The sequence below is a fragment of the Pyxicephalus adspersus genome, chromosome 6 (assembly GCF_032062135.1).
Source record: "Pyxicephalus adspersus chromosome 6, UCB_Pads_2.0, whole genome shotgun sequence".
Taxonomy (NCBI): domain Eukaryota; kingdom Metazoa; phylum Chordata; class Amphibia; order Anura; family Pyxicephalidae; genus Pyxicephalus; species Pyxicephalus adspersus.
In genome coordinates, this window is record NC_092863.1 from 68,979,781 (window position 1) to 69,044,106 (window position 64,326).

Genomic DNA, 64,326 nt, shown 5'->3' on the forward strand with positions numbered 1-64,326 from the left:
CACCAGACTTCAGGGTTGGACTAGGAAAATGACACTCCAAACGTTTGCCTTAAACATTTATCAACTTCCCTTTGCTCACAGAGCTGAGCAACCTAGTGTTTGGACTGGGAAGTTAAATTCTGTTATCTAGTTCATACTGCTGACTTCTAGAACATCCTCAATGGTAGGGGACAGAATTATTACTTTTCATAAGAAAAGTTAACTTGAGGAAAAAATAACAAAACCAGAATTGCTACAATATTCATCTTCAGTTCAATTCTTCATCTTTAAGTGAGAGATTTTTATTGTTGGATTGTTTTCATTGACACTAGGTGTTCACAGTCTGATGGTCAGCATTGAACCATTTCCTTTGAGCATAGGTCCATGACCAGCTCTAATCTGTAACTGGACAGTCAAAAGAAAAGTAACACAGTGATCTTCCTTTTTGCTCATTTATATATATATATATATATATATATATATATATATTTATATATATGAACTTATTGACTGTTTGTACTGCTTCTTTCTTTATATTCCATTTCTGATGTACAGGCATGGCAAAAGGGTGATCCAAAACATTTATTCTTTTAAAAAAAAAAAAAAAAAAAAAAAAACATTTAATGATGAATTAATTAAAGAACTGTATTATGTGTATTTTTTTTAATTATTTCTGTCTACATTAAAGATTTATTGCATAATTATGTACAGACATTTTAGACAAAATAATTTTTTGTGTGAGAGAGCTGCAAGAGAAGAAAAACACAGTCGCCCAAGTAGACCCTAATCCAAGCTGTTACAATGTGTGCATGTAAAATCGAGGACACAATTTGCAATCAAGATTAAAGAATTATGCAAATATACATTTTATTGTGAGATAAGAACTTTACAGTTACTTAGGCAGAAGAAAGATAACTATAGTGTATAGCTTCTCTTTCATTACCATCTGCATAAAATGTGCAAGAGAAAAGAAAGTAGTTATGAATAGAATAGATAATAATGAATAGATATTAGAATGTACTGTAGGTGCTGAACAAAATGCCAAATGTTCTACATAACATTTCTCTGTTCTAATGCCTATAGACAAAACATTGCATTTGGTCTGCCCTGGAAAGAACATCTTAATCTTTGTAATGTTAAAGCAATTTAGCAATCTTACTCTTAACTGTATAAATTATTATAAAAAAGGAAAAGAGGGAAGTGGCAAGATTAAATACATGGCAACTACATAAAGCACTGTAAGGCTCCTTCTACAAACATACAATATGAATTTCAAATAGATTTATAATCTAATAAAACTATTCATGTAAACTATACCTAATATAAGGAAAAATAAAATAATGTAACCAGTGGTGTGATATTTGTTTGTACACCACCATTACAACCTATGCAGTATTTAAATGTCACCCCTACTATCAAACAATACTACATATTCTTCCATATTCATCTGTATCTGCTACTGGTAGCTTACCCTAGTCAGTGTATTCACACAATCCAACTACAGTAGTATTTGAAGAACTTGGCCAATATAGAGGAATGAATTGTGTCTGCAATGGTAAGCACCTTTCCCACAATTATATCAGGACAACCACATTTGTTAACTATGAAAGCAAGAAGATTTTTCTTTTAGTTTCAGAAGGATTTTTTTTACAGGAAGAGAAGTTAGAGCAGAACTAAATTCCACTATACTCATCTTTCCCTATTCTGTTGGAAGACACCACCATCTTCTTCCTTAAAAGTACATGGTCTTCCTTCACAGGGTTGGTATCACAGATAAAAAAAAGTCAATGAACAAAATATTCAGCCTCCTGGCTGGCATAAACATACGCTTCCTCTTGGCGGCCACAGACTGACCTACAGCCAGTGGAACCTACAGTACCTGCTGCTTAGCACAGGGTGTACTAAATAGGCTTCTGGGCCATAGGAAAATATAGGAACCAGAACTGGGAATCTGTCCCACTTTGCTCTTGCGGATTCCTAGTAAAACCTGCTACTAGAAACTTACAGATTACCTGCAAACAGCTCATTGCTGGTTTTAGGTCCAACATAGCATCCATTCAGCACTCTAACCAGCAACACAGGTGACCGTTTTGTTACTGTTTTACATTATATGTATTGTTTTGTAACAATATGATGTTTTTTTAACTAAAACTAAAACTTGTATGCAGGCTTTATTCATAAATGCATTATAGAAATATGTTTATGAATAACATTGGACAGCTAAAGGTGAAAAAAAGTAAGAAATACTAGGAAGAGGAATATATTTATGCGGCTATCAGGGGGTATGGTTACTGGAGGAGGCTGCTAGATTATGTATTATGTCACATGTTTCCTATAGCATTGTGGTTTTGCAGTACTCTGAAATATATTATTTTATCAGTCGAAGAAGTAGGTATGGAAAGAAGGCATTATGGTAACCCCAAACAAAGATCATACCTAGAATAATCTTGTACTGGGAATTGGAGTGGAGAGACATCCCCTGATGTTTGAATACATTTGAGTGCATTTGAACAGTTCATTTACTTCGGTCCTTCAAGTGGGTTAGTGTACAGGATATACTCCTCTATATATTATTCAGTGAAGGTGGCAGGAAATTGTTAAAGTTTTCTTAAGACATCATTTAGAGAAAAATATTTTCAAGTTGGAAATTACATAAACTTTTTTCTAGAGAGCTCCATATTTTAATCTGTTTTAGAGTGTAATCCACACTTTATAATTCCTGCTTCAAACACTTCTGTATATTTTCAAGTAGGCACCCTCATTTTTGCAAACCTTATAGGTTTAAAGTCTTGGAATTCTATCTACTGTTTTGAGTTGGGAAATGAGTAATTATTTGAAATATCTTCTTTTTAATACATATAGAACTATATAGAATATAAGAAAAACTGTCACATTTGTTCAAATAATGACATAGTAAATCACCTGCTGTGGTATATAACAGATGGCTTGCACATGAGTCACTACACTGTTACACCAAAGAAAGGACCATATCCAGACACTGTGATATTTTATGTGTAAATGCAGAATACAAATGCAATGCTGTGCTGAAACAATATATACATGGCACCACCTTGTGGCAAATAATTGAGAGCTCCAGTCCATGTGTAAAGGCTTCCTTCTATTCTTCACTGCTTGACTTGAGAAAAACAATGAATAAAGTATACAATACCCCTTTTAATTGAACTTATATACGAAGAACTAAATTAGATAGCAGTTGGACACATTGGAGTCAATCTGACTACTTATTTATATATATAATACATTGTACAAGATACTGTATATAATAAATGCAAGGAAAATGATTGAGCATGATTAATTTTTGTTTTATTGCATTCCTGTCTCGTATTCCTGGAAGCTAATAAAAAATTCCTGGAGTTAAAATCTTACTGGAAATAATAGTCTCACATCTATAATTACCTAATAGGTACCTTAAAGTACACCTGTTCCCAGACTATTCTTACTATACTGTTTCTGCAGCATCGGAGGCTGAAGACAAAGTAGGAAGTAAAAAAAAAAAAAGGCCAACTTCATCCAGTAGAACTACACTAGAATTTCCAATATTCTATATCAGTAGAGTTCTAGTAAGACCAAGTAGAATCTGGTAGAAATGTTGTATTATTTTTTTTATTTTTGATTTAGAATGAGGGCATGCATTGTAGAGATATGTACAACAGCAATGTCCAACTTGATCAGGTGTTATTACAGAGTAAAATGACTAATTTCAAATATATTATTTCTTGTAGGCTGGCATCATTTTGCTGCATATCCAGAAAGCAGTAGGGAATTGGAATAACTTTAAAGCAGACCCATCAGCACATGTTTATTATTTTATAAAAAGGTAGCTAACCCCCTTACATTTTAAAAAATTGTGATTTTTTTATTTTTTTTTTTATTTTTGAGGGGGAGAGCCCTTATCTTTCACCTTTACCGCCATGTCAGTAAAAACAGAAGGGGAATCCAGCAGCCTCCTGGGATACTTGCCATACAAATCCCAGGCTGTAGGCTGCTCCTTCTGCACATGCTTGAGATTGGGCATGTGTCATCAGGGGGTTTCCTATAATGTAAAAAGCAGATGTTGGCTCTAGGTCCTCATTAGATTCCAGTTCAAACAGCTGTTCTTGAATCAAATATGAAGATAATTGTATAGGTTTATTATAACGCACTCCTATGATATTGCAAATGTCTGACATTATGACTTGCTTTTCACTTATTATTGCCTGTTTCATGTGGCATTATTAGGCTCACATCCAAAAAATCTATACCAAAGGCAATAATAGTTTTTAAACAATAGTCACAGAATCCTCCCAGAGTCATTCATTGTATTTAACAGAGAGATCTGAGCTGCATAGGGGACAGCAGCAAACTATGTTAGGGTCATAGTCCATTAGACAGGTCATTTGGTGTTTGAATAACATAACTTCCAAAATATTCAGAGCAGAAAAATTAAATATTGTCCTTTTCTGGCAGGGATTCAGTAAAACAGTGTTTTTTTACAGACTTTCACAGACATTTAGACAAAAATTTGCAAAACTGCCAATTAAAACTATATACTTAACTCAATGGATACTCAACAAATACATCAGGAAATGGTGTAGATGCTGAGACAATCCTGAGATATTGATAACATTGTCTTGTAGTTTATCTGGTCTGATTGTATAAATAATATGTACAGTACCTTTACTGTAGAATGCTAGACATGGTTCTATTCCTGGAAGATACACTTATACTCAGGGCTTCCTATTCATTAAACATACATAATACAAAATAAAACAGGAACTTATATTACATAATATAGTATAATATTAACAAAATTCTCATATACTCAATGGTCACTTTATTAGGTACACCTTGCTTATATTGGTTGGGACTCTCTTATGCTTTCAGAACTCATGTAATTCTTCATGGCTTAGGTTTAACAAGGTGCTGGTTCTTACTGACATGGCAGCATTATGCAGTTGCTGCAAATTTGTTGGCTTCCTATCTATTATGCGACTCTCCCGTTCCATCACATCCCAAAGGAGCGCTATTGGAATAAAATCGGGTGACTGTGATGGCTATTTTAGTACAATGAGCTGTCATGTTCCAGAAACCATTTGAGATGATTCGAAGTATCAGAAGATTGGTACACTGCAGTCATAAAGACATGGACATAGTCAACAACAATACTGTAGTTGGCTGTGGAATTTAAACACTGCTCAGTTGTCACTAAGGGGCCCATAGTGTGCTGAGAAAATATCATTACACCCCAACTATTAGCCTAAACCATTAAAAGGCAGGATTGATTCATGCTTTCATATTGTTGAAGCCAAATTCTTACCCTACCATCTGAGTGTCGCAGCAGAAATGAGACTCTAAGGCAATAAGGCAGCCTTTGTCCAATATTGGTAAGCTTGTGTGGACTGTATACATAAAATAATCACAAAGAAAAAGAAGGGTTTTTGAAGGCAAACAGTGGTAATGTATTATTCATAATCCTTCATAATACATTACGAATACAATGTAGACTGGGTTTCAGTCATGTTAACAATAATTACAGTACATGTAAGTATTTGGGCCAAAAAGGCACTAGACAATCATCATCTAGTAAGCATGGTAAGACTGGTGTAAATACTTGTCACACATATACATAGGCTGTAAACCTGACACGTTTCGCCCATTTTAGGATTCCTTAGGGGTGGCGGTACGTTTAGCGATTGATTGACAGTATCAGTAAATACATCAAATTACTGTAGGAACAAGTTGAAACAAGAAAATGAAATAAATAAATATACATATAGGTACTATATATACATTTTATCTGTTACAATAACCAAAGTGTAAGATTGGTAATATATTGTGATATAATGCCAAGCTAATGTAGGTGATATCTGTGTTAGAGTGAGTTTGCTGCTATGTAGTGCTTCACAGTGACCAAGGTGGTGTCAGGGGGGACCGTCATATTGTGTAATAGCTGAAGCAGTTGAATAATGTCCCTGAGAAATTGCTGGCATTGGATGAAATAGAGTTTATGCCCGCTACAATCGGGAGGCCAGGAGGGTCAAAAAGTCTCTTATGGACGTTGGGGAGGCTATAGAATGTGGGAATGACAGGATATTTATTCCAAAGGAAATCCTTCGTTTTGTGTGAACTGTAGCCTCAGGTGCCTGTTCTTAGCTGACAGGAGTCATCCTGTTTGGTCTGCTGCTGCTGTAGCCCATCTGCTTCATGGTTCAATACGATGTGCATTCAAAGATGCTCTGTCCTAGAATGGTTGTCCAAAATCCCAACAGATCAGCAGATTCTATGACTAAAGCTGCGTACACACTTCCAATTTTTATCGTTGGAAATGAACGACGAACGAACGACGAATGATCGATTGGGCAAAAATCGTTAGTATAAAAAGTAACCAACGACGCCGACGAACGAGGATAGTCGTTGGAAATGAACGACCGGACTGGCGGATCGGATTGGACGACGATCGTTGACCATCTATCGTGTGTACGGTCGTTCATTGATCGTCCATGGTCTGAGCATGCGCGGTGAACGAACGTTCGCTCACTTCCTGTGGTGCACGTCACTTCCTGTATCGTTCAAACGATCGCATCTATCGTGTGTACAATATCTGCGAACGATCGTGTCGTTATCTGTATGTACAGGATCGGTGCTATACGATCGTTCGCAGATATCGTGCAGGATCGTTCGTCGTTCGTTTACCAACGATAATAATTGGAAGTGTGTACGTAGCTTAAGACTTAGCCTAGCCCACCTGGCACCAACAACCATGCCCAATTCAAAGTCACTTAAATCAACTTCCCTATCCTAATGCTCATTTTGAACTTCAGCAGCTCGTCTTGACAATGTCTATATTAAGTTTCTGCCCTGTGATTGATTAACCAGATATTCGTTCTAACAAACAATTGAACAGGTATACCTGATAAAATGGCAGGTGAATGTACATATGTGCATAAAACAAATGTCTTACAGAGAAACTTAACAAAATTTCACATTTTAAATAAGGATCCAGTCTGCCATTGCTTGCTTAGCAGACAAAGAGTTTACTCTTTAAAAGCTGGAATCAGATTTTGTTGCAGTCAACTCTATATACTGTATCTCTCTAATTAATTTGCCTCCAAAGCTAAACATTTCTTCACAGTCCAAATTTGCACTGATATCTCAACTCTAAATTTGATTTAACCACATTTAACAACATCAGTCAGATTGGATCCAATTTTTTTACAGTGTATAAATTTTACTCAATGTAACTCCAATGAGCCAATCAAGCACATAATGGTGTTGCATAAAGCTGCTCACAACTCTACTACAGAGTACCTAACTGCCGGAGGGTGAATGTAAATATTTTCAGATAGAAGAAAAAATTATTATAAAAGTTAAACTAAAAAAATGCATAATTGCCAAAAAAGATGTTAGAGTTTAGGTCCGCTTTACCAGATGAATTCCCTGTAATGTTAAGAGAAAGACAGAAAGGTATTAAGTAAGAAATATGCAAAAAAAAGTAAGAAAATGAAAAAAAGGAAGGAAGATATTACCAAATAGCCCAACTATTAAACTAAAACCACCATTTACACTGTGACTTGTCACACATCCCCCTTCTGTAGGGGACAGGATACTTTCTGAAAATTTCAACATATCAGACATTGTTTAACAGAAATCTTTTACTCAATGCTAACTCCACAATGGGGCGAATGATCAGTGTTTTTTTGTCTTGGGGTACGTTCCAGTTACCAGTACAAATTCTTGTGCCAATAGAAAGTATATTTCTGTAGCCGGAAATTGTGTTCTGTGAATGTTTCCAGCAACAGTAACACAAACAGGTGCTGCACACACAACTTTATTTAATATATGGAGAGGGAAATACTAGCAGGAGGCACTGCATCCCCTACTATAGAAAATGACAGCTGTTGTCCTTGGTTTGTTATTTAGCAATCTGCCAAGTGAATAGTTAAATGGCATTGGGGGACCACCGTACAGAGCTAGATTTTCACTTCTTTACACTCACTTTATAGCCAGACATTCATTATTTAGGGAAACATCTGTCTGGGAAACAAATTTCTGCTAACTTTTTCTGGAAATTGGCAAGGGGTATTAATGTATTTACTTCCCTAGGAAAGAAGTGGATATCTGGAAGCCCCTAATTTAAGAACACAGCATGTACTACACTTCTGTGCAATGTAGAGCATTAGCCTGCCTATCCAAAAATATGGACTTCCAATTACAACCCACAGCCAACGGCACCCATTTTTGAACATGTGCGCCTGCTTTGAAACTTCTTAAGTAAATTCTTCTTTAATAGTGTCCGTGGGCTACCATTGTCTTTTAAAGCAAGAACACTTTGTCAATTCAGTTTACCTGTTTTTACACTGAATATTTTTGTGTGTCTGCTGTTTATTGTTACAATATATAAGACTATTGGACTTGTTTGAACGAGTGTAGTATGCTCTTTCTTAAACTACTGTAGTAGAATCAATATTGTGATGCCAAATTTGAAAGATATTTGGCATCAAATACCTCAGTTTCACCCTGGAAGAGTAATAAAGGGCCTGGATAGGGCTGTAAATAAGTATTGTGCTATATATTTGCAGCTTTTGCATGGGATTATTATTATTATTATTATTATTAATAAACAGGATTTATATAGCTCTAACATATTACGCAATGCTGTACATTAAATAGGGATTTCAAATGACAGACTAATACAGACAGTGATACAGGAGGAGAAGACCCTGCCCTGAAGAGCTTACAATCTAGTAGGTGGGGGAATTTCACACACAATAGGATGGGAGATATGTAGTGGTGGGAAGTAGTAGTGGTGGGATCTAGGCATGGACTGGCCAGGAAAGAATGGTTGGGGGTTTGGCACTCCATTCTGCTTCCAGGCCAAAAGTTGAGGTTAGCTAGGAAGCACATGACAATTGATAAAAACGCACCTGTCTTTGAAACAGGGGGAGAGTTGGAGCCTGAGACCAGGTGTATCTCAGGCAGAAAGGCTGTGTGAAGCCTGTGAGCTGGGAGTAGCTCTCCAACAATTTAGGTCTGGTGGACCAGCTTTATAGAGAGTGTCAGAAAGTCAGGAGGCTAAATTTGGTGTTTTGTTGTCATGCTGTAATTTACATTGATTCCATGTGTGGGAAAACCCTGGATTTGTTTATTTGTGTTGCTTTCTGTGTATGTTCTTGCAAATAAAAATGGGCGGAGTACCCTAAATTTGAACATACAGCCTGAGATGCCTCCCTGCAGCGAGTACATTTTATGTTTATCTCCCACACTATCCATTTTAGATTTGAGCAACAGAAACTCTTACTGATTATGGCAGGAAATAGAAAGCTATTATTCTGATTTTAAAAAAAGTACATATTTAAATATTTGAGGTCCATCACCTTGTCTACACAATAAGTCCAGGAAAAGGAATTTACAATGTTTATAGACTTTTTTTCCATTAAGCCTTATACATTACTGTCACAATAAATTGCATCCAAACTTAGATTCTAGTCAAAGGGTAAATTCCTTTTTTACTTATAGTATGAATCGTGAAAATAAGTATGAAGCTTTCATTAGAACTATACTTGTGTGATGCAGTTTACTGTAATCAAATCAGTTAATAGGTAGTTGTTTTTTTCCTATAGTCTTAAATATCTATAGTCCTAAAAATCTATAGTCTTTGAATTTATTTATAAAAAAAAGCCTGCTAGATGTGGTATGCTATCATGGAACAAAAATATTTCTATGCATTTCATACTGTGGGGCATTCTAGAAAGTGGGTTAGTGGGCTTTGTGTATTATTGTGAGATAACAGGAGACAGTGGTACAGTTTACAAACATTTGAACTTTGTCCACTTTTTCTATACATATATTATCTAACAATGTGAAAAGATCATGGATTCTAATCATAATTCTTATCTGTATTCTGATACAAGAGGTTTTATAAAGATTTACGTGCGTAAGAAAACTGGAGCCATCGGGTGGTGAATTTTACCTTAATGTTCTGAATGTCTTATATTCAAACTCATATCAACACAGATAAGAATGGGATGACAGTGGTGGTAGGAGACATTATAGAACACTATGCTGCCTGGTGCCTGGTGGCCATGTATTGACTGTATGGGATTCATTTTCTCCCTGTGACATCCATATACATCCACATTTATGGTTGTTTTTTTATTAACTAATAATTTATATTATTTCTGATAATGTTTGATTTGGGCCTCAATTAGGGATGAGTGAACGAATTTATAAATTCGGTCTCGCAGCGAATTGGGCCGTTCTCGCTTACCAAACATGTAGGTGAGAACAGCCTTTGTAAATTCGCTCTGCGACTGAACATTTGGGACCTGCAAGACAGGGGAGCCGAGCTGTCAGATCCGCTCCCCTGATTGCTCTTGCAGCCCTTTACTAGTTGTATGTATTTTTGGATAGAGTTTCCCTATCCAAGAACACAGGAGTCCTCCATCCAGGAACAAATACTACATGGCAGCAACAGCAATCAGAGGGGGCGAAGCAGCTCTGCTCCCCTGATTGCTGTTGCAGTCCTGTACTATGTGTTCCTGGATAGAGTTTCTCTATCCAGGAACACAGTGTGAGTCTCATGGCTGGCCATTCATGAATGAATGCAGCGTAGGAAAAATCCCCTGATTTTTCCCACGGCCGCGTTCATTCATAAACACAAGCCGTATGACTCACTCTGAGAGGAGGAGCCTTCCTCAGCCAATCAGAGAGCACTAGAGGTTTTGAATGGAGGGACTTCTCCCCATTTAACCTCTAGTGCCTTAAAAAAACAGTAATATTATGATACATTTGCTACATTTTTCTTTTATCCACTGCAATGGGATCCACTGTGAGAAAAATGTAACAAATGTATCATCAATATTACTGTGCTAGAAAGTGTGTTACAAAGTAAGAGATACTTATAATACAATGTCAGCAGGTTCTCCTGTGCTCAATGAGCAGAAAACTGTTCATTGGTAGTTTGAAAACAGTACACAACAGTTCTAGCAATTTTTTTTTTTAAGGCACTAGAGGGTAAATGGGGAGAAGTCCCTCTATTCAAAAGCCTTCCTCAGCCAAACAGAGAGCACTAGAGGTTTTGAATAAGGAGATCCCTATGGAGGTTATGAATAGGTTAATTAACCTCTAGTACCCCGGGGATCACAAACAGGAGGATTCCTAGGGCTGAAAGCAGCTCTAGGAATCCTCCTGTTTTAATTTCCTCGATCTTCCGATGGTTTCGCAAAATCAGTTCAACATAATTTTTCAGAACCATTGGAAGTTCGAGGAACTTTTGGCTAGACTGCCAGAGGCATTCTCGCTTATCCCTAGCCACAATGAATGCTAGATGGCTACTCTTTACTGACATACAGTAATAACATATTTTACAAAATAAATTAAATAACAGTAAATGTAACTGAAATTGTCATGCATGTATCATCTATTTGTATAACTGCATGGAATTAAAATATTGTATCAAACCTTGTATCCTCCCATGAGTCTGGTGTAACCACAATCTAACTTGCTATAGTCAAAGGACCTGTTTAATTTCTACATCTTACGTATTTTATTCCATACCTTGGTCAAATTATTTGGAATACTGAATTAAATGTTTTAAACTAAAACAAGTTAGAAACATGAAAATATAATCTGCAGTGCATTCTTTATGTTCACACATGTCAGGAAGATACATACTTAGATTTGCCTTGTTTAACTCCTAGTGGATGAATCCTGGGATCAAAGTCCGCAGCGCATAGCTCAAGGCTTCCTCCAGTGATAAATAGTTGCATAATCACTTCAAAATAGAAGATAATATGGAGGAGATTATCTGTATGATAATAAATGCTGTTGTAGTTGTACATTTACAGTTATCTACCAAACCGTCCAAAATGAAAATAACGTTAGTTATAAGGCACAAAGATATGCAAAACAAAATGAGTTATGTAAAAATACCACTGGATTCTCACAAGTATTGAAGTGATTTTTAAATGTTTCTATTTTACCCTTGTTTGCAAAGCACTGATTACTAGTCCAGTCTCACCTCTCGTAAGCATCATCCTGAATAAAAAAACATTGCAAAATTTAATTTAATTGAACATTTACACTAAATCATTAAAAAATACATTGCACACAAACATTATTTGTAAAATATTTCATTTTCAACACCACAAATCGCAAATGAATACAAGCACACATGTTTTACATACAACAGAAAATAATAAAGGATTCTCATTTTTCCAGACCTAAACCAAACCTTGTTTATTTGTGACATCTTCTTTCAGTGACTCAGTGACTGAAGTTGGCCCAGACTTGAAGTTACACCCTGCTCTTTACTCAGTATTGGTATAAAAAAAGACACATAAGTATATTAGGAGACAGGATAAATCACATACCTTTCCCACCTGCCTGTCAAATGTAATGCTCAAATCATTTATAGTTCTCCTATTTTTGCTGTAGGATTTAAACCCCTATAAGAGTGTGTCTGTTTACAAATAAAGTGGTTAATGCTCCTGGACCTTAGTTCCTCATTGGGCTGCATAGCCACCTGTTTGCTAGGTTCCAGATCCAGGATTGGGTCTCTCTCTTTTTGTGTTCTTTGAAGTCAAGCACCAGAGGGGTCTCCTCTGTGATATATGTGATATTCCCCCTGAAGAAGCAGGCTCGTACTGTGAAACACATTGGAATTTATCAGAATCTATTGCATCTGCCATTCTGTTCCCTTCATCTTTTGTCTGCTTTATTTCCCCCATTGTTAGTCACCTCATTCACTTTGTTCACAATCTTTTTCTCATCTTCTCTCTGTTCCATTATCTGCCCAATCTGTCTACACCATCTCTGTATATTTTGTGCAATTCCTCTTCTGCTCTCTCTATCCTCTCCTTTCCATTTTCGCCCCACTCTTTCTAGCTATTGCACTAATCTGTCCATAACATTTACTTAAATGGGAAAGATTGGGATCACCGTTGGGACCATGGCCCTGATTTATGAAAGCTCTTCAAGGCTGGAGAGAATACACTTTCATCAGTGAAGCTGGTTGATCCAGCAAACGTGGAATGGATCTGTTCCAGGATTCAAAGTGTTTACTTGCAAATAGTAAATAATTTTTAAAAATCCATTCCATGATTTCTGGATCACCCAGCTTCACTTCTGAAAGTGTTTTCGCCAGCCTTGGAGAGCTTTCATAAATCAGGCCCAATGACAGAACACTATGACTTGCCATGGGTCTAAAATGGGTTTTTAGGCCAGCTTTTCACTTATGTGGTGCATTACTGCACAAAAAATAACCAGTGTTACAATAAAGCTGATTACTGGGACATTTTTCCTCATGTGGCTCCCCAGCCACTAATCTTCTCTGTTCCACTTTTAGGGAAAGCAGAGTCCTTTCTAAGATGTGCACATCAATGCCTGCATAAATGAGTACTTCCAATTGGCTGTCCAATGACAAGGTCCATTTAGGAATAAGTGGAGAAGGGACATTGTTAAAAGGAATCCATGGAGGAGTGGCTGCCGTGAGCACTCTGTGGTCCTAGATCAATGGTCCCCAGCACCATGAAACTGTACAGGCAAGCAGCCTAGATGGTAGATTTAGTTTAGTATTAATATTATTAATATTATTATTATTATTAATAATAATAATAATAATAATAATAAAAAACAGTATTTATATAGCGCTGTACATTAAATAGGAAATCAAGTATTCTTGCATATGTGCTGTAGGTAACGAAAAAAAAAAAAAAATGCAAGATGGGTTAGAGGAGGGTTGAAGGGATTAATGGGATCGTTTTCATATTTTCCCCCAAAGAGTGGCTTTTAGACAGCCAATTTATTTTAAATTGGCTGCCAATGTACACCAGCTCGCCTAAAACCAACCTGACCTTTCTTAAGAAACACAGTGCACCACAATTCAGGGTAGTGCATTTCTGTGCATCGCAGTGGAGTGCAGTGCAAACATTTTCAGTAAAAATTTAAAATATGGTTATTCACCCTTAAAGTGTCACTAAATTTAACCATTTCACCTAATCCTAAATTTATAAACTAGGGACCCTACTTCGTTTCCAGAAATTAGTAACCTAGCCTCCTCCTACACATTTACATGTAAAACTATGAACTAACATAACACACCTGGAGGTAAACAATATTACTGCCTAAAATTTCCCCTAATAAATGGACTGTCATCCAAGTACTAAATCACTGGCCTTATTACCGGTATGTGTTTTTGGAGCATGCAGAGATATGCAGAGCATGCAGAGATATGCAGAGAAAAATGTAGCATAAAAAGAGATGTGCATGTGAATGTGAACAGAATTGCACTATGCAAAGCTGAAGTGAAGCAGTGCAAATGAGGAGAACTGGCTGACAAAATGAAAAGCTAAAAAAAAGGCTTGATCATTGAAAAATATCAGATATTTGAATATTATGTACAACTGGAATGCTGGTTTTTGAAAGAGGGTTTAGGGACACTTCAAGTTAACCAAGCAGGAAAGAGGAGGCTCTTCTAGTTGTTTGTTCAATACAGGATGCAAAAGAAAATAATTTGTTTGGTGTGTGGGAGGGGCCCTGAAAAAAATATATATATTTATATTTATATATACAGAATATCATGCAAATTTAATGGACATAATAACCTTTTTATGTGCTGTGCTAGCCACTTATGTCCCAAGTTATCTAGCTCTGGGAAGGCTGGGACTTCCATACTGACTCTTAGCCACTACCTGGACACAGGGACTGATACTGTTGTAGGAACTCTGTGGGACATAGAACTCTCTTCTTTACACAAAGTAGAATAGTGATTGTCGCCTGGCTGCTGGGTGGCAGCCCTAAACTTCTATTGTTACAATTACTGACTGGACTTCGTTCTCCACTTGTTATTCTCTCTTCTACTATCCTGCTCCCTCTTTCCCTATTATGTGCCAAAGACCGATCAATAAATACCTCACCAGATCTTTTTGTGCTTAGCCTCAGTATACTGTCTCTGAACTCGGAGTTCATCACAAGCTGGATTAAGGATAACTGTACCAAAAGTTGTCAAGGAGTATTACCACAATATTAAATTACTATAACAAAATCATTACACCAATTCCAATGCCAAATGGTTCCAAAAAATCACAGTGCCAAAAACAATTGCACCAAATTCTACATGGCAAAAAAAAAACTTAAACTGTTGTGCCTGAAAATGAAGTAGATCTCATTTTACTATCACCAAGGCTGATGAGTGACCAAATTATTCATAGATTCTAGATAATTTGTTGTATATCTAAATTTATGTGCAGGTAAGCAAGTATAATGGGGTGGATATGTAGATCAGATTGGGCTAGGTCAGGGTCATGCTGTGACAATGGCAAGTTATACAGGTTTGGCAGACTCAGCAGGTAAATTACAGGTTATGTATGCACTTTGTGAAATTGAATGGAACTACCTAATGCACTGGTACCAATGAATCATTGTATCATAGCATTTAATTACGTCTCTTAACTTTAAGTGGCATATCAGATGCTAGATATCAGTTGCCAAGTTTGCAAGTAAATAATAAATTGTGGGGTCAGAAATAATTAAGCTGTCTTAATAAAGCATTGTACCAGTATTTTACAGCCTATTTTTCTTTAGTCAATCTCCTTAGACTAAAATTCATTTTTTGTCTAATAATATTGAAATCCGATAAATAGGGGGGAGGAATTAAAAGCATTTTTAGAACAATGTCTGGGATTAAGAGACTATTGTAGAAGTGGTTGCAAAAATGTTGCAAAGGGGCGTTTTGCAATAGATTGACAGCACTGCCTCTGTTTCTGAATTCTTCCCATGTAGGTAGCAGTGTTGGCAGTGGTGGGGAAGGAAGGGGGGTCCAGTGTGTACATCAAATTATAACTGCTTTACATTTTTTTTCTTCCTGCCTAAATATCAGGGAATGTAAGAATAATGAACCTATTACAAGGTGGTGCCTTAAATTTTTAATCCTCTAATAAATAGTAAAGAGTTTAATGATGCTATCGATTTACATGGTAATGTTTCAGTGGTTGTGCCCTCAAGCATATTGGCAGTAACACAAGGTTGTTGAAAACATGCTTTAACAAATGAATTATGTTAAAAAAATTCTCAAGATTTCAGAGCATTCTATTAAATGAATTCCATGCGGTTTTGTGTGTCTTTAAAGTTTCAACTAAGCTCCCAGATCTCTACTCTGCTTTGTGATTTATAATACATCCCAACACATACCTGATACCAAATAACCTGTAGGCATTTACCTATATTAGCCAAGTATCTTACTAGGGATGTGTAGACCTTTTGTAGAAGTACCAAGGCGATCAGACTTTCACTGACACTTCTCTGACATCCCATGGAGCTGTTTCTGTTCACTGATAAACCCTTTTGGTTTTTTTAAGCCAAATGTAACCACGAAGCGTGTTCTCACTTATGATAGTAGTGCCATGTTAGAAAAATAGAAGAAAAAATTGTCTTACATATAATATAACACTAAAGGACACATAGGCTGTTAATTATAGATTATGCAAAAAAGGAACTATATTGCATATTGATGACTTCAGCTTCCTTGTATAAAACTGCTTAAATTAGTATTTTGTTTTTCATTTTAAATTTGGGTGTAGTTTGGGTGTGACAAGTTTTGGCCTTAGCTTCAAATACCCATTCACAGGTTACTAAATCCATGGGTGTACAAAATAAATTTAAATAATTTCATCATGTGTGCTTATATTTAGGTTTACAAGTAATTCAGAAGCTTCATATAAACTATAAACAGCTTAAGTTCTCTAATGTTCACAATAAAGCTAAGAAAAAAGAAAAGTGGGTCTTTCCTTTGACTATAGTATACGTTTGTTCCCTTTACTCCAAAACCACACTATTTGGCTGCAGGGGAAGGAGTGTCAGATTTGGTATTTCCAGGTTTGAAGAATGAGAATTACCCCCCTTACTTCCATGTGGATGTGCATGATGAGTGGCCGCTGAGGTTTCCAGTCCTTGGAGAGTCCTCAGCCCTAGGTAGTTAAGTCCCAGGTTCGCAATATTTTATACAACTGATTGGGCAAACAATGGTATGTATAAGCCCTGCAATTGCAGATATTTAATGAAACCTATTATACCTGATTTACCCAAAGCTCTTCAAGACTGGAAATGATAGACTATTATGGGAGAACTTGGGTGATCGAGTAAACCTGGAAAGGATTTCTTATAAATATTTGGTATTGGTTGGCAAATGTCTTTAATCTTAGACCATATCCATTGCAGGTTTTCAGGATAACCCAGGTTCTACCATGATAGTCTATCTTTCCCAGTCTTGGACAGCTTTATTAAATCAGCCCCATTGTCTACATGACATGTTTTTTTTGTAATGTTGACTGTTTTAAATGATATAATAAAAGCAATATTGTGCTTTCCCTAGTCCCACAAGTATATGGTTAGAGGTCTATGAATCTGACAGCCTGTTTTTTTTATAATAGATACATACTTCATGCAGATAGTGTCCCTTGCAGAACCTAAAAACAGGACAGTACTGCAAGGCAAGATGGTTAGCTACAGGACTTAGTACTGCAAGGCAAGATGGTTAGCTAACATGTTGCTCCTTCTTTGGTATTTTTTTTCTTCTGTCCAATCTATTCCATCCTATAGGGGGGCCCTGGGCCCTTTCAGGTCTATTTTGGCAACTAGTTCAACTGCAGACCTATCCGCGAATGTGAATCATTTTGTTCATACGGCTGCAATAGATTTTGTAGTGGAGTTCAGTGCAGTAGTTTTCAACTGCAGGTATGAAAACACCTTAAATGAAGCATCTATCATTCGATTCATTCGATTCCGGTATTTCATTCTAAGGCCAGTATTGCACAGCATTTCATATACATACTGTTGATTAACCCGCCTTTACTAGGGGGGGTTAATAATAAAAGGAACCACTTTTTAGTCAGCTAGCACAAAACAAAAGTTAAAGTAGTCTGAAATCAGCATCTGTTATTTGATTTGTGAACACAACTTTCTCTTAAGCCGCATACACAGGTGCAATAATAGTCGTTGGAAAAGATCTTTCACGGTCCTTTCCAACGACTATTATTGCAGGATGCATGAATGAGTGCTGTACATACAGCACTGTTCAGCTCTATGCAGAGGGGAGGGGAAGAGCGAGGGAGCGGCACCCCACTGTGCGCTCTCCCCTTTGCCTTGCATTAGGATCGTTAGTCGTCCATCATACATGGATCTGCAGGACGGTCCTTCGGACAATGGACGACTGGCGCTGTACACATGCCAGATTTTCGCCCGATATCAGCCCTGAGCCAATTATCGGGTGAGAACCATTGGACGTGTGTATGTAGCTTTAGGTACATTTATTGTGATCAGAATACAGAGTTAATAATTGGATTCTTAACCTTTATAGCTTCTAACGATCTTAGAAATGATATTTTATCAGCAAGAACAATTTTCCCCTTAGCTCTGATTCTTTAATTTTACAACTAGGAATAATCTAAGAAAATATATGTTATCTCTAATGACAATTGTGATTAGAAACAGCACAGGCTTTATATTACATGAAGATAAAAGATAAAATGCTGTCTATATGTCAAAGTGGTAAATTATCGATACAAACAAGAGTAATGTATCCAGACTTTATAATGCATGAGCTGATCACCTTATTACCTAATGCACTTTAACAGACACAACTAGATATATGTATCTAGAAAAACAAAAACACTAAACAAGAGTTCAATGTACTTTTTATGTCTGGGCAACAAAATATCATCTCAATTCTGCAAACTATAGATTCCCCTTCCTCGTTTTCATATAATTTTATATATTGGGACAGAGTGGGACTGGATGGGTGTATGTACCGCTAGACAAAGGTAATACATGCTTTAAGGCTCCAGGAAATGTTTTGTATTAGCTGTCTTTTCAGTTTGGTTTATGATAAGCTGGATTGTTTGGGTCCTGAAGCATGACCAGGGAAGTGTGTGAGGATTTCCCTGGTCCACCAGACTCATGTCTGGGTTTTCACCTGTGGAGGTGAAGCACAGGTGTGCCATTTATTCAGGCAGCATTATGCTGTCAGGAGTTCTGCACAATCCCATAGTTGTGAGGGAATAGAGTTCCACAAACACACCCTGCACAATATGTTAGTTTGTTGCATCTATTGGAAAGTGCTTATATTACTGTCGTGTTCCAGTCAGTCAAGAACTGCTAGTTACCCAGCCAAGCCACTGTTTTGTTGTTTTTTTTTGTGCTGAAGTTGCTGCAATATAGAATACAGGCCAAAGCCTGCACTGAATTTTGACTTAAGCCTGATGTCTTGTGTTTGGACCATACTGCCACCCATTGCTATGGGTTCCCACAATATTTAGAGACATTTGGAAGGTTTAAATCCTTTGTCAAATTTTTTTGGGCTGCCTTTAGTGCTTATGGAACTAAGAAATACCTAGAATACTGAATTTAATATTGTGCAAGTACAGCACTGACAATCGTGAACCTTTCTCTCCTACTATGATCAACTGTACTTACTTTTGTTAGTCCTCCCTATGACAAAAAAATAAAAAAGAAACTGCTCATGACTGCAATCTTATTTTGTTTATAGTGTCTCCAGCAGAAGACAAAAAATATATTTCTTGACATTTTTTTACCATCTCATAGTGAGTAGTTTCCGGGGTACGGCAGGATACACATAGAAAGAGGGAAAGGTGGCAAGAACAAATCTGGCAGAATGCTGGCCGCTGTGTGCCAGGAAGGAGGAAGATGGCACTGGATTTGAAGCCAGTCAATGACTCTTAAGGCTGTGGCTGGATTCTCTGTGTGCAGCTGTTAGACTGGTTTGATGCTTTCATTGTGACACTAAGGTGGTCTATAAGGCTGAGCTGATATAAACGGTCAGTGCAATTTTCTGCTTTTTCGAAATATAAAATGTTTTTTTTTTTTTTGGTTTGGTAAAATAATTCTTGTAGTCAGTCAGTTCTGGACATGATACCCAACTCGACAGCAGTTGACTGTATTTTGCAGACTTGATTTTATGGTTTGCAGGTGTTTTCATTCTTTTCTTATATATTTCCTTTGAACCAAATATCTATACATAAACAGCTAGCCTGACTTTAAAATGTGTATGTATATACATAGGAGCATCGATCTCATACAGACAGCCGTACCGCATGTTCTCCACATCCTGCGCTGACATGCCTACAAATGTGATTGCTTCTGTCTAACCAAATATTTTACATGTACATCTCATGAAGGAGCAAATCTTTTATGAAATGCATAGTGATCACTGAAGGCAAGTGTAAAAAAAGCCTAAGGATTTCTTCCCACTAACCCATGCAGAGATGTGCACCAATGCAAAGTGTGGCAATGCACATGACATTATTCACATGACAGTATTCGTGCACTGGATTGCCATTTATTTTTAATAGCACCCTTACCTTTGTGCTGCATTGCAACAATGCATGGTAACACTGCAGTGCTTTACTGTGCATTCTGCAGCATGTAGTTCATTTCTCTGTGATGTGGTTCTTCGGACATCCTATTCAAATGAATGGGCTAACAACATAGAGTAATGCATGTGCATTTTTAAAAACCATAGTGAGAAGGCCCCTCAAAGTAAAAGCTACAATGTATGCTGAGACGTGTGTACCTATATGCCTGATGGCTAAAGCAATCATGCATATATGTATTCCAATTCTCGTGCTTTATAAATAAGTTCCAATGATAAATACATATACATAATATACTATATTACATAATATATTATATGTGATGTGGTTCATTTGACATCCTATTCAAATGAATGTGCCAACAACATATGGTAACGCATGTGCATTTTGAAAAACCATTGTGAGATGGCCCCTTAAAGTAAAAGCTACAATGTATGCTAAGATGTGTGTACATATATGCCCGATGGGTAAGGCAAGCATACATAAATCTCTTCCAACTCGAGTGCTTTATAAATAAGTTCCAATGATAAATACATATACATATAATACATTTTTGTTCTAACAGCACATAGTAAGGGTTTGTTTGGCTGCTATTTTAATTGGTTCACTCACATTGGTTCATTCACATTTTGGTAAATGTATTTGTCATTTTTTTTTTTGTTTTTTTGGTACCACTTTTTTATATTGAAATAGGATTTGACACAATACTTAATGCAGCCTATTAAAATAAAAATCTCAAAAGCAGAATTATGCACATCATGGACCACATTGTTAGCATGAAACTTCAGAATGCAATTTATTAGAAATAATTTGGGATTCAGTGTGCTATTCATGGGTAAATATTTACCTCTGCTTCTCTTTATTATCTCTAGTTTATTTCTGCTTTTCATTATTTCATTATTAGTACAGTAATAAAGATATTATTGGTGTTAGTACTGTGACTTTTAGCTATAGAACTACAAATCTCAGCAAACAGGACAACATGTAGCTTCATAGCTGCAGATTAACAGAGTAATACAGATTCCATTGAAGTTGTACCCTGGAGTAGAACAAAGTGAATGTGATCTTTGCTTTCTGTGTATAAATTAAAGTCAATAATTAATAGCTACAACTAACCTAAATGTCTAAGTAAGGAAACAGCAATTGATTTCTTGCAACAGAGAAAATCATGCTGTAACTTCTCTTTTTTTTTTCCTACACGCTAATGATTGCAGATAAAAGCAGAATTTCCCAAGTGCCCACAACAGACGTACACTTGTGAGAAGATGTGTACAGAAGCCAGGTACTGTACAGGAGGCGTTGTTACAAGTCACCTGATTACCTCTTCTCCCTAGGGTAGTGCCAGAGAGGCGAGAAAGAGAGGAGGGAGAGGTGTGGTCCCTGACAGGTGGGTCAAAGCCTGCCAAGGCAGTATTCCCACCTTCTTGTGACTCAACAAATGTCTGATATTAATGACAGAGATCATCTAGTTTTGCTTCATTTACCAAGCATCAGGACATCTGAAACATGCACAGATATTCTATCTGAAGGATTATCACCTCTCCAGGGATCATTAAAGGGACTGTTCAGACCTCCTCATCACAGGGTGAAATCTCAGGGTGACACCATGGAAGAAGGGATAGATAACCCAGCATTCACCAATCTAGATGAAGTGGCATTGCAGAATATTGATAAAGACATTAAAAAGGTGATCCCTGGCCCTGAAGTGTCAGACAAGGGAAGCCAGGATCCCATTATCAGTGAAGAGTATGAAGAGGGTCCATGTGGCTGGGGAAAATTTACTCCGAGCTTTCTACAGTGCTGTAACAACCCTACGGGTTACTTAGTGATGTACAGCCTTCTGGCAGTCATGCAAGGTGAGCAGCATTCCTTTCCTCCATTCTTCCTGGCACAATAACTGCGCTGAAATCTAACCCAAAGTGTCCTGTAGGAATTCATGTCCGGAATGGGAAAATCACATTCCTACAATCTCTTATGTATTGAAAACAAACACAAATGTGCTGCCACTTCAGTCTCAAAGGTTTTACACTGACTGCCAAAAGTTTGCTGAAATTATTCATAGTCATACTGCCTTATTATCATATTCATACTGACGTAGATATCATAGTCATACTAAAAACCATGAGAATCACATTTTCATGATTCACATGTTTATATTGCAATCATAAACCAATACAACTGTGGTATAGGTGTGGGAGACAGGCACTGATTGGCTGGCCGGAAAAGTGGGAATTTCCCTTTAAAAAAAAAGTCTCCTATAGTTACTTTACAGTGTATAGATTTTTCACTACACAAGTGAACCCGTCCTTCAAAAGTCAGTGATGTTCTGGGCAGTCATGTAATAGAATTTGTAATACTTCCTGATGTAAAAAATTGTGTAAATCAACCTTTCACAAACTTTCTACTAATGAAGAAACCTTAAAAGATGTACATGTCCCGGTGAAGCCCTGCTAATATGTATTATATCTAGAGGTCAGGGTACATTAGTGTGATCAGAAAGTTGATATAAAATAAAAAAAAGATAAGGAGAATAAGGAAAATGTATGTATCTAATGTTCTTGGGACCCAGAATTGATTATTTTTTAACATCTGTGGCTCTTTATGACTACATTGTTTTAGTAATTATAAAATGAAAAAGAATAATGTCTGAAAAAAGGGAAAGAAAGTAAAAAAATGTCTTAACAATGTGTATTGATAGCCAGGGTATGGCAACCATAGTCTTGTATGGGACAAAAAAAACATTTGAAGCAAACCAAGACCTGTTGACACAAGCATTTACATTGGTAGACAGTGTAGTGTCTATGTTAAGAATGCCCTGGGCCAGTGGGAAGAATATCCTTTATATTGGTGGTTAGTGGAAAAAAATACCCATTTACAGACAGCTAAAAAGATCCTTGATATCAGACGCACATGTCAACTGGATATCAACAGCCGACTGAGAGAGCTTACACTACAGACTGACAAATGCTTCTGCTACTAAAGTAGCTTATTGCTGTCAGCCTGAAACAGAAAGTGCTGTAACAGGCATATTCACATGTTTCAACAAATTCACAAAATTTGCTTAATAAAACTGTATATAGTAAGACATGATGTCAAATGTAATATTGTGACCCTTATATGAAATTTTAGTGATTAGATTTGCAATTGTTTCAAGCTATCTTATTGCTAAATTCTTCCTGTCATTAAATATTAGGGAAAAGGAATCAATGGATGCTCTGATAGTCTGACATTTGTAAATTAAATGATGGATGGTTAGTGCTTGGAGGGGACAGTTCTTGATCTGGACTTGTGCAGTCAGCACTCAGTATAAAGTCTGCCACAAATACCAGGGAAAGGATATCACTTTAAATGCATGCAGTGCACTTTACCAGTAATAATATTGTGTACTACTTTGATTTCAACTTTAGGCCAATACTGATAAATATGGGAGGTAAGCTTTGTATATAGGGAGCCATACAATACTGGAATATAAATGACCTATCTGCCATTTGCAGATAATGTTTTCTTGGTATCTGCATTTAGCTCATCCTTAATACATTAGACTTTGAATAAATCACAACAGAGATGAGAACCTCTAGATCTTCTGTTGTAGTACATTCTTCAGGAATCATGTTGTCTAACATTCTGTCCATGAATGAAGGACGTTGAAGGATATCAAATATATTCAGTTCAATGCCTTGTTGATCATAGCAGTCATAACTGCACACCCAAACTTCCTGCCATTACTTTTAATGATGTGCTCTGCAACTCAGCCAGTATAGTTTGTTTCACAGTCCAAATCTACAAAAGTCTAATGAAGTCAGCCACTTTTCTAAAAAAAGAAAAAAAGAATATCGCCACTAATTAAAATACAGGCCTACACAGAGTTATGAGGTATTGTCACTTTTAGCCTACCCAGACTAAATGCCACTTACTCAGCTCCTATGTCAGGTTACAATAATGTAAAATAATGCCTGATGACTGACATCTTTAGCATGATCAGGGGTGTACTTGTGGGAGATAAGATGCTCAGACCACTATATATAACTTCATAGTTTTTTATTATTTTTTTTTTAACAAATTGGAAAATCTTAGTGCAAAAGTGAGTTAGGCTATGCTCAGAAATGGGCTGCAACCATATATTAGTAAAGACACAAGGAGAAAACCAGAGCAGATCCTGGGATTTTCCAGTGTGACAGATAGAGTAGATGACTCACCAACCTTATGCAAAACAAGCAAAAACCAAAGCTGGGACTTTAAAGGTCAATCGATACAAACTCTACTATCCTAAATTACATTAAAACCTTTATTGATTACAATATTTCATGACAACAATTTTTGAAAAAAAAAAAAACATTTGTGGAAAAAATTAGGAAAACACAAAAATAAATTTAACTTTGTATCCACATAATGTTTTGTGGTGCAGTTTACCATTCACATGAAAGCATTTAAAGCTATTAAATCACTCACATGAAAGCAAATAAAGTCATTACATCATAAAAATAAGTTTGTTTTGTTTGCACTATGGAATTACTATGAAATTGATATTTATTTTACTTTATCTTAAATAAATAGATTACAAATAGAAACTAATGACTTTTTTACACTATAAATTAATATAAGAATAATATTTATTTATTACTTTATTTATTGATTAATAAACCAATCACTAATAGAAATCAACTTCATTTAATATAGGGAATTTTCTAATCAAAAAATTATTTAATTGTTCTTTTAATTTTAATCTAATTCAATCAGTTATGAGTATATAAAAGGATCCTCTGTAGTCTGCTTCTTCCTGCCTCTGCAGCCCTTCATGTCTGGCTATATTCCATGCTATGTGAAAGAGATTTGTGGCTCATCAAAGGCATTCTGAAATCTGTGTAAGTTGATTTTTACAAAAAATTATTTCTTTTACACGTTTGTAAAAAGACACTGTGCATATGTATCAAGATGTTTATCATTCAATTATTTGCTAAAATTGTAGATCTCCATTTCTGTCCTGAGGAAGCGGACTTAGTCTCTGCGAAACGCGTGAACAGCAGGAACATCTTTACAGGTGCCCCTGCAGGAGATCCGTTCCTTGTTTTTATGTTTTTTTTTTATCAAAATTTGTTTTTGTCATGAAATATTGTAATCAAAAAAAGGAGGTTTTAATGTAATTTATGATAGTAGATTTTGTATCAGTTGGCCTTTAAAGTCGCAGCTTTGTTTTTTTCTTGTTTTGCTTATGGTTTTAATAGGCGATGTGGCCTTAAATAAGATTTTTACTCTGAGGTATCATGGTTTTCAAGTAAGTTGACTCACTAATCTTACCTGTTCATGAAACATCTGCCCATGTAAAAAAGTCAATTTTATTCCTTTTGAATATACATCATCAAGCTCTAAAAAGTTCCAAAGGAGAAATAGTTTATTCACTGAGATAACTTTGATATGAAAAGACATGTAATGTATTTCGGTGTATGCTCTAAAGATAAATTAATAATACAATCTCAGATAGCAGTTGTGAACTCTTTGGTATGATTTCTAGTGATTCAATGCAATGTTGATAAAATCAAGTTTTGACTAGGTACAGATGGGCGTCAAAAATGATCGTACTTTGAACATTGTAAGTGCTAAATCCGTGTTTGGTACAGAATTCATGAAAATGCTTGACCACTATTCATTAGGTTTATTGAGCGTTCAACCGAAATTTCAGATGACACTTTTTATCAAAGAAAAACAGTGTTTGAGTAGACGGGCATCAAACATTGCATACCATGTCTGCCTGAAACGTAGCTAACTGATTGTCGGGGTCAAAGTCATTGGAGATCTACTGTATCTCTGCCCGATATCTACCTGCAATATATGGCAAAGCAAACACCATTATAATGTCAGATGTTGATGTCTGTCTGAATCTAGCCTTTGGTTATTGTTGGAAAGGTAAACATGTTACAGACGCTCTGATTTCCAAAGCCTGAACACAAGAACAAGCCAGTAGAAATAGCCAACTGCCTTTTTGGGGGTTTTACATTTATACCAAGGAAGAGTAGGTGAACCACTGATGTAGTGATGAGTTTTTAAGGTGGTCAGGATTAAAGTTTGGATGCTTTGTGATGTGAGGTATTCTTTGGCAATCCACAAACATTTTTAAACAGCTGGTGGGTAATTTGACTTCTTATGTTTATTTACCTCTGCAGACAACAATACAGCATGCAATAATGTACTTCTGACATTATGGTACTCATTGTATTGTTACATATCATAAATTTGCTAACGTGATGTAAATCATTAATCACCAACCTTTTGGTTGTCACATACCACTAAATTTAGGGATTCCAGACCGCACATGCGGGGAGCTGTGTGACACCCAGAGTGATGTCATAATGCCAGAACCCACCCACTCACAGGTTCCAACACAGGTCTAAGTCTGCGATAGGAGAGTGGGCGGGTTGTGTCCAGAGGGACAACCTGCCCACCGCCCTGAGCCTGCGATGCATACGGGGGACATTGTCTGCGGCTCTGGCTCGGGGTCCTTCTCCTAACCCCGGGGAGGGGGGCAGAGCCAGTAGGCGACCGCTTATGTAAATAACTACTTCTAGATTTGTAACACCTCAGTACCACCTCAGGCTTTAACTGGATTTCAGAAATGGGTGTACATTTTTCTTTTGTTTGATATAATTATATAAGCAAACATATCAATTATAGGGTCACTATTGTTGTGGGTAAATTTACATGAATTTCAGTCTTTACCAGTATTGCTTCAATGGAAAGGTAAGTGCTTTATATTAAATTTGAAATGATAGACATATCTTATCGTGGTTATGAATCATCTAATTTACTGAATTATTTTTAGATGAATATGTCAATTATAGGCAGTTAATGTACAGATATGACATCTTAAATTAAATTTTGGACAGAAAAGTTTCCTAGTCAGGTTTAGCTAGCAAACACAGAATTACTTCAGGGTTGTATTACATACTATTTAGTATGCAGAGTATAAAGAAGCCATTGACAAGCTCTTTTGTTGGATACTGGCATTTACGCAAGACACTGCACTGATAGGATCTCTAGAAGTGCCCAAGAGAACAAGTCAGCATGTTCCCTGGTACAGCATATCCTTGGTCCCATTAGGCCCAATGTACAAATGCAAATAAAACGTACAAAAGTACAATGAAAAGTATGTAAACTGCATTTCTAGTTGCCTGGTTGTTACTGACTTAAGAACTTCCTGAGTTATCAGAAGAAACAGCAGCAAAATAATGTCAGAATGTCTAACTATATGAATGTTTATTGTCAGGGACTTCAAATTTGCTGAAAAACCTGAATACACAGGGAAATCAGGGAAACAGCATTTTGTAATAATAGCATACAATCTTCATAATTTTGGTGTTCTATAAATTACCTGTATGTATATTAATCCAAATTAATGCCAGGGAAATGCAGCAAAACACTCTATGGATGAGTTTGAAATGTTTTTGTGATAGACTAGTGTTACAATGGTTTAGAGCAGTGTTTCTCAACCAGAGTTCCTCCAGAGGTTGCAAGAGGTTTCTTGCACAATGAGCAATTTGTGCTTCTCAGATCAGTTTGACACTAATGATCTTTTTGGCTATTTGTAAGGATGGGATTCTTCTCACTGACTGCCACAATAATGTACTGTGAGCTGTGTATATAGTAATTAAAGGAGGGGTTCCCCAAAGATTATTTTAAGGGGTCCCCCATTTAAAAAAGTTTAGAAACACTGGTCTTAGAGTTTTTTCCATATAAAGAACCCAATAAACGAAAGTTCAATATGGAGGCTGCTATTGCTAACCATCCAGATTGGCAAAAATGATCTTCACCTCCTGTTCTAGTAACAAACGTGTTAACAGGACTGAAAGTGACAAACAATCTGCAAGAGGAATGCAGAAAGCAAAATGTTTTCCCTTTTTTACCGTAAGGATCCGAAATGCTGTCAGTTTTATTTTTTTTTGCTTTTTTTCCCCTATCATTAGTACAGGAAATGAAGGAAAATATTCTTAATGAGATTTGTGAAAAGAATCTGAAAAACATTAACAAACTCCTGCAAAATTGATGAAGCGACATGTGATCGTTTCCAGTGACAATAGAACTATCGCGTGCAACTTTTATCTCGAGCGACAATTATCTAGTGTGTGTGCATAGCTTTACTCTTTATTGTTTTATCCAAATATTGATCAGATCAGTTGGTCACACGCAAAATTTACAGTGGATCTGCTCATGTGTACTAAGATTTTTATTACTCCTGTATAGTCACTGATGTCACGTGGATTAGAGAGGTTTAGGTGACTCAATGGGAGTTCGGGACTGGTTTTCCTAGGTATCCCATTTATATTTTCATACGATTGCGTAGTGCAACAAGTAGAGACTTGCCTTTCTTTTGCCTAGGTTTGATTGCAGTGTTTACTTATAGGATACCTTTCCTCTGTCTGAATTTTATAACTAACACTTCCTGTGTGCAGAATAGCTGAGCATACAGAAATATAATATAGTGTCTCCTCTGGATAAATATCCATGGTTCATCTAACCAGGGAATTTAATCTGAGGCACGGGGGAACAAGGTGCAATGATACCCAGTGCCTGCACAGTTTAATTCTCATTGTTATACAGTAAATAGATCTTCCTGTTGTGCCTGCATTTGTGAATATGAACCATAATATTGTTGTGCTAATAAACCACTATCAGTCTTTTATATGGTTGTGACTAAGACTTAGAACACAATTTTAAACTGTGGGAAATTATTAACAGTGTGTGCTTTTGTAATGTCAGGAGAAAACAATTGAGAAGGCAGCAAATTGAGCAGAAACATATTATGTTTTAATGTTTGTTCCACATTGAAATGCAGCATTAGAGTATTCAAAAAGAGACTAAACAGGCTGCATGTAATCTGTCTCTTATAAACTCTTCACTGCTTTCCATATGATTAACTATTTTTCCTGGACTGCCATTGCTTGCATTGTGTTAGGGGCCTTGAGTTTGAATTTATCAGGTACCATATGTGTTTTCTAAAGGGCAATAATTGGTACATTTTATTGTCATAACCACTAATTCTGCACATTTGTTGTGCCTGGGCACCTATTGTTCAATATATGTTGACATGGTAGAGTCAGATGCAGAGGTTATGCAGGGTGTCATACTCCAGTTCACACAAGCATCAGTCAGTAAATGCCAAGCTGCCTAAGTGATAACATACTTTGTAAACGCTGGTGCTTTTACAACTCTTGACTACTAATGATCAGCTTCTGAATTCAGCCTCTCCCCCTGTAATCTGCTAGAAACTAATATTATTGTGTGATCCGATCACTAAAGAAAGAGGAGAATTGGGAAAGGATTCATCTAGCCTGCAGCAGACTGATGACATCATGCCACTATGAACTCTGTAGTTGTCCCTCACCCCCAAACAAAGGGTAGACAGAAGGCAAAGAATTTGTCATCAGTATGGCAGTCATCCCCATGTCATGAACTGCCCCAGAAGTCAATAGGAATGCTGCCCTCTCTGTATCCTAACTGATTTACAACTAATGCAGTCAGCAAGGTAAATATCTTGCTAACCATTTTCCAGAACTTCATCCATCAGTTCTTTTTTGAAGCTAAAATGTGCTTCAATTGATCCAAAAAAATATATGCTGCCACCAGATAACAGTAAATGATCGTTGGAGACTGGGTGATGGTTAATAGTTTTTGGGTAAACTTGGTGGTGTTCACTGGAAACTGGGTGAATAGTAAAGTTAGGTCCATAAATATTTGGACACAGACAACTTTTTTTCTAATTTTGGTTCTGTACATTACCACAATTAATTTTAAATGAAACAACGCAGATGCAGTTGAACTGCAGACTTTCAGCTTTAATTCAGTGGGTTGAACAAAAAAATGTGAGGAACTAAAGCCCTTTTTTAACACAATCACTTCATTTCAGGGACTCAAAAGTAATTGGACAAATTTAAAGGCTGAAAAAAAAATGTTCATTTCTAATACTTGGTTGAAAACTCTTTGCTGGAAATGACAGCCTGTAGCCTTGAACTCATGGACATCACCAGATACTGGGTTTCCTCCTTTTTATTGTTCTGCCAGGCCTTTACTGCAGCGGCTTTCAGTTGCTGTTTGTTTGTGGGTCTTTCTGTCCGAAGTTTAGTCTTCAACAAGTGAAATGCATGCTCAACTGGGTTCAGATCAGGTGACTGACTTTTGTTGGCCATTCAGGAATATTCCACTTCTTTGCTTTAATAAACTCCTGGGTTGCTTTGGCTGTATGTTTTGGGTCATTGTCTATCCGTATTATGAAACGCCTCCCAATCAATTTGACTGCATTTAGCTGGATTTGAGCAGACAGTATGCCTCTGAACACCTCAGAATTCATTAGGCTGCTTCTGTCCTGTGTCACATCATGGATAAACACTAGTGTCCCAGTGCCACTGGCAGCCATGCATGCCCAAGCCATCACACTGCCTCCGCCATGTTTTACAGATTATGTGGTATGCTTTGGATCATGTGCTGTTCCACGCCTTCTCAGTACTTTTTTCCTGCCATCATTCTAGTAAAGGTTGATATTGGTTTCATCTGTCCAAAGAATGTTTTTCCAGAACTGTGCTGGCTTTTTTAGATGTTTTTGAGAAAAGTCCAATCTAGCCTTTCTATTCTTAAAGGCTTATGAGTGGCTTGCACCTTGCAGTGCACCCTCTGTATTTACTTTAATGCAGTCTTCTCTTTATGTTAGACTTTGATATCGATACGCCTACTTCCTGGAGAGTGTTGTTCACTTGGTTGGCTGTTGTGAAGGGGTTTCTCTTCACCATGGAAATGATCCTGCCACCACTGTTGTCTTCCGTGGACACCCAGGTCTTTTGGTGTTGCTGAGTTCACCAGTGCTTTGTTTCTTTCTCATGATGTACCAAACTGTAGATTTTGCCACTCCTAATATTGTAGCAATTTCTCGCATGTTATTTTCTGTTTTTGCAGCTAAAGGATGGCTTGTTTCACCTGCATGGAGAGCTCCTTTGACTGCATGTTGTTTGTTCACAGCAAATTCTTCCACATGCAAGCATCCCCCCTTAAATCAACTCCAGACCTATTATCTGCTTAATTGATAATGACATAACAAAGGAACTGCCCACACAAGACCATGAAATAGCCTTTGAGTCAATTGTCCAATTACTTTTGACCCCTGAAATGAAGTGATTGTGTTAAAAAAAGGCTTTAGTTCCTTACATTTTTATGCATTATTTTTGTTCAGCCCACTGAATTAAAGCTGACATTCTGCAGTTCAACTGCATCTGAGTTGTTTTATTTAAAGGTTTTTGTGGTAATGTACAGAACCAAAATTAGAAAAAAGTTGTCTCTGTCCAAATATTTATGGACCTAACTGAATGTAGTACTTAAGTGCACACAACATAACTTCAAGAGTATGTGGTGATCTGTTCTAAAGATACCATAAATTGCTTGGGTCAGCAATAACTGTATGCTGCTCATCATAACATAAGAACATATTATAAAGCAAACCTCCCCCCCAAACAAAATTACCCAGTATAACCATAATCTCCATTTTTAAAAAAATAAGGATACAATAGTGAAATAAAAGAAAAAAAGGAATTTGTGATCTAATAAATGAATAGGGGACTCACAGCAACAACAGCTGTTGTTCACGCAAAGTAAAGAATAGTCCTAAAAAGGACTATTGGGTCTGTATACTGCTAACAGGGGGTTAAAAGAATATGTAGCCCACCACACTAAAATTCACAAAAATGTAGCACAGTATTGCATTACACATGCCAAGGATAACTAAAAGATGGAAAAGAGTTATTTTCGTCCCCAAGAACATGCACAAAAATGGTGTTTATTGAATGTCTAAAGGTCACTGTGAACCAACAATGAGGTGGACATGAGCCTTATCCATACTGGTAAACTTTATGTACACATGAGTGGGGCATTCTTGTTGCTACTATTATTGCAGCAACAAAAACACACACACATACAGCCCAAAACATAAAGCTAACCAGTAGAAACGGCACTTAAAATTGACCAGTGGGGGTTGTTAACTGCAAAACTAAAATGACCTTAGACAGTGGTCAAACGGGCAAGATCATGATTTATGTTTCTCTTTCAAACTGTTTTTTTTCTATTTTAAACATGTTAAAAGTTTTCTGATTGTATACAGTGTGAAGTTTCTACATTTGATGTTGTATTTATAGTTGCTGGTTACACCGTGGTCCTCTGTGTTTTTTTGCAGGTACTGCTGTGAATGGCCTGGTAAACGTAGTCATCTCCACCATTGAAAAAAGATATGACTTGAACAGCTCCCTCACTGGACTTGTCTCTGCCAGCTACGACATTGCATTTTGTCTTTTGTCACTTTTTGTGTCTTTCTATGGACAAAGAGGACACAAACCTAGATGGCTTGCCTTTTCATCACTTATGATTGGACTGGGAGCTATTGTGTTCTCCATACCTCATTTTACCACAGGTAGATACCAGTATGGAAACCGATACAATGGTAAGTTAATAACTCTGATTACATTAAATATAAATAACATTTTTATAAAATCTCTTGGTGATTTTTTTTCCAACTTGTTATCAGGCTGCTGTATGAAATTATACTTTATTATTATACTAGATTTCACCCTAGTAACCCTGGTAATATTAAGCAACTCCAGTAGCCCTAACCCAGATTTAACTACTCATATAGTAAATTCTGTGGATTGCACAGATCAATGACAAAATACATAGAGAAATGTGTTCATCAAATTACTCATATGTTAATGTCTTTATGTATGTCTCAGGTCAAATTTGGGGGAAGCCAATTACCTAACAGCATGTTTTTGGAATGTGGGAGGAAACCCACGCAAACAAAGGGAGAAGCTGCATGCAGATAGGACATTTTATTCTTACATTTGTTTTCACCTTCCCCATGATCAACTGTGCATATATGTTTCTAACTATTCTATACATGTTTTCTAGTATACATATATTTTATTTTATTTTTTTTTTTAACTATTTTTTCATTTAGTTTGAGCCTAGCTATGTCACAATATATTAATATTATGGCACTGGTGCAGTTAATGGCAAAGGTACATTTACACAAGCCTGTGTGTTAATACAGCAATCCCTGTAGAGGAAATATTGGGAAGATATCACCTTAGTGCCTGCAGTGCTTCAACATCCTCTGGATATTTCCCGCCCTGCAAGAAAACACAGCTGTTAGTATTTATTCTAATATATTGTTCCTCCAACATGACAGTTCCCTTAAGAGAAATAAGCAAGGATTACATGGTATCATATTTCCATTCAAATATATATAATATAGGCACAATACAGAATTTGTCTTATAATACTAATAATATTGAACAGGATTTATAGAGCGCCAACATATAACACAGTGCTGTACATTAAATAGGGGTTGCAAATGACAGAAAAACACAGACAGTGATACAGGAGAAGAGGACCCTGCCCTGAAGGGCTTACAATCTAGGAAGTGGGGGAAGTAACACACAATAGGAGGGGGATATGTAGTGGTGGGAAGTATTGAGGGTTTCAAAAAACAGAAGAAGATGGGTAGGCAAATTTGAAAAAATGGGTTTTGAGTGCTTTTTTAAATGAGCAGAAAGTAGGAACAAGCCGAATAGGATGAGGAAGACCATTTCAGAGAGTTGGGTCAGCTCTAGAAAAGTCTTGTAGCCGTGCGTGTGATGAGGTTATGAGTGAGGAAGTCAGTGGTAGGTTATTGGAGGAGCGGAGAGATCGGCTGGGGGAGTATTTGTCTACCGAGTCAGAAATGTAAATGGGACAATAACTGGAGGGATTTGAATGCAAAGCACAGGAGCTTGAATTTGATTCTAAGGTGAAATGGAAGCCAGTGTAGAGATCTGCAAAGAGATGCAGCAGAAGAGGAGCAGTGGGAAGGATGGATGAGTCTGGCTGCAGCATTCATAATAGATTGTAGAGGAGAGAGTCGGGTTAGTGGAATACCAGAGAGGAGGATTTTACAGTAGTCCAGACGAGAGATGATAAGAGCATGTACAAGGAGTTTGGTGGTCTCTGGGGACAGGTAGGGGCAGATTTTGGAGATGTTGCATAGGTGAAAGTGACAGGACCTGGAAATGTTCTGAATATGGGGGGTAAATGAGAGGGCAGAATGACGCCAAGACAGGACTCCAGGACTGAGGGAGACAGGTCGGGAGTGGACAGATAGATTTGAGTGTCATCAGCATACAGATGGTACTGTAAGCTAAAGAAGGATATGAGACTAACGAAAGAGGAGGTATTAGATTTTGTACAATTTTTCAAAATTATGAGCTGGACTCTCCCATTTGATTATTGATGATTTAGCATCATGTGGAAAACCTTTTGCACTTAGAGTGCCTTAATAGACACGAGGACCATGAGCTTTGCCAATTGTGGAGCTATAGGGCTGACTTATATTTGAAAATGTAATATAAAAAATTGCTCTGTAGTTAAAGAGATTAATTTTTTTTCCAGATTTCTGTGAGGTATCAGGAAATAACACCATTGGGTTGGATTGCACCGGAAAAAAAGGTTCCTCCCTCTCAAATTACCTGTATGTTTTTATTCTGGCTCAGCTGCTAATGGGAGTTGGAGGAACACCATTATATACTCTGGGAACAGCTTTTTTTGATGACAGCCTTCCACCACACAAATCTTCACTGTACATAGGTAATTTGCCTTTTTTTTTCTTGAAAAAACTGAAAAAAAAATTGAAAACATTGAAAATAAAATGACTGTCAATATACATATATAAATCACTGAACATGTACAGTAAAAATCACACATGTATTAACCACCTAGCCGGTATGCCCGACCTTCGTACGGGCAAAAAAAAATGGCTAGGATGGTTAACCCCGTAATTTTGTCACATCCTTACCTCCATGGTCCCGCTGTGCACATCCAGCGGGACCATGGAGGTAAGGATTCCAGCGTCGTTTTCCCATTCCAGCGTCGTCCTCCGTCCATCGTCGTCCGTCGATCTCCAGCGTCGGGTGCCAGCGGGACCGGTAAGATGCCTGCCGGTATCTTGTGTTCCGCTGCCCGGCATCTTGCGTTCCGCCGCACACAAGATCCCGGCCGGCTGAACAAAAGATACCGGCCGGCATCTTACCTGGTCCCGCTGATGGTCCACGTCCGTGTTCGTCCAGCGCCGGATGATCTCTGCAGGGAGAAGCCGTCCGGCGGAGAAAAAAAACCGGAAGGGTTCTCCCTGCGTGCGTGATGACGTCGGCGCGTGTGCGGGAAATTCAAATAGAAACTCATTCATTCATTTTGTATTGGATTCAATACAAACTCCTGTATTCAATCCAATACAAAAAATAAAAAAAATAAAATAAAAGTAAATAACTTGGAAATTCAAATTTATCTTTTGTATTTGATTGGATACAAACTTGCGTATCCAATCCAATACAAAATAATATAAAATTAATACAAAGTGTGTAATTGCTAAATTCAAACTGTCATTTTGTATTGGATTGAATACAAACTCCTGTATCCAATCCAATACAAAAAATAAAAAAAAATAAAATAAAAGTAAATAACTTGGAAATTCAAATTTATCTTTTGTATTTGATTGGATACAAACTTGCGTATCCAATCCAATACAAAAAAAAATAAATAAATAAAAGTAAATACATTTTTTATATTCATAATATCTACTAGAACCCTTGTTCGGACATATTTCTGTAAGTTACAGGTCTACAATTTAAAAAAAAAATTTCATGAAAAACAGTGGATCACTTTTGGTACAGAAATCTAGACCTCAGTGTAACGCTCAGGTGGTTAAATAAATTAGTATTTTTTATGGAACTCATGACTGTATTGAAATTTACCTTCCACTTTTGATTAATAGAACTACCAATTAGTTTGGAGCAGTCATTCTTACAAAATAGTGTCATTGGATCATAACTATGCTAATAATTATTTGTGCTCATATGCCCATATTGGTCACTCCACTCCCCCAAATCACTATAAAATTGCACATACGTGAAATCCAGCACTTTAGGTGTGATAGAATGCTGTAAATTAGTGAATATATTACCCGAATGAAAAACAGTGATTATAATACTGCAAAACTTTATTTACGTGTTCATGTGTAAAAAAGTAAAGTTTACAAACCAATAAACCTTTTAATGTTTTATAAACTCAAAATACCCAACTGTAGTATACTGGAGGGTATATCAACATCAGTTTAGTTTTTTTTATGTATTTTATAGTTATGAATATACTATCACAAGTCCAAGTCACATCATAGAGGTAAATAGTAGAAGCATAATATATCACCATTTACCAATCTAAACCTCTAATGTTTCAAGGACAAATAGCCCTTTTATCAAGAAAATGAAGTAGTAAATTGATGTTGTTAAATAATCTTTATTCTAATATTTGATCTACTTGGTTCTAGGAATTGCATATGGAATGTCTGTGGTGGGCCCTGCAGTTGGATATTTAATAGGTTCGCAGACATTAGATGTTTATATTGACTTTGAAAAAGAGAAAAAGTAAGTGCATTATTTTATGTTGAAAAATATTTTTCAGCATGCTGTGCCTAAAGTTTATGTAAACCCTAATAATGTTTCTTTTATTTGTTCCATTTTAGTCTGAAGGGTATTATTTTATCTGTTCAATAGGAGCAAAAAGGTATCGCTGTGTACTACAAAAAAACCTTCCCTACATTATCACAACTTACATCCTCCAATTCTTTTAGCACTCATGTTAAAGGGTGAGGCTGTTACTCAAAAAAGGAGGTTGTCTATAGAATAATTATATGACAAGGATTTTAGTCACATAAAGGAATGAATACTTTATAGCATCATTGCAGCTGTGTGCTTAGACTAGCCATCCATTTGTTTTTGCATCCATTTGCATTTTAACCTTAGCTACATCATCAGTGTTTTCTGTCTATTTCCCATTTGAAATGTTACATCCCTCCAGTAGTCTGTACACATTAAAAAAGTCCACTTTTTTACTGTTGTTGGAACAAAATGTGAATAAAAATCTCACCAGTAAGGACAAAGAGGCTCCATCCTTCTTTACTTTATCTAAAAATGTTGTCTGTAGTTCCAGTTTAATTTTTTAATTTGCCCTTAATAATAATATGCTAGAGAATCAAGCTTAAACCAGAATAATTTTGTTTTAAAGTCATGATGTATTATTGACATAACATTTCTATGATTTTCCTCGAAGTGCTCCTCTTTCTCCAAATGACCCCCGTTGGCTTGGTGCTTGGTGGATTGCATTTGTAATCGTAGGCCTAACAACATGGCTACTTATTGTGCCTTTCTCTTGTTTTCCAAAACACTTGCCAGGTGAGAAATGTATGCAGTCACATTACTTACATGTAAATCATAAAAGAATATCAGTAGGCTTGTTGTTTGGGTTGGGTTGATCTCAAATTCGACCTGAACATTGGTAACATATAGGCCAAAGTAGACTTCAATGGGATTTGAGTTTTTCTGTAAATCAACCTTAACACTGGGACAGTAACCCAACATTAAAGGCTCTATTTGTAAAGCAGGAAATTTGCTTCAAGAACGCCCTGGTGGAGAAACAATTATTGCTATTGAAACACATGGGCCTGGAAGATTCTCCATCAGGGAATGTTTAAAGGGAAAAAATGTTAGATTTTCTAGCAATAGAGATGAATTATACTACCTGTTTCTTTGCCATTAGTTTTACGAAGAATTATATTGGTATAACCTTAATTGTTATGTAAAGTGAAACTCTTGAGAAGATTATGTGTATTGTTGTTCTTTACATACTGAATTTTGTCTGTGATTTCAACTATGTGGTTTAAAATGAACTTGGTCTAGTATGCAAAGTATTCACAAGTTTTAATGACTCAGAGTGCTCACATTACATGCCAGGAACCCTTGTTTTGTACCTCTCATATGTAAAAAAATGCCTTTAATACGCAAACAGAGGCTGTGTTAGCTAATAGTTCATAGGTTCAATCTCCAATGCTTTAACAATAGTTTAAGTAAGTATACACAAGGATAAGGATTTTTATTTTAGCAATTGTCATTTTGAAATCTTATTGCTTTGAAAACAAAATAATTGTCACTTTTCCTAGTAGCTTACTGCTCCCTGCTGATCAATATTGATGAGCAGTGATTTTGAGAGTGTATACAACTCACAGATTTGCTTAGGTCAGGGGTCAGCAAATTCCCGCCTTTAGGTCAGATACGGCCTAGGCAGTAGTCCGTTCCAGCCTATTCCCAGCCGACAGGGGTCGCAACCCGCGGCTCCAGAGCCGCATGCGGGGGTAAGGGGACATTTCCTTTCCTCCGTATGCATTGTGGAGGAGAGGGATTTCCTTTCTGGGGCGTTCCCTCTTCTCTGTATGCATTGCAGAGTAGAGGTATTTCCCTTCAGGGGTGTTCATGGTGGGGGGGGGGGGCATCAGCGCAGGACTCAAGAAAGAGTCCGGCCTAGTGTGCCTTACTGACCTCCTAAAATGGCCTAGTAGCCAAATAAGTTTGCTGACCCCTGGCTTAGGTGAATTTGATTGTACATTTTTTTTTATTTCACTTTTTTCTGCTATTTTATTTTGTGTTTTTTCTGTAAACATAATACCTAGCTTTTACCCATACTTTGTGGAATTTTAATACAATTCACAGGGACCCTCGCTCCCTCAACGTGACAGAATTGTTTTGGTTTTTTTTTTTTGCTTTTTTTTTTACAAGCACGTTACTTTCTTTTTTTTGTTATATACTTTTTATACCTTCGCTTTTTTATTTCAACCAAAACAATGATACATTGACAAGAAAGGTAAACAACAGGAATTAGACAACTAAAAAGAAAATTCAATAAATTTCAAAGTAATAGGAATTACTGAATTAGGAAAAGATGGTAAAAGGTGAGGTTCGAAAATAATATTTTTATTATAGACCTAAATATAAGTACTTGAAAAAAAAAAAAAAAAAAGAGTGTATTGGAGATTCATAACAGATGAAGATGGGCAGTATTTATAAGGTAAATTAAGTTGTGTTTTCTACTAACTTCTTGCTTTTCTTGGATTGCCTATACCTGCCTTTGGGATTTGGAAGTACCTCCTGCTTGCATAGTGAAAGCAGGATTACGAATGACATGCAAAGTTTATTTTGTGGAGAAACAAATTACATCTAACAAAGTCAAAGAGACCTAAAGATAACTCTACAATAGCAAACATGTTATACAGTCTGATGTGGTTGTCTAACAAAGGGGTTGTGACAACAGACAGAGATAATTGTCAGGACAGTGACCCTGATTTATGAAAGCTCTCCAAGGCTGGAGAGAATACACTTTCAGAAGTGAACTGGGTGATCCAGCAAACCTGGAATGGATCTGGTCCAGGATTCAAAACATTTGCTAGCAAATAGAAAATGATTTTTAAAAATCGATTTCAAGTTTTCTAGATCACCCAGTTCACTTCTGAAAGTGTATTCTCTCCAGCCTTGGAGAGCTTTCATAAATCAGGGCCAATGACTGAACAGAATTCAGAAACCTATCAAGACAGACATTTGGTAGCTGCTTTGCAAAATGCAACATATGCTACCACTATCTTCAGACTGGCAGTTTAGACTTTGTTAGCTTTATAATTGTTCTGGACCGGTAGCATACTAGGTATTAAAAAAAGGACTAGTATGACAGACCATGAGCCAGCACTTTCATAAATAGAGTTAAATAAATAAAGTTCTGGAAGTTATTCCAATAGGGTCTCTTTAGTGTGGCTAGCCTAGAGGAAGTTTGGGAGGGTGAGGACTCTAGGATAGTAATTTTAGCATCTACAGCCTGTACCCTCTGATGTATTTGCTCCAGTTCTGTGTGTACTGAGTTTTCTATGCGGTGGGCTAGTGATTCCATCTCTGCTTTAGTGGGGATGAATTTCAGCAAGGCCTGCAGCTCCCTAGGCAGCTGCTGTGGTGATGGCACTGCATCTATGTGTCCCGCTGGGGAGCTGGGGGACAATGAGGAGTACAGGAGAAGAGGCTGCAGGGCTTCATGTCAGATAAGAAGTCCCTTCTTCACTCACCCTACTTTCAGTCTCCACGTGGCCGGCTTCACTCGTGTGTGTCGGCGCCATCTTGGGAGCGCTCCCCTCAGCTGTGTCTGCCGATTCTGCTGGGAAATATTTATGCAGATTCTCCCTCCTGGGGGTTTTTTCTGTATCCTTAGCCTTCCGCTGCACTGTCATGCCAAAGGGGGTCAGAAAAGTGCCAGGTAGCCGGTGAATCAGCTGAAAAAGCTGCGGTGTGCACGGAGCACGTGTAAAAACCTACTCACGGCGCCATCGCCAAGCCATGCCCCCAATAGGGTATCTCTAAAGACTCCAGTACTGATGGTTTATGTTGTGAGTGGTGGATTAAATTAGTCCTTCTTATATCTTTTAGGGCCTCCAGTGGTTAGATTTTCCTACTATAGTTTATGTCTTGTATTCTACCCTTGGACCCTTGTTGCATTTTTGGATTTTAACTTCCTCTTATTGTTGCTTACATTTTATCTTTATCGTTCCTGCATTAAAATTTCCCGGAGTTAATCTTTAAATTTAGAATGCCATATGAGAAAGCAATTAAAGTAATCATTTTGGTGCTAAAGTATTTTCCTTGTGAAGCTGATGATGTGTTATTGTGTTTAGCTCTGTTTGTTACAAAACTAAGATTCTTTGATTTGTTCACATTTGTTGTTTTAATTCCGCTTTCATGTAGTTTGAATTTTTTTGTTTGTTACACATTTACAAAACCAATGTGTGTTATGATTGTACAGGTACAGCAGCCATCCAGTCCCAAAGAACATCAGAAGCACATAACAATGGAAGTGAAGGCATTGTTGAATCTAAAAACCTTGGCAAAAATTTCAAAGATTTTCCTTTGGCTCTTTGGGTGAGGAAGTGTGTCTAGTAACATGAAACCATACTTATATTAGTTTAAAGCTGAAATCCAATAGAGTAACTTCACTTGGGGAGTGAAGTGCCGGTGCTACTATTGCAGATCATGGAATGGTAATGGTAAAATTGGCTATGGAATGGTAAAACTTTGCCATCTGTGTTGCACCAGGACTTTAGATATGTGCAACACTTCCTGTAGACACATATAAGGAAAATTCCTTTTTTAGACACATGCCGGGATAAACACCACATGTGTACCAGTTTGAAGTTTTTTCTTTGGTTCTTGATTTTTGGGATGTCTTTGAAGGTCCTCATTTATCCAGATCATTGTATAGCCAATAGTAGTTTAACCAGACTAGTAGAAGACATTTTGCAGCTTTTCTATACTGGTAGAACTGATATAGTGGTTTGTAAAGCTGTGAATATATTAAACATTACAAGAATGAGGCCAGTTAAAAGTGAATAACTATTACTAATTGTTCTGAGGTGGCTTTAAATTTTGAGTGACCTATCAAGTTCTTCCTGTAAAGCAGTAAACACCTGATTTTATTCTAAATGACGAAAAAAAGTTTTGGATTTAGATGCACTTCATGATGCACATTAAGTTGTGCTGCATCCTGGAGTTTAGCTTTAACAATAAAATATTAAAAAATATTAAAATAAAAACACTGTATGATTTTATTTCTATGCCTGTACATGTTATTTTTTAGTGCCATTGTGGATTGAATTTCTCTTTCGTATTTCCTGTCCTGACACATCTAGTGTGCAGCTTTGTTGCATGCTCCAGTGATAACACTTCCTCCCCAATTGTTAACATATTTTATGTTAGTGAACTGAATTAATACTTTTTAAGGAATTTAGAACTTACTACCTTAATGTGTGTGTTTCATTAACAGTTCAGCTAAAATTTGCACTTTATTTAGTGTAGTATTTTGGGATAACTCACCCCCATTGCCAAATGTCTTTGATATTACAAGCGGAGATCTCCCTGTTATATTACCTGTTTCTGTTCTTGTCTATCTGAAAGTGTTTCTGCCTTCCTTACCACTTTTACTTGTTCCTTTTCTAAATATTGCATTCTCTATAATATGGAGATCTACTAGGTCAGGTTGTACCCCTTATAATGACCACAGCGAGTGGTTTGCAGACCCAAGAAAATATCTCCTGATGAACACATTGTCAGGTTTCATCACTAACATCTACCAAAACATTGGGATGAACTTACTTTTCAAAATCAGTTGAATGGAAAACAATAATAATTTTTAAATGATTTTTAGTACATTTTTACATTTTCTGCAAAATATATATTATCATGCATTGAGCTTTAGCTTTTTTTCCAGAACAACCAACACTTGTTTCACTGGCCTAGCATTATGTTATTACAATACATTATAATATTTTACTTTTCTGACATTGAGGAGACACACAAGGTTTGACCTTATCAGAGTTCATGATTTGGATGGATTTAGGGTGTCTGTTATGTACCCATATTGGCATACCCATATGTACCCATATATATACATACCCATATGTACCCATATATCAGCATCACTGAACATCGAGTAGCAGTTCTCCAGGACTAGCTGCTCTAAACACAAACTCAGGCTTGTTTTTCATTACATCGTATTGTATAATGATTTCTCTACATAAGTTCTGTATTGTGTGCCATGTCTTGAGTAACCCTACAGTTGCTATGTATTATTATAAACTTCAGAGCCAAGTGGATATGCTCCATTTCAAGAGCACTGCCACACTAAAAGCACAAACCTGTTTTTTTATTTGAGAGAATAATCCTTTTTCTCTCTCTTTTATTTTTAATTTAATAGAATAGAGAATAGTAGAGGGTTGCTACCCTTGTGAGATGTCAAGTAAGAGCATATCTAACTCATAGAGCCCTGGATGGCTGTAAAAAATCTTTTGGATTGACATATTTAAAATGATTGGTTAATAAAGGTGTTTTTAAGAAAGCTTTTAGTTTAGAGATACAGATTACTACAAACTTTTGTTGTTGAATGGTTCTTTTTAATATTATTATGAACTTTATTAGATTCAGCCTTTTTATTCTGCTGCTGGTGTTAGCTGTACATTATGTAACAATGTTTCTGTACCTCTTCTAGCTGATGATAAAGAATCCGGTTCTCATGGCTCTGACGTTTGCCAGCTGTGCTGATGCATTTATAACCACCGGCTTTGCAGCTTTCCTTCCCAAATTTATTGAAAACCAGTTTTCATTGACATCAAGCTTTGCAGCCATTCTAGGAGGTGAGTAACTTGAATGTATTCCTTGTGATCCACTAACATTTTAATTACAAAGTGTATGCAACATTTCTGGGAGGGAGTACATTTTTAATTGGTATAGTGAAAAAAAATGAATTATGTTTCATTATTTACTTCTTACTTTCACCAGAAAAAGCAGGAAAACTAAATACACCAAGGGCAGAACATATGTCTCTTTTCCCCTGTGTTACAGGTTCTTTTGTACTTTTGAGTTATTTATGAAGCATCTATTTCTCCTAAATGATCCATTGTGTATTATTGTTGGCAACCAGTAGATGGAGATGTGTCCTCAAGTAAAGTGTGTAACAAACTGCATTGTTATACATTTCACATAAGGAAACAAGGGCCAAGTAGAATATACCTGCTTAATACCCCTATATGTTTTGTTTTAATGATTACAAATGACTTCCTGAATGTGGCTCTGTATAACCAAAGAAAATAAGGAGTCACTAAAAATTGTAAGTGCTATAAAATAAATCCAAATGATCAAGCAAAGTATTAGCAATATAAGGTATCAATAAATATTATTGAATATGAAAATCCTTAGTATTTTCTAATTCAGCAGCCCATCTGAAAACCAAGGGCTAGTGTGTGTGTGTGTGTGTGTGTGTGTGTGTATATCCTTGCAGAATTTAGATCAGTCTGCTGTTATTTAGGAGAGGTTGTGGGTATATTTGTAATTTGTGACTTCTGTTGCAACAATTATAGATTTGAGACAGTTATGCAAATATCCAGGACAAATTTTTTAACAAAAACACAGGCATAATTAAAGCGCCCTGATTTATTTTTTCTCTAAATACAGTAGGGTTTGTAATCTGTTTCCTATTAGGGAGATTCCCCTGCATTCATGTCCTGTAGACACAACTGGACATGAGAGAAAAGTCCCAATGGACACCATTGAAAGGCTTGTTAGTGGCTTGTTACTGTATTGTAATTTAGTAAAGTTTATGTTGCATATTACCATGCAGAGGTACAGATGACCATTTGAAATTAATGCAATTCTTCATGGTACATGAGTTATCATGCATTGTGGTATATCACACTAGCTTGCAACCTTGATGTAGGTGACAACTCACCAATACAGGATCCATAGACACCACTCAGTTACTCACATGGTGTCAGTCTGTTAGCATGTTGTTTATGCAGACATAGGTGCAACAACCAATCTTATCAGTTTTATTGTGAATAAAACTTCTGCCAGCTGGTTGTGTTTGATCTTGACTCAAAGTTTTTATTGTTTCTAATCAAAACAAGAAGTGTTAAGCCATGTGTACAGTATCTTATTGACTAGCAAGGATCATATTTGTAGTAACTTTCTAACAAAATGTCTCCCTTGCCAAACCTTTGAGGTTTTGCACCTACACTGCCCTCACTTACATGTATGATTGTTGTCCAGTGAGGTAATGATGATTGTGAGTTTTGCCCATGGTAGTCTATTGGTAGTCTTTAGTATTGGTAATCTGTTTTGATTTTATATGCCGTGTGTGTTGGAGGATGACATGAGACATCTGATTGGCGTACAGTCATGCCCCTCCTGTCCTAGTTTAGGGATTATATTGGTACAAATACAAGCACAAACTTTACAAGCGGGGCAGGGAAGGAAAACAAGAACCAATAAAGCATTAAAGAACAGAAAAACAATAATAAGTACAGTGGGGGAAGTAAATGTAGTACCATAGGGAACAAAAGACTAACCAAAATTAACTGAGAAAAAAGTATATGTAGCAACACTAAGTTGATGTGAAAAAAAAAAAGAAATGTTCATCGCCTCAGAGTCTGATAACATTATTTCAGAGTGCTGTTTGCAACTTTTTAAACACCAGCCAATTGGACCAGACATCAGAGAATAGTGTGGGAGTATCATGGAGATCATTAAAGCTGCATTAATTTGTGTCTTATATCTGTCTGGAGTGTTGCTTTAACATGTTGCTTTAGTGTTTCATTTAAAAAAAAAAGCATAATAATGTTTATACCTGCTGTTACTTTTTTATCTTCCAAGGTGGTGTACTAATTCCAGCTGCAGCTATTGGACAAATTATCGGTGGTGTCATTGTATCAAAATTCAAATTTGATTGTAAAAACATTATTCGATTCTCAGTAGTCCTGTCCTTTGTGTCCTTGGCTTTGGCAACAGTCTTCATTTTTGCGAGGTGTGGCAATGAGCCATTTGCTGGTGTTACAGTAGGTTATAATGGGTAAGTACGTGATGGATATCGTGCTGTAGACATTGTGGCAAACATAATTGTGGGTGTGAACAGGGGACAGGTAGATATATAATGCCTACCACTTTTCCCACTTGGATTGATGACTTATTGATGAAGTATGTCCACCGAGGGCCACCAGCATAACATATCCTAATATTACTAGACTAGGGGAAAATATCTAAAACCTAGTCTGATGTTCCCCTGACTTTGTAAATGGGAATTGCTAATATTTCTTAATGGCAATTGTACACACATTTAATGCAAAAACAAATGTTAATAGCACACCACAATGCACAGATGTGGTTTTTTGAAGCACCATGGTAAACGAAAACTGCGAGTAAGGTTTTTTATACTTAGTAGGGTATGAAAGACAACACATATGCAAATCCATATGTGAAAGTTAAGATTGAGGCAGATAATGCATATAGGTAATCCTCGTTTAACGACTTACCTGTTTACGGACCGCCCGCATTTATGACTGGCTCCCCTGACGAGTACAAAACTGTACGGTGTACATCCACATAGCTTCTCCACTTTGGTCTTCCAGACTCCAGCTGTCTTCCTCCCCCCATTCCTGCACAAAGTCTGCAGACTGTCAGGGAGCTTGGCACGGACGGGTGCTGCACACTCACAGCACTGCAGACCGGGTCACCTATGCTTCTCACTATACAACCAATTTGCTTAACGACCAGGTTGCAGGAATGGAATCTGGTCGTTAAGTGAGCAGCATCTGTATTTAGATATCTGCATGTAGAAAGGTGATGCTGATTGTCTATAATTGTTTTCTATTACTTGTTTTTCCTGTTTATAGGACTGATAAAGTTGATAAAGTTAATGAATTGCTGGCTCCATGTAATAGGAACTGCTCCTGTGCCCGTTCCTTTTATGACCCAGTTTGTGGTGTTGATGGGGTCCAGTATTTTTCATCTTGTTATGCTGGATGCTCATCCACTGGAGTGTCTAGTGATGGTATAAAGGTAATTTCTTTAATTTCTTTGAAAAACAATGAACAGACCTTCCTCCTAAACCACAATTTTAATTTATTTCAGATACATATATGTAAAAAGAAAGAAGTAGGCAACAGAAGCAACATAACTTTGTTGGTGCACTAATAATCAGAAATATGAGCACATTGACATCCTTACTATTTCAGTATTCACTTGCTGGAAGTGTATTACCGGGCCTTTGACCTTATAGGACCCTTTTTTAAAAATGGACAAAAATATATGGTTCAACACTGTATTTGGTGTAAAATTGATGACATTTGATGACAGTATTGTAGAAAACACTCATGGGTGAACTGGCATTTCAGTACAGGAAGGTGAATCCATAATGAAAAGCCAACCACATTTTTAGACTTCTCTGAGTCCCCAGTGGCATTTTATCTGTAACCTTAACCTGGGACCTAGCACTTCAATGGCCAGAGTGCTAACCTCTGAGCCACTGGGCCGCTTGCTGGGAAAGAATAACTAAATTCAATGCCTCTAACTTAGCAGTTGAACTAACACAAAAATGAATTACAAACCTTTAGTCTTTTTCCTTTTCCCATCACCATTTTCTAAAGTCTATATAAAATTATACAATTATCTGTGGTCTATTATTTAGTCACATACTGTAAACCTGTTCTTTTATTTTGCTTTACGGAGGGTGGGGGCATAGGGGATTACAGGATTTCTATTAGAGCTTCTATTTGATTGTATGTTTTACTTTTCTTGCAGATCTTTACCAATTGTTCCTGTTTGGGGGATCCATTACAAGAGAAAACACTTAAGCTGACATTAGATCTGAATGTAACTGAGGCCTTACCTGGAAAATGTAAATCCACCTGTAAAAACCTAATATTATTTATGGTGTTCTTTTTCCTTGTGGTTGTTACCACTTTTATGACGGCAACCCCAATGACAATGGCCATTCTGAGGTATAAAATATTAATTCTTGTCAACCACTAAAATACACATGTGCATGCTATATTATAATAAATATTGTCAAAATGAGACTTGCTTTTAATAAATAAATGTTTAGAACTTTAGAATTTGAGCCAGCAATAAAACCATTTACTGTTGAAATTATAATGTCTTTGATACACATTTTAGTTAGAAGGTAATTACCTGATAAGAGGGGTGACCAAACAGTATTGCTATGCTGTAACAAAGATAATGGAAGTAACTAATCTGCCAGGGTTTTTTATTTATATGAGGGTATGAACAGTATTACAAATTACAGATAAAGCAATGAATGTATTTTAACTTTTTTCTTGAGTTTAGCTTTACGCCTAATGTTACACAAAATCCCATGCCAGTTAATCATAGATCAGCTACTGCTAAATAAACAACTGAAAATACAACAATGGTTTGTCTTTTGCTTAAAACAGAACTAAAGGGATACCCTTCAATACACAATTAAAATGTTTACTTGTGAACTGTATTACCTGTCAAGGGATTTATAATCCTGTTTAGCCAGTTTTGCTGAACTGTACAGCCTAGTTCTGCATTTCCTTAAACTTCTGTGCATACATAGACTGCAAATGAATAATACAGCCAGGGCAGCTGGATAGATTCATAGAGATTCTTTGTTTACTACTGCACTGCAATACTTGGTACATGTTATACCATATGTTGAGGTGCCACCATTAGCAAGATGTCATATAGTGCCATTAGGAAGGAATGGCACCAATGTCGGTTTCTCTTGTTACTGTTTTCTAGATTTAAAAGGAGGCATAACAGATGTTTGGTTTGTCTTTAAGCCAATCACTGTGTTACTGACAGTTCTTTGGATCACTTAACCCGTACAGTAGCCTTGACTCCAAGTCTGGGCTAAGCTCTGGCCATTCTTAGCATCAAGCCTTGAACCAACTTCTTATCTAGCAAATGCCCTGATTTTGGAATGGGAACTATTACTGTGGATTAGAGGGAATAACTAAACCAAGATAGAGGTCAGTGACTTCTGTACAGCCTGGGCCAACAACCCAAAGAGGGCTTTACAGGAGCCAAAGATCAAATTAAAGACAGAGGTTGCAGGTAACATAATGGGCCTGATTTATTAAAGCTCTCCAAGACAGGAAGATACACCAGTAAACCTGGGTACACCAGCAAACCTGGAATGTAATTCCTGAAAGTAATTTGCTATCTGTTAGCAAATGTTTTCAATTTTGGCCAGATCCATTTCAGGTTTGCTGGATGTTCTAGGTTCACTAATGAAAGTGTATCTTCTCCAGCCGTAATGAGCTTTAATAAATCAGGCCCAATGCTCCTGCAGATCATCAGTATCATCTCTGATTAAGGTCAGTTTTACTTGAAACAGATCACTTATAAAACCTTGGTATATGAGTTTTTAATTTGAACAGCTGTTAGAAGTTCAGGATCTTTTGTGGTTATGGAGTAAGATTTGGTATATTATTATGTTTAGACATCATAAGATAAACTTGTTAAATATAAATTGATTAACTTAAATATAAATTGTTTATGTCTTCTTTCTTCTTTCAGATGTGTTCCAGACAAGCAAAGATCATTTGCTCTTGGGGTACAGTGGTCATTAATTCGATTATTAGGTAAATGTCTCTTAAATTGTTTGACTTTCTAAATTAAGTGTCCTTTTTTTTTTAATCCCATAATTTATATTGTTTATGTACTAATCATAGAGGCATGTACACCTCACCAGGCTCTTAGCTGTGATGTGTTTTCCCTTATTGAAGAGTTTTTTCATAGAGATATTGCCAAATTCAGCCTAAAACTTTGGCATGTGTAGGTTTTCTGGATGCATTGAAGAAAGAGATGGGTGGTACAGTTGCTCTGTGGTAAGCACTCTGTCCTTTGAAACTGGTTCGGGGTAAGAAAACTTGCTAAAAGCGTTTACCCCGAACCAGGTTTGGGGTAGCTTAAAATAGAAACACGCGTTACAGTGCAATTTGATTGTCATACAACATTTGGACATATTCCGGTGAGTTATGCCTAAGAATTATAGCCTACAATTTAAAATAAACTTCCATGCAAAAAATGTAACGCTTTAATTAGAATTAGAACACTCAGCGTTCACGTACGCGTCCCTCGGCAATTCCTAGATGATGTCAGTGCATATGCCTGTCGACGGGCGTCGTAGCGGGAATGTCAAATATTTTGTATTGGATTCAATACAAAGTCCTGTATCCAATCCAATACAAAATAATACAAAATATATTTATGTGGTTTTGTCTATAGGTATGTGACGTTGGTCTCTGTTTTAAAATTTACCACACTAGGGAGGTGTTTTAGAAAAATATAATACTATACAGTTTACCGAATTATTGCATTTTCAGTATTTTTTATTTATTTATGCATTCTTGTTTAACCACCTGAGCGTTACACTGATTTCTAGATTTCTGTTCCAAAATCGTCACAGGTTTTCATGAAATTTTTTTTTTTTAAATTGTAGACCTGTAACTTACAGAAATATGTCCGAATAGGGTTCTAGTAGATATCATGAATATAAAAAATGTTTGAAACACACAATCATGTAAAAAAAAAAAAAAAAACTTTTAATAAAATTAAAGGAAAAACACAAAAATCAGCTTAAACAAGAACACATAAATAAATGAAAAATACTGAAAATGCGATAATTCGGTATAATGTATAGTAATATATTTTTCTAAAACACCTCCCTAATGTCCGTCACATACCTATAGACAAAACCACATAAATATATTTTCTATTATTTTGTATTGGATTGGATACAGGACTTTGTATTCAATCCAATACAAAAAATTTGAATTTTCCGCTACGACCCTCATCGACGGGCACACGCACGCGCATCATCAGGAATCGCCGAGGGACGCGTACGCAAATGCCGGGTATTCTAATTCTTTCCAAACTTCCATGCAAAAAGTGTTACATTTTTTGCATGGAAATTTATTTTGGATTGTAGGCTCTAATTCACCGAATTACCGCATAACTCACCAAAATATGTCCAAAATTTTATAAATTTAATAAATTAATTTTTTTTTTAAAAAACATAAAAAAAACATAAAAAAAAAAAAATCTTTAAAAAAAACTAAAGTTAATAAAAAAAAGTGTAAAATGTAATGTACAGTAGCTTATATAATATATATATAATACAATTATATATATATTATATAAGGATTTCTATGTATTGAACTCAATACAGCTTTTTTGTATTGAGTTCAATACAAAGGAACTCAATGCAAAATTTTGAATTTGCCGCCCCGCCTCCCTCCCGCGCCGACGCACGCAGCGACGTCACCGGGAAACCCCGGTGATCGTCTCTGCACTCACCGGCTGAACACAGAAGACACAAGACGTGTCCGGAGGAGCGGAGGGAGAAGGTGAGTATTTTTTTTTTTTTTTTTGTCCAGCGATCGACGCTGGACAGGGAGAGGCACAGGGATAGGGACAGGGATAGGGAGAGGAGGGAGAGGAAGCCGGCTGGCTTAGAAAAGAAAGCCAGCTGGCTTTCTCCTCTAAGCCGGCCGGCTTTTTCTTTTAAGGAGAGGGACACCCGACGCTGGAGGACGACGCTGGAACATGGACCCGACGCTGGAACACGGAACCGACGCTGGATTAGCACAGCGGGACCAGGTAAGTGGGGATTTTAGTGTAGGCGAAAAAATACGGGCTTAACCAAAAGAGCAAAAATATTTAGTGCGAGAAATTACGGGCTTAGCGGTTAGGGGGTTAAGCTGATTTTTGTGTTTTTTATTTAATTTTATTATTAAAGTTAATTTTTTTTACATGATTGTGTGTTTCAAACTTTATTATATTCAGGATATCTACTAGACCCTTGTTTGGACATATTTCTGTAAGTTACAGGTCTACAATTAAAAAAAAAAAATTAATGAAAAACATGAAATCATGAAATCCAGACATCAGTGAAACACCCAGGAGGTTAAAGAACTGACCTCACCTAGCACTGAATTGTGTAACATAAAGCTAAAATTCTGCATTTTAAAAAACATATGTGAAACATTGCATTTTCTGGGTAGAAATCTTTACATATTTGCCAGGAATAGCTGTTTAGTGGTAAACTGACTTTAATTAAGTTCCTTTGAAAAGGTTAACATTATGATATATTCATTATGCTTATCACTGAACTTCTTTTACATGATCTTTAATATATATGTATAGGATTTTGTTTTTTTTTAAATGTTTTTGTTTTTTTAATGAATATGGTTTTGTTGTTGTTGTCTGTTTTTAGGTTCTATACCTGGACCAATAATATTTGGAGTTGTTATAGACAGTAGCTGCATTTTGTGGAACTTGAATGATTGTAAAGTAAAAGGAGCCTGTTGGACCTACAATAACGTAGGAATATCTTATAAGCTCATTGGCATCAGTAAGTGATTATCTAATTTTTAATTCAAATGTACAAATTCTAGCAAATGCAGTATAAATATTTGTGTGGTAAATCCTGGTTAATTAGCAGCACACTCAATGTTATGATCCTAGCAGGCTACATCAGGGGTGATGCCGGCAATGAGATTTTTAGGTTCAACATTGCACAAACATTAACTTGTCTACTAAAAGACCTTAAACTTTCTTGTCACCTAAAATAACATGTTGAGAGGTTTGTTACCCAATGGTAAAAAGTAGGTAGGGTCATTTTGTTTCCTTCATATTATCTCTTCTCTCTCTTCTCTTTATGGTGTTGCTCTTTAGTCTTTTACTCCTAACCTGTAGCTGTCCATTAGAAATTAGCCATTGATGTTCTGCCATTTTGATAACAGAATGTCACATTTCTAAGTAAGTCATATACTGAATTCTAATTCATTTAAATGTTAATCAACTACACGATCTTTTGCACTAGCAACAGCAAATACCACAAAGAAGGCACTCATAAATTGGCTGGGGGCATGTTCATTAGGCCTTTGGATTATTTATTCTGCTACGGAGTATAAAAAAAATTAAAAGTAAAATTAATAATAATTATAAAAGAAATTAAAAATGAAATGTATAAAAAAAGTGAGGAGCATTCCTGGTTGCATAGTTTGTTAGGTGGGTGGCAAGACAGCAGAGCTTTATGGATAGGGAATGGAGAAAAATCCAATCATGGAATCCCTTTAAAGGATAAATACACTTTTGTATATTTATCATTTACATTATTACCCAGCAGCCCTTAACATTTTATTTTCACCTGTTCAGTGAGATCCATATTGTGTGTCATTGGAATACTCCCTGAATATATTAGTACACTAGTTTTGTCATCTTTTAAGTGCAGACTAGACCATAAAATGATTTTCCCTATGAAAACAAGAATAACAGAAATGTTAAAAATCACCCTTTAGTACTTAATGTTATTTTGACAGCAGGCTTAATTTTCATCTTCTATGCCTTTACAATAGAGACACGCTGACAGATAGATGGCTCTAGAAAAAAATACATTTAGAAATGTACACATCTGAGCCATAATGATGTTAATCTTAGTGCAATATAATGAAAATCTCAGTACAAACATATGGTAAGGAGACATTTCCAACATTCATCAACAATACAGGCTGCAAACAAAGAACATTTTAACCCATTATTTTTATGCCTTACATACCAACCACCAGTAATGTTGTGAACAAGTTTTCCCAGCTGCAAGTTCATTATTAGCCAGGAGCCACATAACAATTATTAGCTGTGTACATAGACATGGCAAATCAGCTGCTTATTTGTGAACAACATTATAACTTTGATTTTTTTTAATTGTAACTGATATTATATGTTTCTTTGCAACATATAATAGGAGTTATCAGTTGTATATTATATTATTACATGAGAAACCTTCCACCTCATAGGTACAATGGTTGCAATTTAAGCCACATTTAGATTATTTTCCATACAATGTAATAATTTAGTTCCAATATTTGGTAATATTCTTAAATCCCTTGCTAGACTTAGTCATCCACCACCTTTTTTGAGAGCCATAAAAGCCCTTTATATCAAAGAGAACATCTGACACTTGGTATCTGAAGTTCCCACTCTATACTCCCCAAGGAAGGTATTATTACTAACACCTTATCTGGAACAACTAATTCTAAATCATGATTAAGGAGTGTATTTTTTTCCAAATGACAGATGTGCATTTTTGTTCTTTCAAATTTTGAGAAAAAAATATAGTGTATGAATTCTATATATCATTTTAATCTGTTTAAAACAAGATTTCATTAAACTTTTCCATAAGGTGTACTTTTTTACATAAATGTATATGAGTTCCCTTTCCCTGTTGGTCATTGTAGTACTCCCTTAAATTTGTGATTCGTGGAGTAATACTTCCTTACTCTGGTGGCCAGTAAGGGTAGGGAGGCTATAAATTGATAGCAAGTTGGAGAAGGACCATCATATATTGGTGTTTGTTTGAAAAAGCACACCTTAGAGTCATTGGTAATGAAAATATTAATGGTGATCGTGGGAAGACTCCCTCATTTACAGACATCTGCCAAAGGAAATTGGTGCTGGAATTAAGCAGGTAGGAATGAAATCCACTACATCTCACCACCTAACCTCTATTATGTCTTGGAGAACCCTGGTTGGGGAAAGCTAGTATAACTGTGTTACTGCCAAATCATATATACATAACTCTATATTGAAGTAATTTAATCATATTACTATTAATTAGAAGAGCATATCTATATTTTAATATAGGAAAATTTTAAATAATGTATTTTCTTCCTTGCAGGTGCAGCAAGCAAAGTTATCACAATTATATTCCTCTTGGTTGCATATTTTATATATAAACCTCCATCAAGTGTACAAGATTCTTCACAAAACAATGGCAAGGTCATGTCTTCAGACTCCTTATAAGGGATTCCCATGAATTGTTCTACAGAAAGATGTGAACATTCCATGCTGGTGTAGATCATTGAGCATGATCAATGTAAACCCACCAGACACAGCTTGTCCACAAAACATAAACTAAAGGGTAGCATGTATGGGGGGACAACATACAATTTCCCCTTAAAATATTGATGTATCTGAATGAAAAAGGGTAATGTGTAAAATGTATTTTATATCTTCTTTAGAAGATTTATTGAAAGGTTATATTAACCTTTGCCTGTTGGTTTTCATGGACAGAGTGTTTATTCAGACTAGGCTGTTGTAGACCTAAACCATAAACAATTCTGCAAGCATAAAATAAAAGTAACAGCCCAGGATGATTGATGGAAGATTGGCAATATATTTATTGAATAGAAGAAATAGTAGATGTGATCTGATGAGGTTCACCTACAATATGTGTCTCTTTGCTTTTATTAAATATAGATGTGTTTGGCCCTGCAGGTTTGTATGTTAGACACAGAACATTTTTTTTAAATTTGGCCATAAATCTACAAATTCACTAAGGAAGCTAATTATATTAAAATGTGCAACCTGTCTTTTCAGATGTTTGTATTTATTGTGGTGGTTTGGGAAGTGCTGATCAACACTGGCCCTTCTCTTGCTACTGGTGCTTATCCTGAGCAGTAACACTAGTCCTATCCTATCCTCTTGTTATCCTGGTTGACCTTGCTATTTGGATACTAAGTAAAAACCCTAACAAGAAATTTCTGCATCAATGTGCTGCTGCCTTTGTATATAAAGTAGCAGTAAATGTTAGGTAGCAAATGATGAAACTAAATTAAATCATGTTTATGCAACAGTCACATGTTAAGAAAAGCCCTGCCTTGGGTATTATTTTGTTTGATAATAATTGATAGTACTATTGGTGCTGCAAATATTAATATTATAAATCTATGCAGTATTTAGGATTTCCAGTAAATCAAGAGGCATTTTTTACTCTTCAGATTGTCTTTGATACAAACATCTTGGAGGGGTTTGCTAATGTCTTTGGTGCACCACAAACTGTAAAAAAAATAAAAAGCTGTCATGCCAAAATCATTCCATTGTATCTAACACTTGGAACACGTAAAACCCTTGAAAAACAGTATTACCAAATATTAACATGTCCACCTTTCATGATTGCTTTTAACAGTCATACACTAACAATTTCAGACGTCTACCCAAATTCTTAAAAAAAGTGTTGAGTGTTTTAACCACATGCTAAGCAAAAAAAATTGTTGCATAACAGCCACTTACATTAAGTAAGGAATTTTTCACATTTTTGCAACTACGTTTACACCACTTCACTATACAGATGTTGCTGATTGGATACAGGCCAGTGAGTTGTGCTTACTCAATTTGGATTACTTTATCTAAAATAGCCTATTCCTTTGCTATATGTATCCTATAGATAAGCAGGTAAATGACACAGCCTAGTTTAATTTCTATTATTTCTGAAGCAGATTAGAACTCTAAGGTTGAATCATAGCTATGCATCAGCACGTTACTGACATTTCTAATTGAATGAAGCAAGTCTGTTGTCATGTATTGATTTTCTGTGATTCTCATCAAAAACAACTATAATGCACATCAACATACTGAACACAAAACGTTTTGTCTAATACATGCCAACACACTATACAGTGAATGTATGGTTCACATACATGTCAATGTTATTTCAAAGCCAAAGGCATAAATGGGCTATAAGGACTGTAGATTTTACTGTTTTCCAATAGGGTTTATTTCTCCCTCTCATTTGAAAAGAATTCTCAATAAACAGATTGTTTGTAAGAATATATGAAAATTCATTTTGACTAATAAAATGAGAACGTCAGTTAAAAAGATCTGCAACAGATTTTATGGTCATGTTTCTTTCTATTGGAATTGGAAAGATCATTCATAGTTCTAACTTTGCTATCCAGGAAGGTAGTGTGTTGTAATCTGGGACGCAACAGGGCAGGACCCTTTGTTATAAATCCCAAGGCTCTAAAGAGTCATTATTTTAACATAGGAACAGTTATTTTTAGGAAGATTTTCAAACTGCAGATTCTGTTCTATTTTTTCTACTAGTGCTAAACCTAAAATATAACTAGAAAACAAAGAAAAGTCATGAGAAAACAAAATTTACAATTTTTACCATTGCATTCTTTTTTCCTTTTAAAATAGAGAACCCTTCACCAGATAATGTATCTAAAGCATTGTTTCTACAGACCAGTGGTAGTCCTTATGTATACTGCTGGGGGTCCCTAACTGTCTTCCTTTATTCTGCTGAAGGTTATCCAGGCAATAGTAACATATGAATGGTGGAGCATTTGCTGCAACAGCTTTTCCTCCATCCTGTTGCACTCATTTTTCAAATGACAGGTGCTGTTTTATTTAAGACTGTAGCTCTTGGTTAATCCTAGGGAGACCTAGTGTAGAAATCGGTTTAATTTTCATTGGACTGTCTTCGAGAGGTATGGCAAAAATCAAGGAGATGGTGGAGGTGTTTTAAAAAGGCTTTGTGGTCAGTGGAAGCAAATCAATGACATTAAAAAAACAAAATCAACTCAAACAAATGAAGGAGAAAAAAAATTGCAAAACATAAGTGTGTATTAGTTTGGAGTAGAATAAATAAACTCTAAAAAAAAAGAGGTGACTAGTGTAGAGAGGTATAGTAGGAAACCAGCAAATGTCAAGTCTGTATGAGGAGTAGGAATCAGGATCACAACAGATCATGCCTTTAGGTGATCATTTTTATAATGTAAGACACAGGTTAAACATGTCCGCCATCTCCAGAATCTAATTATAAAAAGTTTATGTCAAGTCACAAAATTTGAAACCCACTGATCTAAATAAATGAAAAAGGTTCTTCATTGTCTATACCACTATCGATGCTGGAACTCCTAAACCTGGTTAATTGATGTCATTTAATATTTTAAATAAAGATGATGTAAATAAACAGCTATATATGTCTTTTTGTGTTAAGAAAAACGAGAATATAACAAAAATGCATTATGGGAGAAGTAAGTAAGCACATGTAAGAGTTAGCTCTGCCTAGTATCTGCTTCTTCATAGCTCTACAATTAAAAAAGTTGTCTTTTTTCTGTTTTGGAAAACATAGTGTCCCTGGTCAGGTTTTATGCTACCTAGAGCTCCATTAGATTTTCCTCACTCCCTGTTCTTGTAACAACCCTTTAAAAGACAGAATGGAGGGGATGATCTGAAACATGGACACAGACAACATCAAACAGTGACAGGTTCTAGCACTTCCCTATTTATTTATATAATTTATTTATTATTGCTGTTAAAAAGATGTGGAAAGTGTAAGTCAAGGAATCCTTCCAACAGAGCCATCTGCTGAGATAAAATCTTAGAGCAAATTAAATCCTTCCCTACTTTATCCAAAATTCAAAAAATATTAATTTTTTTTGGGAATAGTTACAGTTTATTTCAGGACAGGAGAGTGTATGGATTAAATTGATACTGTTTATATAAAAAGGATCAGTTACTAAATTGGCAACAAAAATAGGGTCTTGTTTAAAGTTTATAATGTGATTTTAGGTCTGATTTTATTTTTAAATCATTAAAACTAACATTTTAACCATTGTACTAGGTCCTTTACTAATAACATTTTCTACATTCTACATTCTACATTTATGTGTCTAAAATAAGCTTACCAGTGATCATTGTCCAGTGAACCTGAGTAATGCAAAAAACCTGGAATGGATATGGTCCAGGATTAAAAACATAACTACGGTAATTGCAAATGACTTTAGGAAATCCATTCAAGGTTTGCTGGATCACCAGGTTCACTGATGAAGGTGTATCCTCTCCTGCCTTGTAGAACTTAAATAAATCAGGTCCAGTAGGAGGGTATACTATGGCAATAGCTTATTCTGAACTTTAAAAAACAAGTGCAAGAAGAAAGAGAAGCAAATTTTACAGGTATATACAGTTTACTTTTACAAAACTTTGTTCCTTTAAAACTGGTAGTACAATTTGTAGGTGGTTCAAACAAATAACCACTAGATGGAAGTGTTGCCTTTGAAAACATTTGGATTTTCATGTGATGCCTCTACAGTGAATAACAAGTGAAAATGGGTTTACTGTGTGCTTTTTAGGTCTTTTGCAGTTTCATAATCTATGGATATCTGTAACTGTCTCAATGCTTTCCCAATAGTGTACCTGATTTCTTAGGTATAGGATACTTTTTAACTATTTAGATTTATTATCAGGTATGTGTTTGATTAGGAAATTTTGGAATCAGAATCCAGAATGTAAAGTAGAAGTACACTCTGCTTAGCAAAAAAATGTCCCAACAGACAGCCTTTTTTATACACATATACACAAGAGACTATTAAGTTTCTTAGACTAGAAATCCTTTTTTCAGGACTTTGTTTTCTTTGCTTATTTACACCAAGCCACATATGTGCACATGCTGTGTTGAGATAAGCGAGCTCCAGCATGCATCTGCAAAAGCTATGGCCAGTAATGAGGACTTCATGCTTTGAAGATAACAATGTAAAGATCAGTTGGACAGAGCAAAAAGGGACATTATACCCATCGCAGTGCTGGTGTGGGGAAAGGGTGGAGGGGCTTTGACAGGTAAGTGCTAGGCTTATTTGCACATTATGGAAAAATTTCAAGCAGCATTAAATGGATTTACATCCCCTAGATTAGATAACCTTTTCCAGGCACCTTCTTCCAGGGACCTCCTCCTTTGCTATGGACCTCCTAGTTGCATGGCCTCTGTTCTGATCCTTTTTCTTAAACTTACTAATTTTCAGGCAAATATAACAAAAATAGATTTATAAGACAATGAACACAGTCATGAGCTAGGAAAGAAAAGTATATCAACATGACAGTCAGATGACTAAAGCTACGTACACACTTCCAATTTTTATCGTTGGTAAAGGAACGACGAACGATCCTGCACGATATCTGCGAACGATCGTATGGCACCGATCCTGTACATACAGATAACGACAAGATCGTTCAAAGATATTGTACACACGATAGATGCGATCGTTTGAACGATACAGGAAGTGACGTGCACCACAGGAAGTGAGCAAACGTTCGTTCACCGCGCATGCTCAGACCATGGACGATCACTGAACGACCGTACACACGATAGATGGTCAACGATCGTCGTCCAATCCGATCCACCGGTCCGGTCGTTCATTTCCAATGACTATCCTCGTTCGTCGGCATCGTTGGTTACTTTTTTTACGAACGATTTTTGGCCAATCGGTCGTTCGTCGTTCATTTCCAACGATAAAAATTGGAAGTGTGTACGCAGCTTTAGTTAAGGATAAAAATCTGTTGAAGATCCTTATTTCTCTGGGTCATTATTTATCTATTAGTAGTGAGTGACACTCATCTGGACATCTTGTAATACTAAAGACATTTCACATCATTCTAGACTACTTCAACAGTTTTACCAGTGTGGGAACATACACTGATAGAAATAGTAAAACATCAGTAATGGCAGCCATCATATTTCTTGTTGAGTTGCTACAAGGCATAATAAATTCATATTAGTCTTACCCTGAAGAAGACAAAGTTCAGTATTGACCCACAGAGCCCTGGATTTCTTAAGAAGCACATTGTTCTTCACAGAGAAACAAAGCAGAAATTTCTTTTTCAAAAGTTCCATGAGTGCATAATATCTGATGTATGTTTTTTTATTAGCAGACGTTATTGCAAATATGTCATTGTGAGCAAGGTGTTTCAGCAGCTTCATTTCCTGTAATTCATACTCTTGATAAATTGCAATAAAATCTTTAAAAATATTTGTCTACATTAACGGGTAGCATTAAAGAACTATAGCAGCAGGAAACTATTGTCCGTTGACCTATTTAAAATTGTGCCACAGTGAAAGTTTTCTTACATACTAAGTGCTGACCTCATTTATCAAAACAAGAATGGCCTAGTAAGCATGAAAGGATTTGAAAACATATTTTTCTTTAAAAATATATATAGTTCATAAAATCAAACAGGATTTATTGATAACAAATATGTGTCAATATTGGTAATACATGTGGGTGGTAAGTTAACAGAAACGGAAAATGACTGGTCCCTGGGAGTTCTTTGTGGATCATAACAGAATTCAACACCATAGTTTATTATTATATTTTAGTTTATTAGTTTATTTTAGACTTTTCTATTGGAAGAGTCTAGAAGAATCACATTTTTGAGTACACAAAAACACAAGAATATGGATTCAGAAGAACAGAACAAAAAAGAAAATAACAGAAGGACTTTAGACACTTTGTTGATGATTGAAGCTGTTAGGGTCAGGATATTCAAGCAATGAAACCAAAAGGTTGGTCCTTGACAAATGATGCTTGAAGTTGCTTAGGTCTGGTCTTTTAAGCAGTGGAACCAAACAGTGGTGACTTTTACTTTTTACCAATCTTTCAACAAATGTTACTCATCACATCAATGCAGTTCTCCGCATGTCTGACAACCCGCAGTGCTGGAAAAGATTGAGAGAAGAGAAGGAACCCATGTTTTTAATGGCTGCTCAGAAAGCATTAAAAAGGGTAAATATATTGCAAAAAAAATATTCATTCAAAAGTATCATATCATATATCATTAGGGTTCCCCCTAAATGGAGCCTGACATTTGGAGCTGGTTTTTAATTTTACAATTCCCATTGAAATAAACCAGGTAACATTTTACAGCAAAATCTGTTCATGTGTGTCAAAACAAATATGTTTCCAAAAAAAATCATTGTCATGTCAAATTAAGCCTTTTTTATCTATGGCATAGATATAAAGGGCTGAATTTGACATGCCATTATTTTTTAATTCTATGCAGATAAAAGGTAATTTTTTGGTGTTCATTATTGATAAGAATTGTAAATAAAAATTCAAGCAAGCAATTTTCCCCTCATAATGAATTTGCTGAAAGCTTGAAACACCGTAGTTTATTAGCTACAATTTATTTTAAGCCTCTTTTACATTACCAGTCTCCCTATTCAAAACACAATTTTTACATTATACCCAAGGGTCAGGTCGGCTTACTCAGGTTCACCAATTACTTTAGGGATAAAAAAAATGTTAAAATATGATCAGGACACAATTAACTTCCATGACCGCAAAAACTACCTTTCAGCATTAAACAGAAATGTTCTAATTAGGACTAATCCACTAAAACAAGAATTTTACAATCATGCGATAATACGTTGCAGAATATTAAAGGTTAGTGTACACAGAGGTCAGACTCAAAGGCAAGTGAAAAATGTGAGTAAAAACTGTTTTAAAACACACTGCAGATCCTTAAGGATCCTTTAATACCAGTGGCACTTTTTCAATGCACCCATGCAGCAGGGCATAGCCACTCCACCACTCTGATAGTATGGTGTGAATGGTGGCTACAAGCTCCCAAAACAGTATTGCCTCTGCAGTTTTTATTGTATGATTTTGTAGCAGCTCAGTAATATATCTTGGAACCTATTAATGGCTTGTATTGACAAGCTTTGGTGTTGTGTTTGGGTATAAGTTTGATATCATTGTGAGACTCTTCTGAGATCATTCAGAATTAATTGGCAGGTATATTTGACCTGCTATTGACCTACTTTTGCTATTGGCCACGGTGATCAAGACAGAATGGGAGCCCAGGAGCACTGAGCCCCCCAGGAAACATTCGTCATGCATTCCAATAGGCTTCTGGCTGCTGCTTCTGCACATGCCCAATCGCTTTTCCTTCAGTGGGATCTAAAAAACATTTTGCCATTGTTGTCACCTGATCTTGCGTCTGCACAGTACTTGATGGGGTGACGTAGGTCAAAAAACATGGCAGCACCTGGCGCATTTTTGGCAGCAGGAAGAAAGAGGATCCCAGATCCAGGAAACCCCTGGATGTATCGACAGATCTTTGAGGGTAAAAATGAGTGAGGTTTTTTTTTTCCCAGTTTACTTCCACTTCATTGCTTACTTTATGTCTTTGCAAAGCAATGCATAGATCCCACTCTGGACTTGATCAGGACTCTTGTTACTCTTATTACATTTATTTAATTATGACCAGAATATATGTTGGTTTCCTCCCATAAGTTACATAGACTAGTAGTATATAGTCTTTCCTAGATGTTAGCCGATTGAATGTTTAGTAATTCTCATGACTCCATAAATCATGTTGAAAAAACATGTAAAGTCATAGTGGCCTTCTGGGAATTGAGCCAAAGAACATGAACATATATAAGCCAGGTGAGAACTTATTTTTATGCCCCTATTAAAAAAAATCACTATTCATCAAGACATTTGTTTGAAATGCCCTATATTTTGAAAAATGTTCTAAAAGAAAATGTTCTTGTTTGCCATAGCAATGACTTGACAATTTACTGTAATTTTCCAGTGCAGTTTTAAAATAATAAAACTAGTAGGCATAAAGTTGTAATAAATGCAGGAACATACTGTATAAACATGACCAGAGGTGAGCAGTTCATCCTTCATTATGTCTTAATCCTCATCCTCAGCATGGCTCCTCAAATGTCTGTTAGACTGATGACTTGTGTCACATATGGGCGTCCTACCTGACAATTCCTTCTCCCGTAGTTTCTCCTTTTCTTCCTCCTTTTCCTCCTTTACCCCTCTTTGTAAAATGCCTACCTTTACCATTGGAAATTCCCCATAAAGGTCTCACTCCCCATGGTTGCCAGGGCTTACCCTAGTATACATATATTGCAAACCGCAAAAGAAGCGTCATCAGGAGTGGTCGTAAATTAAGACTTATACAGGGAACACCCAATGAACTAAATTCCCATGGCTTGAAAGTCTAAGGGCTCTGCGATAGTCAAAAGTATCTGCAGTTTTAATAGCCAGAGACCTGCAAATTATATGAGAAGCCTTGTTTTTATTGGATGCATGTTGCCATTCAGTACCTTAAGCTTCCCCAATGTCCTCCTCAAAACCTTCACTCAATTCCCATGTCTTGCCCAGAAAAAACATTATCATCCTTGTGTGACTCTGACGCATAATATAAAAATATGACATCAAGCGCTGCTGTTTTCCAAGACCTGTTTTTACTACTATTACTACTAACTATTATTACCACCAGCACCACTACCAACATCACCAACACCACCACTACTACCACCACCACCAGAAGCAGCTGCAAACCCAAGACAGAAAAAAACCAATGGTGCCATTGGCAATGCTATCCTATTTAGAATTTTTCTTGTATGTCTTCCTTATTTAATAAATGTGGTACATCCTCACACAGCTACTCTGCTTTATCAGCTGCTGTTTCTCATGATTCACACAAACTACTTGTCTCGATTTGAACAAAGATACTGTCTTCAAACAAAAGAGGGCATTGAGAACCTGGGCCCTTAGAGAGTGTTGTTGGGAGCAGAGGTCCACTGACTCCAGGATAATGTATCACATTCACTGTCTCCATCTCCCTGCTGTGACTAAGATGATGAATGAGCCAGCCAGTGCTCAAGGGTTAAAGCATGGCTGAGAGGAATCTGACTATCTCTACATTGTGAAAACATGCAAAACAAAACCACTAATAGCACACCAAAAACAGTGGTAGCAGGCTCATTTACAACCCCATCAAACCCAGCTGCTGAAAACTACCATCTGTACATGTCATGTCATCCCAGTCCTGCCAGTTAAGATGGCCCATGAGCCTGAAAAGTGTGAAGCGAAGATGAAAGCATCCACACTTGAAGAGAAGAAATAAGTGTACTAGTATTTCAAAGAAGTAGGTAAGTTTGCTTTATTGCAGTATGGATTTGTTAGTTCCTCCTGCAATAAAGAACCTGTCAGCTCACCAGGTTTAGCCCCACATCCACCAAAAACAAAAGTTAAAAAATTGAAAAAGTAAAAAAAAATCAATGACAAATACAAAATGTGAAGTCCCTGATTCTG

The 64,326-nt window shown here is 36.4% G+C and overlaps 1 protein-coding gene across 1 annotated transcript; it reads left to right on the forward strand.

The window, feature by feature from the left end:
• The first annotated feature begins 21,614 nt into the window (after window positions 1-21,614).
• SLCO4C1 (solute carrier organic anion transporter family member 4C1) lies at window positions 21,615-57,413 on the forward strand. The gene is made up of 13 exons (XM_072416123.1): window positions 21,615-22,219; window positions 32,566-32,829; window positions 34,812-35,006; window positions 36,742-36,838; window positions 37,524-37,645; window positions 41,082-41,197; window positions 43,320-43,464; window positions 45,479-45,674; window positions 46,495-46,660; window positions 47,402-47,601; window positions 49,166-49,230; window positions 51,867-52,004; window positions 54,330-57,413. Exons 1-13 carry the CDS (start codon window positions 21,802-21,804, stop codon window positions 54,452-54,454), a joined length of 2,247 nt encoding a protein of 748 aa, XP_072272224.1. The 5' UTR covers window positions 21,615-21,801; the 3' UTR covers window positions 54,455-57,413.
• The last annotated feature ends 6,913 nt before the right edge of the window (window positions 57,414-64,326 follow it).

Excerpts from the sequence above, each read along its gene's own strand:
- SLCO4C1 (XM_072416123.1), top strand. The coding sequence starts at position 21,802 with ATGTCTGATATTAATGACAGAGATCATCTAGTTTTGCTTCATTTACCA. Across the intron at positions 41,198-43,319 it reads ATTTTCCTTTGGCTCTTTGG|CTGATGATAAAGAATCCGGT; the intron begins GTGAGGAAGTGT and ends TACCTCTTCTAG. Across the intron at positions 45,675-46,494 it reads GTTACAGTAGGTTATAATGG|GACTGATAAAGTTGATAAAG; the intron begins GTAAGTACGTGA and ends TCCTGTTTATAG.